The sequence below is a fragment of the Momordica charantia genome (assembly GCF_013281855.1).
Source record: "Momordica charantia cultivar OHB3-1 chromosome 5 unlocalized genomic scaffold, Mcharantia_2.0 BLBB01000005.1, whole genome shotgun sequence".
Taxonomy (NCBI): domain Eukaryota; kingdom Viridiplantae; phylum Streptophyta; class Magnoliopsida; order Cucurbitales; family Cucurbitaceae; genus Momordica; species Momordica charantia.
The window spans coordinates 18009572-18081660 of NW_028275163.1; the positions used below are offsets into that span (position 1 = coordinate 18009572).

General features: G+C 37.2%; 2 protein-coding genes and 2 non-coding genes across 4 annotated transcripts; 3 read left to right on the forward strand and 1 right to left on the reverse strand.

Moving 5' to 3' along the window:
- Positions 1–7195: 7195 nt before the first annotated feature.
- LOC148211482 (small nucleolar RNA R71) lies at positions 7196–7301 on the reverse strand. The gene has a single exon (XR_015791124.1). It is a non-coding gene; the product is annotated as a small nucleolar RNA R71 (small nucleolar RNA).
- Positions 7302–16558: 9257 nt separating this feature from the next.
- LOC148211483 (small nucleolar RNA R71) lies at positions 16559–16665 on the forward strand. Its single transcript, XR_015791178.1, has one exon. It is a non-coding gene; the product is annotated as a small nucleolar RNA R71 (small nucleolar RNA).
- A 2411-nt stretch (positions 16666–19076) lies between these two features.
- LOC111025057 (uncharacterized) lies at positions 19077–19547 on the forward strand. The gene has a single exon (XM_022302908.1). It carries the CDS (start codon positions 19077–19079, stop codon positions 19545–19547), a length of 471 nt encoding a protein of 156 aa, XP_022158600.1.
- Positions 19548–40682: 21135 nt separating this feature from the next.
- LOC111025059 (cyclic dof factor 2) lies at positions 40683–43426 on the forward strand. Its single transcript, XM_022302910.2, has 2 exons — positions 40683–41183; positions 41873–43426. The coding sequence occupies exons 1-2, from the start codon at positions 41055–41057 to the stop codon at positions 43262–43264; spliced, it is 1521 nt and encodes a 506-aa protein (XP_022158602.1). The 5' UTR covers positions 40683–41054; the 3' UTR covers positions 43265–43426.
- Positions 43427–72089: the final 28663 nt, after the last annotated feature.

Below are 72089 nucleotides of genomic sequence, written 5' to 3' on the forward strand. Positions count from 1 at the left end.
CTAATCCTTTCTTCTTTACTCAGTTGTGACCTGCTGATATTCATTGGCACATCTATGTAGGTTCAGCGGAGCCTCCATCTGTTTCGTCCATAAGGCGGGAGTTAGTTATCCGGCCCTTTCTTCAGATTAAGCAGGATTCTTCCGGCGGCTTGGGCAAAAGTAGGTGGCATTTTGCCTTTGTTTGACCTCGTTACTGAGGAACCGGTCTTTCGAGTTACAGAGGTCATTGAGTCCAGTTCGAGTGACGCAACCTCTCAGGACCCCTCTCTTGCCGATCAGGGGTTAGCGTTGGCAGTGAGAGACGATCCTGATCTAGGTGGAGGAAGAAAGGAAGTCGAAGACGCGACGTTGGGTGAGAACGAGGCCTTCCGAGATCTTCCCCTGGGAACCTCTGGTCAGGGGCTTGTTCCCCTCGAAAAGAGGAGGACGTTACGTTGGCTTGCTTCAACATCCCCAATGAAGTTGCTCCTTTGAACCGTTACCGGCATATGGGTGACATCCGGGAATCTACCCTGGAGATGGCTCATCGTTCCTTCGACCACGGATTTGTCCCTCAGCCTTTCCGTTTCAGGCAAGAGCTTCGAGACAGGGCCTTTCATGTGATTCATGTGAGATATCCCTCATTTCCTCTTTTTCCCATTATTCTCATTCCTCGCCCGACACCTTTTTTGGGTTATTTTTATTAGCTAGTCGGTAGCTTTCATGTTCTATCCCTGGCCTTGCGGGATGAGCTAATGGCTAAGAGGGTTCTGGAACAGGAGCACCAAGTAGAGGTACAACGCCTTCAAGCTTTGTTGAGTGCAGCTAATCGGTCCGCCCTTACTCATACCCAGGCTAAGCTTATCCAGTCGGAGAAGCATGCTGCTCGAAAGGATGCGATACAGGCAGAAGAGAGGGCAGCTCGCCTTTATGTAGAGTTGGATCGTATTCAGCTTCAAGCAACCGCCACCGAGGCGCGTATTAGCGAGCTCAAGGGGATGTGCTGTTTGTGGAGCTCAAGTGATCGAGGCGGAGTCTTGCGCTAAGAAAGCCTCGGAAGATTTTGAAATAGCGCGTAAAAAGGCCGAGGAAAACCTTGAGATGGCTCGGACGGAGGCGACTTCTTTCAAAGTCGTATCATCTAGCTGGAGCGGCATCTGAAGGAAGCTGAGGATAGGCTGCTTAAGGCAGAAGAAGGGCACGTGCTGGCGGCGTCCCAGTTGTCCTTGAGAAAAGAGGCCAAGGAGACTACCCTAGACTCCTTAAAACGAGAGTCTGCTAAGGTTGCTAACCTTGAGGCGGCTTTGGCTCAGGCCTGGTCCATTTTGGACGATATAGAGCCTATAGAGTCCCACTTCCGCGGCTCAGATGGCTTTCGCGATTTAGAGCAAGACCTTCCGCGGATTGGGTTGAGTTTGTCATGGATCAACTGCAAAAGTAGTGATTGGCCGAAGAATGGAAACACGTTTTTGACACCTTTGAGCGATTCTGATTACTGTCCGGCAATCGTGAATCTGAATAGCACCTCTAGCGCCTCCTCTCCGAGGGATATAGCTACCATGATGCCTTAGATGCGACCGCCCTCCAGTTTGCTGCTTCTGCTCCCTAGGCTTTCTGCTTTTTGTTTGTATTATTTTTTATGGGGGGTTTCGTGTTTGTTACCTGTATCTACTACTACTTCTTTGTAATTTCAATTTGTTTTTCAATGAGACAAAATACTATTTTTTGCTTGTTATCTGCTTAATTCATCTCGTTTTGCTATGTCTCCGATAGTCATTTTCCCCTCAGTGGCTTTCTTACCCATCCTTATTGGAAGAAAGTTACTGTCTCTATTCGAAGATTGTCATACTTAGGGTCAACGCTTATTTGCCCTGATTCAGGCGGTTTCTTATGACTGTTGTTCTTTTTCGTGGAACATTATTTATCCAGAGGCTTGCTCTCGCTCGAGTGATGCCACGTGGGCCATCAAGACTCGGGTGTAGCCTTGGAACTTAGAGTGTTCCTAAAGAGGCAAGAATACGTCCGACGGGAGCCTTATTCGAATCTTCCACTCGGCAAAATACTTGGAACATCATTTATCCAGAGGCTTGCTCGTGGCCGGAGTGATGCCACGTGGGCTATTCGGACTTGAGGTAGCCATGGAAAGTCAAATGCTCCTGGAAAGGTATGAGTACGTCCGAGTGGGAGCCCTATTCAGATCCTCCACTTGGGAAAATGCCTTACAACATAATTTATCCAGAGCCTTGCATGCAGCCGAGTGACGCCACATTGGCCATCCGGACTCAGGGGCAGCCTTGGAACTTAGAGTCTTCCTAAAGAGGTAGGAATTCGTCCGAGCGGGAGCCCTATTCGGATCCTTTACTCAAGAAAATGCCTTGGAACATCATTTATCCAGAGGCTAGCTCACGGCTGAGTGATGCCACGTGAATAATCCGGACTTGGTGGCAGCTTTGGAAAGTAGAGTGTTCTTGGAAAGGCAGGTATACGTCCGAGCGGGAGCCTTATTCGGATCATCCACTCGAGAAAATACCCTGGAACATCATTTATCCAGAGGCTTGCTCGCAGCCGAGTGAGGCCACATGGGCCATTCGGACTCGGGGTAGCCTTCGAAATTAGAGAGTTCCTGAAGATGCAGGAATACGTCCGAGCTGGAGCCTTATTTGAATCTTCCACTCTGAAAAATGCCTCGGAACATAATTTATCCAGAGGCTTGCTGACAGACTAGTGATGTCACGTGGGCTATCTACACTCGGGATCAACCTTAGAAAGTAGAGTGTTCCTGGAAAGGCAGGAATACGTCCGAGCGGGAGCCCTAGTCGGATCTTCGACTCAAGAAAATGCCTTGTAAAATCATTTATCCAGAGGCTTGCTCGTGGCCGAGTGATACAACGTGGGCTATCAAGACTCGGGAGCAGCCTTGGAAAGTAGAATATTCTTGGAAACGCATTAATACATCCAAGCAGAAGCCCTATTTGGATCTTTCACTCGAGAAAATGCCTTGGAAAATGATTTATCCAAAGGCTTGCTTACGGCCGAGTGATGCAACGTAGGCTATCCGGACTCGAGGGCAGCCTTGGAAAGTTGAGTATTCCTTGAAAGGCAGAAATACGTCTGAGCGGGAGCCCTATTCGGATCCTTCACTCGGGAAAATGCCTTTGAGCATCATTTATCCAGAGGCTTGCTCACGGCCGAGTGATGCCACGTGGGCCATCTAGACTCGGGGGCAACCTTGGAACTTAGAGTGTTCCTGTAAAGCTAGGAATACATCAGAGCGGGAGCCCTATTCGGATCTTCCACTCAGGAAAATGTCATGGAACATCATTTATCCAGAGGCTTGCTCGCGGTGGAGTGATGTCACGTGGGCAATCCGAACTAGGGCAGCCTTGGAACTCAGAGTGTTCCGCCAAGCCTACGGTGGCACAACGCTCCAATTTGATCTCGTACATGCCAGCGTACTTATTACCATATCTAGGGACGTGAGGGATCATCCTTGGGTCATGTTCCCCCAACCGTCATCGCTTATGGATATCTTTTGTCATTATGTCACGCGCTCTTTGAAGCATCTCTTGTGGGTCACCCGATACGTCGCTTCACTCGTCTCTAAGTACGAAGCGATGTGCCTTCCCCAAAGCGACACATGGTTGTTTGATCCAATGGCTAGGGACCGTCTAAAAAATTGAAGGTGCGCCCCCACTCCAATCATCACACTATTTCTCTTTTCATTCTCCCCATGTTTTCACGAACAAAAATGCCCGGATCTTCTAACAGCAATCCCATTGAAGTAGACACCCCCTCTAATGGGGAGAAGGATGGGGCAGAAGACAGGTCAAGTGAAGGTGAGGAGGGCGAACCTTCGAACGTTGCGGCAGACTTTTTGGAACCTGGTGTTCCTTCCTCTTAGGCTACTCCGGACCTTCTGGAACTGAGCAAAAATGAACTCATTGCACGGGTATGTGAACTCAGCGGAACCTTGGTAAGATGCAGGAGGAGCTCATTGACGTCGAGAACAGCCGTCGTTTCGCTGTGGAGACGATTAGAGATGTCCTCCGGGGTCAGCCTCATTATCGGGCTCAAAGCCCAAAGGTCGGCCAAAGCCCAATCCAGGACCGATCAAAGCTCGGCCCAAGGTCAACGTTTGATCGGTCCGGTCTACCCCAGCCCATCGATAAATTGGATTGGATATGGATCTTTGTTTTTCAAGTTGGACTGGCCCATGGACCGGCCCAATATTTATTATTTATTTATTATAAAAAATAAATAACACATAGGTATGGTAGGCTAGGCATGCAACAACTTGGTTTACACCCTATTAAGTAGGAACATGTTACAAACAAACCCTCATCTTACGAAGAAACTCTCTAGCTTCCCAATATCTTATTTAAATCTTTGTTTTAAAAGTACAAAAGATTCGAAAGATTCCAACTCCATGATATTTTAAAATTCAAAAATTTAAATTATTTTAAACATATCTAATATTTACGTTGTAATTTTTTAAAGTTTTTAATACAAAATTTTCTTATAAATATCAACCTTCTTCCTTTTTTCTTACCTCAAATTCTAATTCTCAATCTCAAATTCTCTCAAGTTCCAATTCAAAGTGTTTAAGTTTTCAATTTTTCTTGTATTTAACCTCTATTCATCTCAAATTATTTATGTTTCAAGTTACAATAACAAAAAAATGTACCAAAAATTATATAAAAATACATATTCTAGAATTAAAAAAAAACTTAGTTTGGAAATTATTTAAAATTTAAAATTTAATAATTAAAACTATATTAATATACGGGCCGATCCAAGCCCGATCCAATTTCGGCTCATCAACTTAGGCCCATGGATTGGGCTGTGAGCCTAGGTTTGAGTGGTTGAGCCGGCCCCAAACAATACTTGAAACCCGTAAGGCTTGGGCCTAGACCAAGCTTGGACCATTACTTCTTTGGGCTTGGCCGCCCGGCCCGACCCAATGATGAGGCCGACTCTGGAGGATGGAGGAGATGGAGTAGGCTTACCAATCTCTTTTCCATAGGGTGAGGCGCCTTGAGCGGAGGATGGTGCGAAATGCCGCTACGCACTAATCGGACGCTACTCCATCTCTATCTTTTTCCTTCTTTTGTATCCCCGCATGTTTTGTGGTTGTGGCACTGATAACTCTCCAAAAGAGAGTTATTCTAGTGATTAATTGGGTGAAAATATGCATTAAAATATCTAAGTGAGTCAGTTTTAGGCCATAAATAGCTTGAATAGTTTTAAAATGTGAATTCTTAGCTAAATATCCTTAGTCTTCAGAGCTTTGGCCAAAAACAGCACAAAGTCTCATATTTTTTTGGTTCATTTGCATGGGTTTTTAAAGAAAAGCTAAAGTAGGAAGAAAATGCTGAACCAGAGAAGAGCTGTCAGGGCTTTTTCAAGACAGAGCATGTTAAAGTGGGAGCAAAGCGGTGCAGGAGCATGGAGTTACTGCACAGTTAAAGTCAAAACACGGGATTTACCCATGTCCGTACAAGCTCCAGTCGGGTGCCCTAAAAATGGAACTCGGTATTTAAGAGATGTTTTGCCCTAGCCGACAGACAAACTGATCCCAAGAGAGACAAAGTTTGAGAGCTGAAAAGACAAGAGGAAGGAATATCTCCATTTTGGGCGTGACAACTAGTTCGAAAAAGAAGAGGCTCAACTGCTTCGACGAGCTGTCAGCGTCTTCTTCTCTGCGTCTTTTTGCGGCTGCCGTGAGATGGGTTGTATTCTCTTTTCTTCCATTTTTTTTTCTTCCCCTATTATGAGCTAAACCCCATCTTGAGGGAGGCTCACATGCTGTAACTAAAATGATACTGAACCTTTAACCACTACATCTATTTTTAAGTAAAGTTGAGTTGTATTTCTTCAATCTTGCGTGATATTGTTGGCAACTTTGTCGTGTTTGCTAGCCTCTGTATTGACTCGGGTGGGCTTACGGGTGCTGATTTGCTTTGCTTGTGATTAGCTCTTTTCTATAGCTTTAGGGATACTCATGAATGGGGTCCCCTAACCATGCCTAGAGCTTGCGTTTGTTGCTTTGGTATTTAGCAACGATAGTTGTACTTACTCATTTTTGGGGTGTCTCGGAAGGGAACCGAGTCGAGCTGAGCATTAATAGACGTTAGTGAAGTAAAGGGTAGGTTGATAACCTGTGAAAGTATGTTGAGTTTCCCTCGCATTTTCCATACCTGTTAACCCGTCACTATCATTTTCTAAGTTAGAGCTTTTTCTTGTCGATAGCTTCGATAATTGTTTCTATTGCGTGCATCTGTTGCCTTGTTGTTATTTTATTTCTGTTAGATAATTTCCATATTCCAGACTCTTTATATTTTTCTGTGTTGGTATCTACACATATAGTTAAGATATTATCCAAAAATCCCTATGGATACAACCTCGCTATGTACTACAACTGACGATTTCGTGTATACTTACACGTGTTGTCAGCTCAGTTATGTGCATGCAACAAGTTTTTTGCGCCGTTGCCGGAGATTTTTTTTATCTTATTTTAACATTGATACTTGTAGATACGGTGCTAAACTCAGTTTTCTTGTTCTCACATTTTTATTTTACTGTGTGTTTTTGTGAGGTGCATGAACGAGTACGAAGGATTAGAATATCTTATAGACCACGAAATAGAGCGCACTTTCCACAAAAATATAGGAGAGCAGAGGCGACAACAAGTGGCAGTAAACATGATAGAATAAATCCACCAGTTCAGCCTAACGCGCCTATAAGACCAAATGTGAAGATCGAGGAGATAGTAGATGGGGCTCCTGTCGCTGCTAACTCTGAGGTAGTAGTGCCCCCTCTCAATGCTGTACTGTTAGGAGACGACATCGACAAGGAAATCAGAGCATATGCAGTTCGGCATTCTATAATTTCAACCCAGTTAGCACGAAGCCAGAAATTGAAGCTTCCAAGTTTAAGCTGAAACCAGTGATGTTTCAGATGCTCCAGATAGTGGGTTAATTTCATGGACATGCTACCGAGGACCCGTATCAGCATCTTAAACTCTTTATGGGAGTTTGCAATTCATTCAAGGATGAAGGATTAAGCAAGGAAGTGCTGAGGCTCAAGTTATTCCTGTATTAACTTAGAGATGAAGCCAGAACATTGTTGGAATCCCTTTCTTCAGAATTAATCACAAGCTGGGATGATTTGGTTGAAAATTTTTTGATGGCATACTTCCCTCCCAGTAAAAATGCGAAGTACCAAACTGAGATTAACAATTTTCAACAATTTGCTGGAGAATCGGTCAGTGAATCCTGGGAGTGTTTCAAGCGACTCTTGCAAAGATGTCTTCATCATGGGATCTCAAGATGCATGCAAATTGAAACATGTTCTAAAGGCCAAGACAATGCTACACGTTTAGTTATTGATGCGTCCGCAAACGGGGCTTTGCTAGCAAAATCCTATGCTGAAGCATTTAATATCTTGGAAAGGATATCGTCGAATAATCACTCATGGTCTGATCCTAGAGCTGTTCAAGGAAAAACAAGTAAAAGGCTAGTTAAATCTGAATCATATTCTTCATTAAATTCAAAGATTAAAAATCTGACAGATTTGGTAATGAGAAGCATGACGCAGCAAAATTTAGTGGGAGCAGCATTTGGTAAAGCTAATGTCAGTCAAATCCAAGAGATCTTTTGTTCTTTCAATGAGAGAGATCATCATTATAACAATTGTCCTGGAAATCCTGAGTCGGTGTACTATTTGGGAAACCCACAGAATGGTAGAAATAACCTGTATTCAAATACGTACAATCCTAGCTGGAGGAATCACGCCAACTTTAGTTGGAGTGGTATCAGGGAGAAACCCATGCTGGGGTGTCCAATGCTCCAGCATATCAGCAGAAAGTAAGTGATCCCCTGGTTTTGCTAATCAAGGCCAGGTGGTAGTGCAGAAGCCCGCAGAGGGAACAATTGCGTCATTGGAAAAATTGATGAAGCATACATGGCCAATAATGACGCCACTGTGCAAAGCCAGGCTGCATCATTAAGAAACTTAGAGTTGCAAGTAGGACAGTTAGCGACAGATTTGAAGAGCATACCGATCGGAGCATTGTCGAGCGATACGGAAGTGCCAAAAAGAGACGGTAAGGAACCATGCAAAACCCTCACACTGCGAAGTGGGAAAACATTACCTCCGGCACACCCAAACACTTCAGCAGCGATCAAAGAGCCTACTCATGTTGACCAAGGAGAAACTCAGCCAGAAAAAGACAGTGAGCTAGCAGGAATAGTGGTACCGACTCCACCAGAAGAGATAGTTGAGCAACCAGAGGGAGTTCAAAATACGACCAGTCAATCAGTTAACCCAGTAATGGCTAAGGTGCTAGAAGCAAGATAAACACAAACCAGAATGCTCGAAAAAAGAAAGCAGGCAAAGCATGATAATACTCTAGCAGAATACAGGTCAGCACCACCATATCCTAAACGATTGCAAAGAAAGAGCAGAATTTTCAATTCAAGAAGTTCTTAGATGTCTTGAAGCAACTGCACGTGAATATACCGTTGGTGGAAGCTCTAGAGCAAATGGCAAATTATGTGCGATTCCTGAAGAAGATACTTGACTGGGCGTTTATGCTGAATGCACGCACTAAGCGTGGTAACAATTATATAGATGCAAGCGCACACCTGTCAGAGTAATATAAAATGGATGGAGTATCCAAGTATCGATCCTCAAGGACTTCTAAATAATTTCCAAACTCTGAAGTTTTAAAGAATAGTGAATGTTGAAATGAGTGATTCTTGTAAATGGGAAGTGGTCACAAATAATGGTTTTGGATTTGGGATTTGGACTTAGAATGATAAAACCTAGCCCGATTTACTTCAAGTTAGCCAACAAAGAATCAAGGACATGCTAAGGATAATATGCATTTTACTTTAGAAACTAACGACTACGCTTCTCACTTTACTTATGTCTAAGCAAGTTCAAAGTCCTAAGACATTCCCTAATATGTCTATTATGAGATATATCTTAGTTTTAGGATTGAAATAGTCGCAACCTCGGGTTAAGGTCCTATGTCTAGGCTACTTAAGCGGAACCCTTATGTCTAAGGCGCTCCTCTCATCGGTTTAATCACTCAACAATGCAAATAAGCAACCTTTTCAGTATTGACTTATTAAGACTTACAGTGGCCTTCTCTAAATCCTAACTTTTTGGGAAAACATGTTGAGCAATGAATGGAAAGTAAAAACACTACTTCTTAGCAACCCTTTTTAGACATAAAAGACTAACTATCCATAACCGGGCTAGAGACGGGAATTTAGAAAGACATATTGAAGAAAATACAGCAAGTAAAATGGTTGAATGTGGAATGCATGTGTGAAAAACAAGAGTTAACTAACGGAGAGTTTTTATCGGGATTGAGAGCTTCGCCCTTCTCTTTCAAGCAAGGGAGAGTGTCACGTGCTCTTTCCTCCAAAAACACAACTCTCTTAACTAAAAATAAAGTAAAGACAAATAGAAGATAAGCAAAGTGCTAGATTTTTATATATTTGAATAAGTAGAAAATAACTAAGTACAAATGGAAACAAAACAAAACTCAATAAAAGAATGTAAAGTGCTCGGGATTTAAAAACCAAAAGCAACTAATGAAAGCAACTCAAAAGTACTTAGAAAGAAACAAAGAAACACTAAAAATGATCAAGAGAAGGAAGCAAGGCTTGATGAATTTGGTGGAGAAGTTGCTGGAATTTATAGCTGTGCAGAATTGGTTAGGTAGGTCCTAAAACGATGGTGAATCACCCATTTCCAACTCTTTTGACTGACCAAATCGTGCTCAAACTGATAGTGGAACACTTCTTCTACACGTATGCATCGGTTGGAACCACCAAAACGCATTGGAAGACGCGTTTCATTAAGGGCAAAGTTGGAAGAAAACCTGTTTTTCTGCAGGCATCCCAGGCGCCTGACGCCTCCCATGATACTTTTTCGTCTTTTTGCTTCTTTTGATTAATTTGCACTCCCAAATGGTCCTAAAATGTCATAAATACAATATAAGCCATCCACAAACCATAGTATATGAATTTTGCATGAATTGGAACTCAAACGATCGAGAAAAAGTCCGAAACAAAACTGAAACATTGTAAAAACAGCATCTAAAACCTTCTTTTTACGCATGTAAACAAGCGTAATCACACCCCCAAACTTAACTTTTTGCTTGTCCTCAAGCAAAACTTAGCAACTTTAATCAGCTTTCTAACACATGGACAAGGAAAAGCAAAAGCAACCGAGATGTTCAATCATAAATTGTCTCAGGGAAAAGATGTCAAAGCCTACCATTCTATTGCCTTTGTAAACTTAGTCACTATAAACCAAGTTTGAAATGATAAAAACTTTTTCTTTCAAAATCTTTTTTTTTTTTTCAAAAACAGAAAACATTTTCAAATACCCCTAAGGAATCTGCACACTCCCTTCTTACACTAAGACTTTTACATCTGAAAGACCGGCTACTAGCCCCTGAGGTTTCCACACACTAACATCGGTTTCAACCACAGCTACTCGTAGAAAGACTTTGAACTAACAGCTAGGTCATAAAACGACAACAATGAGAAACACGAAGTCACTTATCACCATCTTTACTGCTATTTTCAAAGTCAACACCCAACCTAAAACTAAATGGGTGTCTACAGTAGAACTCGGGAATCATAAATACATTTTCTTTAACTCTCATTGTTTTTACCGCTCTTTTCTTTCTAACACAAGTCTTTTCCCCACTCTTATTTTCTCTCAACAAGACTCTTTTTACTCTTTTGCAACTTTTTTTTTTTCTTTTTTTTTTTTTTTCCTTTTCTTTCTTTCGTTTTTGTTTTTTTTAGCTAAGTGCTTTTTCAACATTTTCTTTCTTTCCAACTGACTCTTTTTCAAAAGAAAATAGCATGATTTTTTTTAAATATAAATAACACCTTATCTTTCTAAAACAACGACTGACACAACGACTGTCCCCCCCCCAAACTTAAGAGAGACAGTGTCCTCACTGGGAAAAGACTTTTGCATCGGATGAAAAAGGCTTAACAGTAAAAAGGACAAGGACTTCCTATATAGGGGCAAAGAAAAAGCTTAAAGTCTGTAAAGATCAAAAAGACATAAAAGAAAATGAGTTTATCACATAAACAAAGGAAATAGCTCAAAGCTTAGTCAGGCATAGAACAGAAAACTCAACAATCTCTTATAATCATCATCGACATGAAATCACATGCACAGCACAGATGCTTCAAAATAGGCATGTGAAAAGCTAAACTAAGGTTAAGTGAAGGCATACTTTAAGTGATCAGAAGATAAACGATACTAATTTATTCATGCTTCAACTGAGCTCGAAACATAATCAATACAAAAAAAACATGCGTAGTAATGCTAGAATATGCAACTACGTCATTAACCAAAAGAGTAAAACACAAAAAATAGCAAAGAAGGAACCTCCCCTTCATGAAGTCGGAGGTTGTGGACTAGGATCAGTGTCAGTACTGGGAGATGGATGACCAAGGATAGCAGCTAGCACTGGAGGCCATGAAGGTAAAACCGTAAAATCCAATGAAGCCCTTAAGTTGTAGATATGTTGCACGACCTCTCGAACCTGAGAGTTTTCGAAATGCTGGAAAAACAGGGCAGGCGCCAGGCGCCTGCATAATTCTTTTTTTTTTTTTTTTCAACGTTTTCACAAACATTCTCTTAATAAGAAAAACTTTATAATTAAACAAAAAGAAAATACAAGATACAAAGACTTCCTTCCTTTACTTTTGTTCTTTCAAAAACGGATAAGAAGGAAAAAACATTTTTCGCAAAAATTTATTGACCTGAAAGTTGAATAGAGGTTTTTCCTCTATCTACTGGTTCTCCAAAATACGGCTTAAGTCTCTGCCCATTTACTTTAAAAACATTTCCCTTAGAGTCAACTAGATCCACTGCCCCATATGGGTAGACTTTAAAAATTTGAAAGGGACCAGACCATCTAGACTTAAGTTTTCCAGGGAAAAGTTTCAACCTAGAGTTGAATAACAGAACCAGATCACCTTCTTGAAGATTGTTCGGCCGAAGACGCCTATCATGCCACTGTTTAGTTTTTTCCTTAAACAACTTAGCATTCTCATAAGAAAAGTGCCTGTGTTCTTCTAATTCCAACAATTGTAACTTCCTCGCTTCACCTGCAGCCAACAAATCAAAATTTAATTTCTTAGTAGCCCAAAATGCTTTATATTCTAGCTCAAGAGGCAAATGACATGCTTTTCCAAAAACTAGCCTATAGGGGGACATGCCGAGGGGAGTCTTAAATGCTGTCCTATATGCCCAAAGTGAATCATCAAGCTTAAAAGACCAATCCCTACGGTTAAGATTTACAGTTTTTTCTAAAATGTTTTTTATCTCCCTATTAGATATTTCGGCTAACCCATTCGACTGAGGATGATATGCTGTTGCAACCCTATGACGCACATTGTATTTAGTCAGCAACTTTTGCATAGACCTATTCACAAAATGAGCCCCCCCATCGCTTATCAGACAACGCGGGGTTCCATAACGCGTAAAAATGTGCTTTTGCAGAAAACGAATAACAACTTTGGAATCATTGGTAGCAGTTGCAATGGCTTCTATCCTTTTCGAAACATAATCTACTGCTAACAATATATAAAGCTTACCATTAGAAGATGGAAATGGACCCATAAAATCTATACCCCACACATCAAATATTTCAATCTCCAGGATCGGGGTTTGAGGCATTTCGTGGCGTTTAGATATATTACCTGTCCGTTGGCATTTGTCACAAACCTGGGCAAACTTATGTGCATCTTTGAACAGAGTGGGCCAAAAGAACCCACTTTGCAAAACTTTGGTTGCGGTTTTGTGTCCTGCAAAATGTCCTCCATATGGAGACATATGACAAGCGTCTAATATCGCCTCGTGCTCTTCTTCTGCGACACACCTGCGTAAGATATTGTCAGGTCCTAGCTTATATAAAAAAGGCTCATCCCAACGATAACATCGAACTTCATTTAAAAATTTCTTTACCTGTTGCTTGTTGAACTCATAAGGAACTATTCGACTTACCAAATAATTTGCTATATCGGCATACCACGGAACTGAATCAACTCGCAAGAGTTGCTCGTCAATAAACTGTTCACGTATAACAGTTCCATCATCACAGAGCGGGGATTCCAATCTAGACAGGTGATCAGCAACTTGGTTTTCAGTACCCTTCCTGTCCCTAACTTCAATATCAAACTCTTGAAGTAACAAAATCCACCGTATCAAACGTGGTTTAGCATCTTTTTTAGCAAATAAATATTTTAAAGCAGAATGGTCAGTAAAAACAAGGACTTTTGTGCCTATCAAGTAAGACCTAAACTTATCAAAGGCGAACACAACTGCTAACAGTTCCTTTTCAGTAGTAGTGTAATTGAGTTGTGCACCGGTCAGAGTTTTACTAGCATAATACACAGGATGCAAGATCTTGTTTTTACGTTGTCCTAACATAGCTTCTATTGCATAATCACTGGCATCACACATGAGCTCAAAAGGTAAATCCCAATTAGGTTCGATAATTATAGGAGCTGAACTTAGAGCAACTTTCAACATTTCAAATGATTTTAAACAGTCATCATCAAAAACAAATGGTCTATCATGTTCTAACAATTGACACAAGGGTTTAGAAATTTTAGCAAAGTCTTTTATAAAGCGGCGGTAAAATCCCCCATGCCCTAAAAAACTTCTAATCCCTTTGACATTTGTAGGAGGAGGTAGCTTTGAAATGATGTCTATCTTAGCGTGGTCTACCTCTATTCCTTGCTTGGAAATTTTGTGACCCAAAACAATACCCTCTTGTACCATGAAATGACACTTCTCCCAATTTAGGACTAGGTTTGTTTGTTCACATCTCTCCAATACTCTCTCCAAATTAACTAAACAAGCGTCGAAAGAATTTCCAAAAACAGAAAAGTCATCCATAAAAACCTCTAGAATATTTTCTACCATGTCAGAGAAGATGGCCATCATACACCTCTGAAAAGTCGCGGGTGCATTGCATAGTCCAAAGGGCATTCGCCTAAAAGCGAACGTACCATACGGACACGTAAATGTTGTCTTCTCTTGGTCTTCTGGAGCAATAGTAATTTGATTATAACCCGAATATCCATCTAAAAAACAATAGAAATCCTTACCTGCCAGACGGTCGAGCATCTGGTCAATAAACGGGAGAGGAAAATGGTCTTTCTTTGTTACCTTGTTGAGTTTGCGATAATCAATGCAAACTCTCCACCCGCTCACAGTTCGGGTTGAGATGAGCTCATTCTCCTCGTTGACCACCACGGTTATACCCCCTTTCTTTGGTACACACTGTACTGGGCTTACCCAGCTGCTGTCGGATATTGGGTATATAACACCGGCGTCAAGCCATTTAAGAATTTCTTTCCTTACAACCTCTTTCATCTTCGGGTTCAACCGCCTTTGACTCTCAATAGAGTTCTTAGCATCTTCTTCCAATAGAATTTTGTGCGTGCAAAAGGCCGGGCTTATCCCTCGGATATCTGCTATCGTCCATCCAATGGCCTTTTTGTGCTTCTCCAAAATCTGCAATAAAGAATATTCATTAGTAGGTGATAAATTGGAAGCTATAATAACTGGTAAAGTGTCGTTATCCCCTAGATACGCATATTTCAAATGCGACGGCAATGGCTTCTGCTCCAACGTGGGTGGTTCCACTATGGATGGAAGTAACGACTTGCATTCTTCTTTTTGTATTTTTTCAATAGGATTAGCCACATCTTCTGGTCCTTCTGCTATCTTATCAAGCTCTTCTTCAATCTCTGTAACTAATAAGTCATAAAACTCATCAAACATAATAGGATTTAAGCTATTTATAGCAGAGCACTCTTCAAAGTCTCCTGGTAATTTCATGGCGTCTAGAACGTTAAATTTAACTTCTTCCTTATTTACCATCATTGTAATTTCTCCCTTCCTCACATTAAAAACTGTATCCCCAGTGGCTAGAAATGGTCTTCCCAAAATAATGGGAACGTCTAAGTCTGCCTCGCAATCTAGAATGATAAAGTCCGCAGGAAAAATGAATTTGTCCACCTGGACTAAAACATCTTCTATCTTTCCCTCAGGTCTTATGATAGATCTATCTGCTAGTTGGAGGGTAACCGTAGTAGGTCTAGCTTCTCCTATGCCTAAAGATTTGAAAACTGATAATGGCATAAGATTAATGCTAGCGCCTAGATCACATAATGCCCTACCTAAGTTTTTTCCTCCTATGGAACATGGAATGGTAAAACTGCCAGGATCATTACATTTCATGGGCAGCGGGCTGCCTACAGCCTCACTACTACATTTTGTCATGGCTACCAGTTCATGCTCTCCTATTTTTTTCTTCCTAGAAACTATATCTTTCAAAAACTTAGCATAATTTGGCATCTGTTCTAGAGCATCTACTAATGGTATATTTATATGCAGTTGTTTTAAAATATCTAAAAATTTTCTAAACTGGGAATCATTATTTTTCTTAACTAATCTTTGTGGAAACGGGGGAGTAGGGGTAAAAGAAGGCTGTACCTGTGGAGGAACACTCGGGGTGTCCTCATTACCTTTTCTAATATTTTCTTTTTCTGGTGTTGTTGGATTTTCTGGTATCTTTACAATTGGTTCAGTGGACGGAATCTGTACATCTGTTGTTGGCATTGTTGGTCCATCATATGCCAGTCCACTCCTGAGGGTGACAGCTTTGCACTGTTCTTTCCCTTCTCGTTTTGGTAATTCAGTATGGCCTGGAAAAGAACCTTGTGGTCTATTCTTCAATTCATTGGCGAGCTGTCCCAATTGGGTCTCGAAATTCCTCATTGATGCCGCTTGGGATTGTATCACTGCGTCGGTTCGGGCCATGTACTCCTTCATCATATTCTCAAGATTTGAGTTGTTATTTTGAACTGGTGGAGTATGTGTTCTCTGATTGTACTGCTGTTGCGGTAGTGGGATGTATTGCTGTGTAGGTGGAACATAGGGCTGCTTGTTCTGTTGGCTCTGCCCTTGATTAAAACCGCTCGAACCTCCTTGTCCTCCCCATGAGAAATTAGGGTGGTGCCTCCAACCTGGGTTGTAGGTGTTCGAATATGGGTTAAAGTTCCTATTGTTCCCATGTCCTACATAAAAAACGGAAGCAGGGTTATGTGGACAATTATCATAAATATGGTTTTCACTGCAAAATGAACAAATGAGATCGTTGACTTGGCAAACAGGGGCAGGAGTGCAATAATCCGACTGCACAGGTTGTATCGGCGTGGCTAATGGATTTTTTATTCCCAATGCCATCTCTTTCAGCCTCTGGTTCATTGTAACCATCTCTTTTTGCATCGAGGTCGCAATGTCCAGAGCCAAAACTCCAGCTGGATCTTGCTTCTTTGGTGCTGCCCTAGATCTTTGCGAACACCATAGTTCGTTGTGTGAAGCTAAGTCATTTAGGATGTCAACTATCTCGTTGAATGTCTTCTTTGTAAAGGCTCCGTTGGCAGCATTGTTTAGCATCATCTTAGTAGGGTGATCTAAACCTCTAAAGAAATGTTCTATCTGGATGCATGCCGGTAAGCCATGGTTCGGACATTTCCTGATTAGTTCTTTAAATCTCTCCCACGCCTCGTGAACAGGTTCACGATCATACTGTCTAAAGGAGATGATCTCCTCTCTGATATCAGCGTGGCGAGTAGGTGGGAAGAATTTTGTTAAGAACTTCTCCACTAACGACCCCCATGTGGTGATGGATCCCGGTGGAAATGCATTGAGCCATGCTCTAGCTTGGTCCTTCAAAGAAAATGGAAAAAGTGTTAGTCTCAGAGCATCGTCTGTTATACCAGGTAATCGAAATGCATTTGCAATTTGAATGAATGATTTCAGATGATCATGTGGATCCTCATGTTCCTGCCCTCCAAAATGTCCAATTGTCTGCAACATTTGGAACATCATTGGTTTAAGCTCAAAGTTTGCGTGGGCTGGAATAGGGTTGACTATCCCTGAATCAAAGTTCTGAAAAGCCGTGGCGGCATATTCTCGCATTGCCACGTCTCTGTTGTCCGCCATCTGGATATGGTTGAATTCATCATTTCTTGCATGATCCCTCATATTACCGTTAACAGCAGGTGGATCAACCGGATCACGAGGTGGAATATCTGCCATCGATGTGCTCGTACTCTCTACCTCACTTTCAGGACTGATTTCACCTTGTCTCTCTTTTTGCTTTTCTAGTTGTTTTCGAAGTCTTTGCTCCTTTCGAGTTTTTCGAAGGGTCCGCTCAATCTCAGGGTCAAGGGGTAGAAGAAAAGATCTTGTGCTCATGCACTTTAACTTACCCTTGTGAGATAAACGACCAAAAATATAGAACAAAAACGGTGGATGGAAATTACACCCAACAACAATTCACAAAAATAACAACTAAAAGAATTTGAAAATAATTTTAAAACTAAAGTCCCCGGCAACGGCGCCAAAAACTTGACTGGGCGTTTATGCTGAATGCGCGCACTAAGCGTGGTAACAATTATATAGATGCAAGCGCACACCTGTCAGAGTAATATAAAATGGATGGAGTATCCAAGTATCGATCCTCAAGGACTTCTAAATAATTTCCAAACTCTGAAGTTTTAAAGAATAGTGAATGTTGAAATGAGTGATTCTTGTAAATGGGAAGTGGTCACAAATAATGGTTTTGGATTTGGGATTTAGACTTAGAATGATAAAACCTAGCCCGATTTACTTCAAGTTAGCCAACAAAGAATCAAGGACATGCTAAGGATAATATGCATTTTACTTTAGAAACTAACGACTACGCTTCTCACTTTACTTATGTCTAAGCAAGTTCAAAGTCCTAAGACATTCCCTAATATGTCTATTATGAGATATATCTTAGTTTTAGGATGGAAATAGTCGCAACCTCAGGTTAAGGTCCTATGTCTAGGCTACTTAAGCGGAACCCTTATGTCTAAGGCCCTCCTCTCCTCGGTTTAATCACTCAACAATGCAAATAAGCAACCTTTTCAGTATTGACTTGTTAAGACTTACAGTGGCCTTCTCTAAATCCTAACTTTTTGGGAAAACATGTTGAGCAATGAATGGAAAGTAAAAACACTACTTCTTAGCAACCCTTTTTAGACATAAAAGACTAACTATCCATAACCGGGCTAGAGACGGGAATTTAGAAAGACATATTGAAGAAAATACAGCAAGTAAAATGGTTGAATGTGGAATGCATGTGTGAAAAACAAGAGTTAACTAACGGAGAGTTTTTATCGGGATTGAGAGCTTCGCCCATCTCTTTCAAGCAAGGGAGAGTGTCACGTGCTCTTTCCTCCAAAAACACAACTCTCTTAACTAAAAATAAAGTAAAGACAAAGAGAAGATAAGCAAAGTGCTAGATTTTTATATATTTGAATAAGTAGAAAATAACTAAGTACAAATGGAAACAAAACAAAGCTCAATAAAAGAATGTAAAGTGCTCGGGATTTAAAAACCAAAAGCAACTAATGAAAGCAACTCAAAAGTACTTAGAAAGCAACAAAGAAACACTAAAAATGATCAAGAGAAGGAAGCAAGGCTTGATGAATTTGGTGGAGAAGTTGCTGGAATTTATAGCTGTGCAGAATTGGTTAGGTAGGTCCTAAAACGATGGTGAATCACCCATTTCCAACTCTTTTGACTGACCAAATCGTGCTCAAACTGATAGTGGAACACTTCTTCTACACGTATGCATCGGTTGGAACCACCAAAACGCATTGGAAGACGCGTTTCATTAAGGGCAAAGTTGGAAGAAAACCTGTTTTTCTGCAGGCATCCCAGGCGCCTGGCGCCTCCCATGATACTTTTTCGTCTTTTTGCTTCTTTTGATTAATTTGCACTCCCAAATGGTCCTAAAATGTCATAAATACAATATAAGCCATCCACAAACCATAGTATATGAATTTTGCATGAATTGGAACTCAAACGATCGAGAAAAAGTCCGAAACAAAGCTGAAACATTGTAAAAACAGCATCTAAAACCTTCTTTTTACGCATGTAAACAAGCGTAATCAATACTCACAAAGAAGAAAACGCTAAGAGAGTATGAAACTGTAGCAATGACCAAGACCTGCAGCACCATACTCACGAGCAAAATTCCTTCAATGATGAAAGATCCTGAGAGTTTTACCATACCAGTTTCGATTGGAGGACAAAAGATAGGACTTGCCTTGTGTGATCTAGGTGCCAGCATCAACCTCATGCCGTTATTAATTTATAATAAGCTGGGCATTGGAGAAGCAAGACCCACAACAGTAACATTGCAGCTGACGGATCGATCCAGCACGTACCTAGAAGGAAAAATTGAAGACTTTCTGGTACAAGTCGATAAATTTATTTTCCCTGCTGACTTTATTATTTTGGACTATGATGCAGATAAGAAGGTCTCTATTATCCTTGGAAGGTCATTCTTAGCAACTGGGAAAGCATTGGTAGATGTCCACAAGGGAGAGTTGACAATTCGTGTTCAAGATCAAGAAGTGAAGTTCTCAGTGCATGATTCCATGAAGTTTCCTGCTGAATCAAAATAATGCTCGGTATTAAAGATTATGGATGAAACATTAATGAAGGAATTGGAAATAAAAGCTATGCTAGAGCATTTAAAAGCGCTTGATGCAGGTAGTGTTATCGACGAACTTGAAGAAGAACTCGAGGATATCCAGTTAGAATGCATGAATGCCAGTGAAGGATTGGTGAAATGAATGCATGAGTCCTTAGATCTCACGACCCCTGAGCTTAGATTATTGAAGCCTTCTGTTGAAGATACGCCAGTGCTGGAGCTTAAAGCATTGCCGCAGCATCTGAAATATGCTTACTTGGGTTTGTCAGAAACATTGCCTATTATCATAGCAGCGGACTTACCCTTGGAGAAGGAGCAAATTCTGTTGAGTGTGCTTACGGCACATCAGAGAGCAATTGGTTGGACTATTGCTCATATAAAAAAGATAAGCCCCAACTTCTGTATGTATAAGATAGTACTAGAGGAGGATTGTAAGAACTCCATTGAGCCCCAGCGTAGACTAAACCCAGCTATGAAGGAGATGGTGAAGAAAGAAATCATCAAGTGGTTAGACGCAAGCATCATATACCCAATCTCAGATAGCGAGTGGGTAAGTCTAGTGTAGTGTGTGCCTACGAAAGGGGGCATGACTGTAGTGGAGAATGCAAAGAATGAGTTGATACCCATGAGGACAATAACTGGATGGCGTATATGTATGGACTATTGTAAACTGTACAAAGCCACCAAGAAGGACCACTTTTCTCTCTCCTTCATTGATCAAATGCTGAACAGACTTGCAGGTCAGGAGAACTACTGTTTTCTCGACGGGTACAGAGGGTATAATCAGATTATAATAGCCTCACAAGATCAGCAGAAGACGACATTTACGTGTCCCTACGGAACGTTCGCTTTCAAACGAATGCTATTCGGGCTTTGTAATGCCCCAGCAACGTTCCAGAGGTGCATGATGACCATCTTTTCTGACTTGGTAGAATCAGTAGTTGAGGTGTTTATGGACGAATTTTCAGTCTTTGGAAAGTCATTTGCAGAATGCTTGGATAATCTGAAGAAGGTACTATAAAGATGTGAAGAAACAAACCTAGTATTGAACTGGGAAAAATATCACTCCATGGTGTATGAGGGAATTGTGCTGAGGCACAGAATCTCCAGCAAGGGCATAGAAGTAAACAAATTGAAGATAGAGGCAATAGAGAAATTGCCCTCACTTGTGAATGTCAAGGGCATCTGCAGTTTCCTGAGACATGTCGATTTTTATTGTAGATTCATAATGGATTTTTCGAAAATCTCTAAACCTCTGTGTTCTTTGCCTGAGAACGATAAAAAATTTAACTTCACATCTGACTGTTTGTAGGCGTTCAAAACACTGAAACATGTTTTCACCCATGCTCTGATAATGACAGCACCAGATTGGAACCAGCCCTACGAATTACTGTGCGATGCCTGTCACAGAAAATGCTTACCGCAAGTGTATGAGTCAAGTTTTAATAAAGTGGTAAGTCAATACCAATATCGTCCTCTGTATTGCGTTTCTAGATCACTCAAGTACCACAGATACAATCGCTCCATTTTATTTAGAGAATCAAAATCAAATTGGAGAATACAATCAAAGAAAATAAACATACAATAACAAAGATAAAAACAACGGGGAGAAAAGTCCTAGGGAATTGATTTCACCTATTGAATCTATGAACCAACTACTTAATTACTCAATATTGAACAAATTATTAATTCTATAGGCCAAGAACCCTCAAATCTCAACTGCCTCTCCCGAGCGCAAGCTAATTCTCCTTACCAATTATGAAACCAATATCCTTATCTAGTTTCTATAACAAGTAAAGGTTATTGGACAAGTTTTTTAACAACCTCTAAATAACTTCTAAATCTCCCGATCTTAAAACCCGTTTAGTTATGCATCCATGTTCTAACTCTAAACCACCTCTCCCGAGCGTAAGATTTCAAGTCTAAAATCAATCAATATATGGCCAGTAGATTTAAGTCATTAAGCATAGAGAAGCATAAGTAGAACATTCACAAACATTCAATCAAGAAAACTAAACAATCAATGCATAAAGTTCAATGGCTACATCAATCCCTAAGATAAGAGGTTAGCTTCTCATATTCAATGGAAAACAATAAAATCACAATGAGAAATCCATAACAAAACTAGAAAAACCAAGAGAAAGGAGAAGAAACTATGTTCCGCGTGTCAATCGTCCGTTCCCAAAGCCACCTCCACGATCCCGAGCCTTGAAAATCACTTTTCTAAGCTCTCCAATGACTCCTTGCCCTCCAAATTGGCCAAAAAGCCAAACTTCCAAAAAACCTCTTGTAAACTCCTCCCTCTCGGTGGCAGCACAACCGTATTTTTACAAAAAGTTGTTGCAGCAGCGCCATGGTGCTACACACAGGGCCATGGCGCTATACTATTCACAAAACGTGAAATTTAAACTTCGGAGCGCCGCAGCGCTCTAGGCTAGCGCCGTGGCGCTATCTTCTCTGGTTTTTGGCTTCAAATCTTGTTCTTATTCCATCTTGATCACTTTGATTCTAATTTTCTCTCATTTTGATCCAAATAAATCTTGTTTCCTCCCGATACTTTATTCCTGCAAAATATATCTTATGTACTTAAATTTGTCATGAAGAAACGAAAACTAACAAATAATTTCAATTTAAATCTCATGAAATGTAGCTCACAAAGTGTGCTACCAAATACCCGCAAACTTGGCTTTTTTGCTTGTCCTCAAGCAAACATAACTACTTTAAATCCAATGATTCTCATGTATAATACAGAAAAGTTAAAGGGTGTAAATCTCATCTTATCAAATTCTCCCCACCTAAATCATGTTTATCCTAAATATATCTTAACTCAATATACTGAATCCTCTTTCTAATCCTCTTTTATCTTTTTTAATAACCAATAATACAAGTAAAGTCAATCACACATCTATGAGATGAATCAAAATGACAATCAAGAGAATTAACAATGGTAGGATATAATTTTTAAAAACTCAAGAATTTCATTAACTCATTGAAATCAAATGCAAAGACTTAACACCCTCACGGACTTTCACTCAAATCTCTCAAAGTGTTTTTAGGGTGTTTTTACTCTCAAACCAAAACAAAGCATGTTATTATCATAGGCTTGCAAATGAATCAAATCTCCCTACTTAAAGATGAATTGAATGTAAAAATTAAAAGGACTTTAATAATGGTTGTAATGGGGCTTAGGTAAGGGTGAGATAAAAGGAATTTGAGAGGCTCAAAATCAACACAAAGGAGATATTAGATTGCATGCTAACTACAATGTACTGAAGCCAATGAACAATGAATACAATGCACCATTAAACACTAATACTCCTTGAGAAATACAAGAATCTATTGCTGCTTGAAAGATATTTCTCCAAATGATTTCTCTACAACACTCAACAAAGAAGAATATACCCTTATATACACTTTTTTTTTTCATTTTCTTTTCAACCATACTTCTTTTCTCTTTTTTCTTCTTCTTCTTTTTTTCTCTTTTTTTCCATTTTAGCTTACAAATCTGGGTTGAACCGAAACAAGTTAGATCATGCAACTTTTGCTCCTTATCTTGACACTGGTAAAAAGAAATATGGAGGATAATATTCGAAACAGGCCTCAGGGTTAATAAATGTGTTAATTCCAAGAAAAAGAATGGGAAATTAGGCTCAAATATGGCTCTCTAAAGAAAAATATAACAAAGTATGCTCTTTAGAAGTCTCAAATTGTGGGTAAGCATAAATTTCCCTTATCATATTAAAACACAAATTCAAACAAGTGGTCACAAAATGCATTCACCAACAAGTTCTAGAATAAATATGCCAAGTTCGATCACACACAAGAATAAAAATGAGCAAGATGTAATGGATTGCTCTAAAGCTCAAATGCATTTTTCAACCAAGAAATAATGAGATACCATCATGTAATTTATAAAACAGAATCAATCATGCTTATCTCCTTCATGCATAAGAAATCAAACTCAAAATGCGTTCATAACTTACAAAGTATTCAAGGGTATCAATCAAGATTCAAAGTTTCGAAAGGAGAAATCAGCACATATGAATCATGATACATACTGAGTCAAAAGCATGAAAAAGATGACAAAAATCTTCACCCCCAAACTTAACGATTACATTGAAAGGTAGATATAGCACAACAAACATGCAACATAACATCCATCAAGCTAATAAGCGGTCTTTAATCAATCCAAAATACAACAAATCCCTCCAAACTTAAAAATTGCATTGTCCTCAATGTAACAAAATATACGAATGGAGTAGACAACGAGGACAAAGAAAATGAAAAGGGGAAAGAACATTCTGCCCTGAATTTAATATCAATATTCCATAGCTCTAAGACGTCTAGACACACCACCAAAATCTACATTAAGCCTTTATGAAACACAAAAAGTAATGAGAAAAAATAAATCTAAAGAAACTAAGATAACATAAAAACAAAAACAAACTGAAAAAAAAGTTTGGATTGCCTCCCAAAAAGCGCTTTATTTAACTTCTGTAGCTAGACGTGGCTCTCTTTTATTTTATTTTTCTTAAGGTGTATAAAACTCCTCAATTTTGTTGGGTCCCTTCTTCCTTGAATCGATGTATCCTACTAGCTCTAGTAGGCTCATTTGCTTTTCATGGGCACCTGAAAGAGAGAAATTTTTATAATATAAATTAGGAAGGTTAAAGAAAAATAAATCAAAATCATATTTACAAGACTCTTTAGGATAAAGAAAGAAAATATGAGAATTAAGAGAATTTTCAAAGGATAAAATAGGAGTAGGCTTTTCAGCCTCTTCCTTTATCACTTGAAATTCATCTTCCAAATTAGGCTCATGTTCTTTCTTTATCACACAAAACTATACTTCCTGGTGTTGCTCAAATTTTTCCAACTCAATCCCACTGTCAATTCAAATAGCTTCACGGGTTTCTGCCTGCTCAAAGTTCTCCAACTCATCCCCACTATCAATGCATACAACTTTATAAGTTTCTGCCTCAATGGTATGGAAAAAATTTTGCTCATGAAGGGCTTTAATTGAATCAACTATCTGACTAAGTTGTATTTCCAAACGCCCTATAGCAGCTCCATTTTCTTCAATTGTGGCCTCCATCCTATCCACTTTAGCCTCTATCCTATTCATCCTTTCTGATTATTCTGCACAAAGATTTTTAATTCTACATTCCAATGTATATTCTCGCAATAACTCTTCAAAGGACGAATTTTCCTCACTCTGGTTGGGATAATTTTGGCTCCAAGTACCTTCATTGTCACCATATAAAGAATTTCCATATCTCATACAATCAAAATGATGATAATTAGGCACTTGACTTTCCTGAAAACACACATAATTAACATAAGAATTCTCATGGTCATAAGAGGGGTAAATTGAAGAAGAATTAAATAAGACTCCTCATAAGGCCACTCGTAGTTATAAAAACACATTATTCACATAAAGGCATACATCACTCAACCAAGCAACCACGAAAACGATACACAACAATAAAAATTAAAAAAAAAATCAAGATAAAGGGAAAAAATCAAGATACAAAAAATATATACAAAATAGAAGAAAAAAACTCTAAATTACGACCAAGCAAGTTCTCCACGATATCAAGTGAAACTAAATAATTGCCAATCCTCGGCAATGGCGCCAAAAACTTGTAGCAGAAAATGCTTACCGCAAGTGTACGAGTCAAGTTTTAATAAAGTGGTAAGTCAATACCAATATCGTCCTCTATATTGCGTTTCTAGATCACTCAAGTACCACACATAAAATCACTCCATTTTATTTACAGAATTAAAATCAAATTGGAGAATATAATCGAAGGAAATAAACATACAATAACAAAAATAAAAACAATGGGGAGAAAGGTCCTAGGGAGTTGATTTAACCTATTGAATCTATGAACCAGCTACTTAATTACTCAAGATTGAACGAACTATTAATTCTATAGGCCAAGAACTCTCAAATCTCAACTGCCTCTCCTGAATGCAAGCTAATTCTCCTTACCAATTATGAAATCAATATCCATATCTAGTTTTTATAACAAGTAAAGGCTTTATTGAACGAGTTTTTTAACAACCTCTAAAGAACTTCTAAATCTCCCGATCTTAAAACCCCTTTACTTATGCATCCCAGTTGTAACTCTAAACCACCTCTCTCAAGCGTAAGATTTCAAGTCTAAAATCAATCAATCTATGGCCAGTAGATTCAAAGCATTAAGCATAGAGAAGCATAAGTAGAACATTAATAAACATTCAATCAAGAAAACTAAACAATCAATGCATAAAGTTCAATGGCTACATCAATCCCTAAGATAAGAGGTTTAGCTTCTCATATTCAATGGAAAACAATAAAATCACAATGAGAAGTTCGTAACAAAACTATAAAAACCAAGGGAAATGAGAAGAAACTATGTTCCGCGTGTCAATCGTCCGTTCCGGAAGTGACCTCCACAATCCCGAGCCTTGAAAATCACTTTTCTAAGCTCTTCAATGACTCTTTGCCCTCCAAATTGGCCAAAAAGCCAAACTGCCAAAAAAACCTCTCCCAAACTCCTCCCTCTAGGCGGCTGCACAACCCTATTTTTATAAAAGTTATATTGAGCAAACTAATAAACTTAGATAATTTCATTTAGCCGATTTTACCTAAGTAATAAACCCTAGTTGTAAAATACTAATTGGGAGGATTAGCTGTATATATAATATACCAAGTATACGAGATATATGTAGTATATATACATACATTATTTCCCTCACGTTCTCCATATAAGTTCACATCGTGAGTTCCATGCTCGGCCTCGGGTGCCCTGGGTGCAGCCTCCCTACAGAAGGTGTTTGTATGGTTCAATACCAAGGTGAATGGAGAAATTATTTGTAGTAAGTGGGAGAAAGACGTGTGACAACACATCCTACGTCTCCTCCATTGGTTTGCAACGTGATATTTCATACACGACCTGCGTGTCGTCCTAGAGCGACCACCCCTACGGAGGGTCCTGTTGTATGGAATCAAAACCAGGGCGAACTCCAGAAATGGATAAGGTCTCTTAGGTTTTGCACTAATATTTGTCCTTCCCTACGGCAGGCTTATTGGGACGGATCTCTGGGGTTTGAAAATGGCGGGTCACACTTACAGGAAGTTGTTAAGTTAGTTAATAACTTTTTGACCAAACAAATAGTGACTAAATATTATAGGAATAAGAGTTATTCTAGTGTAATATTTTGTTGAGAATGTCTCAATTCAGTGAAGGAGTAGTTGACTGCCCCACGGTAACTGTTATTCTAAATCACTGAAGCATCGTCGCAAAAATAATCTTGATTAATAGGGTGCATTATTACTTTTTGCTAAAATTGATTGAGTTTTAATGGGTAGTGCAAGTGTCTAATATAGACTTGTTTGTATTTCAGCATGTTTACTTCCGTTATTGCCCTGCTTGCCGTCGAAAAACTTAACGGTGAAAATTATACACAATTGAAAATGAACTTTAACACGATACTCGTGGTAGATGATCTTAGGTTCATTTTAACTGAGGAGTGCCCTCAAGCTCCCACGCTTAATGCAGCCCGAGCCAGTTGGGATGCCTATGACACTTGGATCAAGGCCAATGACAAAGCCAAGGTCTATATCTTGGCAAGCATATCTGATGTGCTGGCCAAGAAGCATGAGAGCATGGTCACCGCAAGGGAGATCATTTGACTTATTGCAGGTCATTGGACAGCCCTCCATTCAAACCCGGCACGATGCAACTCAAGTTCATTTACAATTCCCGCATGAAAGAGAAAACATTAGTGTGAGAACATGTTCTCAATCTGATGGTCCACTTTAATGTGGCTAAAATGAACGGCCCTGTCATAGCAATTTTAAATACAGATTTGTTTAAAAATACTAAAATTCAACACAAAAGGCAAAGAACTTCTCCAAAAGAAAATACCTATCTTTGGCACTTAAGATTAGGCCACATAAATCTCAATATGATTGGAAGATTTGTTAAAAGTGGACTTCTAAGCCAGTTAGACGATGACTCGTTACCTCCATGTGAATCTTTTCTTAAAGGCAAGATGACTAAAAGACCTTTTACTGGAAAAAATTACAGAGCCAAAGAACCCTTGGAACTGGTACATTAAATCTTTGTGGTCCGATGAATGTTAAAGCCAGGGGAGCGAATGAGTCTCTCATCTCTTTCATAGATGATTATTCAATGTATGGATAAGCCCTTGAAAAGTTTAAAGAGTACAAGACTGAAGTTGAGAACCAATTAGGTAAGACGATAAAGACACTTCGATCTGATCGGGGTAGAGAGTATATGGACTTAAGATTCTAGGACTATATGATAGAACATGGAATCACATCCTAACTCTCAACATCTGGTACACCTCAATAGAATGGTGTATTAGAGAGGAGAATAGAACCCTGTTAGACATGGTTCGATCTATGATGAGTTATGCTAAATTGCCTGCCTCGTTTTGGGGTTATGTAGTAGAACTGTAATATACATTTTGAACACAGTTCCATCAAAAAGTATTTCTAAAACACCTTTTGAACTACAGAGAGGACGTAAATCTAGTTTACGTCACATCAGAAGTTGAGGATGTCCAGCACATGTGTTAGTGACAAACCCGAAGAAATTAGAATCCCATTCAAAAGTGTGTCATTCGTAGGTTACCCCAAAGAAACGAGAGGTGGACTCTTCTTCGATCCATAAGAAAATAGAGTATTCGTATCGACAAACAGTACATTCCTGGAAGAAGACCACATGAGAGATCATAAACCACGAAGCAAGGTTGTGTTAAATTTGATTTCCGATGAAGCTACAAATACATCAACAAAAGTTGTTGAGAAAGCTAGCACTTCAAGAAGAGTTGTTGATGGCGCTAGTACATCACGTCAGTCACATCCATCTCAAGAGTTAAGAGTGCCTTGATGTAGTGGGAAGATTGTGACACAATCTCATCGTTACGTGGGTTTAACAGAAACCCAGGTCGTCATACCTGATGATGACGTTGAGGATTCATTGACCCACAAAAAGGCAATGGAAGATGTTGATAAAGACAAATGGGTCAAAGCTATGGACTTTGAAATTGAGTCTATGTATTTAAATTAAGTCTGGGACCTTGTAGATTAACCTGATGGGGTCAAATCTATAGGTTGTAAGTGGATCTACAAGATAAAACGAGACGCTGAAGGAAAGGTACAGACCTTTAAAGCTAGACTCGTGGCAAAGGGTTACACCCAAATGGAAGGGGTGGCTATGAGGAAACCTTCTCCCCGGTAGCCAGGCTAAAGTCTATAAGAATACTCTTGTCCATTGCCATGTTTTATGAGTATGAAATTCGGCAAATGGATGTCAATACTGCTTTTCTGAATGGCAATCTTGAAGAGAGTATTTATATGTCTCAACCAGAATGATTCGTTAAGCAAGGTCAAGAGCAAAAGGTTTGCAAGCTTAAACGATCCATTTATGGATTAGAACAAGCATCTCGATCTTGGAATATAAGATTTGATACTACAATCAAGTCTTATGATTTTGACGAGAATGTTGATGAGCCTTGTGTATACAAGAAGATCATCAACAACACTGTAGCTTGATTGGTGTTGTATGTGGATGATATCCTACTCATTAGGAATGATGTAGGTTTCTTAACTGACATTAAAAAGTGGCTAGCAACTGTATTCCAAATGAAAGATTTGGAAGACGCTCAGTTTGTTATAGGGATTCAAATTATAAGGAATCGAAAGAACAAAACACTAGTCCTGTCTCAGGTAACTTATATCGACAAAATACTTATCAGATATTCAATTCAGAATTCCAAGAAAGGTTTACTACTGTTCAGACATGGAATCCCTCTGTCTAAGGAACAATGTCCTAAGACACCTCAAGAAGTTGAAGATATGAGACGCGTTCCCTATGCTTCAGTAGTGGGCAACCTGATGTATTCCATGTTGTGTACTAGATCTGACATTTGCTATGTAGTAGGGATTGTCAGTAGGTATCAATCCAATCCAAGATATTATCATTAGACTACCGTTAAGGGAATCCTCAATTATCTTAAGAGAATGAGGAACTATATGCTTGTGTATGGCGCTAAGGAGTTGATCCTTACAGGATACACTAACTCTGATTTACAAAGTGATAAGGATTCGAGGAAATCCACTTCAGGAAGTGGTGACTTCCCTCTCACTCCTCCTTCTCTACAAAAGGGAGGTTCTCCCAATTTCTTTTCAGTTCCCCGGTCCTCGATTGTTGAGTTTCCAAAACTCCAACGAGAAAATCTCTCTCTCGATCTCTTGATTTTCCTTTCAATTATAAGACGGTTCCTACGAACCGAGTTCTTAACATCCAGAGGATAGCGAGGAAGACTTTTTTGGTGGTATTGGTGTCTAATTTGAAGAGGTGTCTTCAAAGGTATGCTTCACTAACTTCCTTTTATTCGTACTTATGTCTTTTCTTCGTTATAATTCTAAAACAAGATCGAAGCACACGCGTTCGCGTGCTTCCACTGTGGGACTCGATCCCTTCAAGCTCATCATTGATCGAACCATGTCTAACAGGGTTCTGTCTCTCTTTTATGATACACCGTTCTGTTGAGGTGTACCAGGGGTAGAGAGTTGGGACGTGATTCCATGTTCTATCATATAGTCCTGGAATCTGAAGTCCATATACTCTCCATCGCGATCAGATCGAAGTGTTTTAATGGTTTTACCTAATTGATTTTCAACTTCGGTCTTGTACTCTTTGAACTTTTCAAGGGCTTCAGACTTGTGTTGCATTAGGTATAAATAACCATACCTTGAATAATCATCTATAAAAGAGATGAAGAATTCATACCCTCCTCGAGCGTAAACATTCATCGGACCACAAAGGTCCGAATGTATAAGTTCTAAGGGCTCTTCGACTCTGTAACCTTTTCCAATAAAAGGTCTTTTAGTCATCTTGCCTTCAAGACAATATTCACATGGTGGTAAAGAGTTGTCCTCTAACTCGTTTAGAAGGTCGCTCTTAACCAATCTCTCAATCCTATTGAGACTAATGTGACCCAATTTTAAGTTCCAAAGACGGGTATTTTCTTTAGGAAAAACTTTTTGCTTTTTTGTTTAAGTTTTAGCATTTTTAACAACTCGGTATTTAAAATTGCTTTAGTAATGGTTGGTCTTAGCACATACAAGTTGTTTCCAAGTTTAGTAGAACAGATATTCACATCATTTCTAAAAATGAACGCTTCATTTGAATTAAAAGAAATAGAATACAGATGTTTTAACAAACGAGAAATTGAAATTAAGTTCCTTTTTATTTTTGGAACTACGTACACATTATCTAATAATATATACATATTATTGTTTGTAAACAACTTGAGCTCCTCTACCGCCACAGTTGAGATGACCTACCTCTCCAATTACGACTTTGAGAGTCATCTCTCCGGCTTCAAGCTGCCTCTAGGAACTAATTCCCTGAAACGAAGAACAAACATGATTAGTGGCTCTTGAATCTAATATCCAGGCAGAGTCATCGTTCTCCACTAAACATATTTCCAAAACAAGTAAATCGTATTTACCTTCGTTGACTTTCTTCTTCTCGGCCAGGTATTTTGGGCAATTGGGCTTCCAATGCCTGTCCATGTTGTAGTGGAAACATTTCTCCTTGTCTGCAATCTTGGCCTTGCCTTTCTTGGTCGCGGTAGCAGCGGAATCAGGTTTCGGCACCTTACCAACAGCTTTCTTCTTCTTGAAAGTCTTACTTCTAGAAGAAGACGGCGCAGACTTAGTTCCAGAGGTCCAACCTCGATGAAACCTTTTGGAGGTGGTAACATTTGCCTCCCCCTCCTGTCCCTTATTTTTCATAAGTGACTGGTAGGTCTGTAGCTCGTTTAAAAGCGTGGTAAGAGTGTACTCCAACTTATTCGTAACCGCATTGCTGCGGAATTGCAGGAAACTCTTCGGAAGATATTCCATAATGAAGCTGGCTTGACTCTGCTCTGACGGCCATGTTCGTCTTCGCCACATTGAAGTGGACCATTAAATTGAGAAAGTGTTCTCGCACTGATGTGTCCTCCTTCATGCGGGAGTTGTAGATGAACTTAAGGGCTTCATGTCGAGCCTGCGAGGAAGTTGTCCAAACATGCTCTGTAGTGAGTCCATGATCTCCTTGGCAGTGACCATGTTCTCATACTTCTTCGCAAGCACATCAGATATGTTCGCCAAGATGTAGACCTTGGCCTTGTCATTGGCCTTGATCCACCAGTCATAGATGTTGTGCACTGCCATGGTGGCGTTAGGCGTAAAAGCTTGAGGACATTCCTCTTGCAAGATGAACTTGAGATCGTCTATTACAAGTATAGTGTTTAGGTTCGATTTCTACTATTTGTACTTCTCATCGTTAAGTTTTTCAGCGGCTAAGAGAGCAATAATAGAAGTCGACATACTGAAAATAAAAACAAACATATATCAGTTTCATGCACTATCTTTTAAACTCAATTAAATTTTAGCAAAAGTAATCAAGCACCCTAACAAATTTTTTTTGTAACTACGCTTCAGTAATTTAAAACAACAACTACCGTATTGTAGACAGCTACTCCTTCATTGAAGCGAGACGTTCTCAACTAATCTTACACCGGAATAACTTTTATTCCTATAGTCATTAGTTACCGTTTATTTGGTCAGGAAATTGCTAACTAACGTAACAATTCCCAATAAGTGTGACCTACCATTTTCAGACCTCGAAGGTCTGCTCCAATAATCCCACCGTAGGAAAGAAAAATATTAGAGTAAAACCTAAGAAACCCTTATCTCGCCGTGGGGATGATCGCACCAGAACTAAATGCAGGTCATGTATGAAATTATGGTGCAAACTAATAGCGGAGACTATAGGATGTGTTGTCACACGTCCTTCTTCCACTTACTATGAATACTATATCCATTCACCTCGATATTGAACCATGCAAATACCTTCCGTAGGGAGGTCGTGCCTAGGGCGACACGACGCCGAGCATGGAACTCACAGTGTGAACATTAAAGAGAAATGTGAGAGAAAAAAGTATGTTATATTTATCTTGTATATCAAAAATATACATAGTATATTACACATTCTCTTTTACTCCCACTTAGTATTCTAAAACTAGGGTATATTACTTAGGTAAATCTCGGCTAAGTGAAATTAACTAATTGAAATTTTTATCGGCCCCATATAACTATTTATATTGGTAGTTGTATATTAATGTTTTAGTTTATCAAACATTTAATAAACTAATGACATTATTGCATGCATATAAAATATTGACTAATTCAACCCCCAAGTCGGTTCCCAAGTAAAGGTGTTCCCTTACGATCAGCTTAAATACCTCAACCTAGACATAACATTCCTTAGACAAGGTTCCCTTATAGGCAATATTTTATACTTAGTCTTTTCTTATTCATTTTAAACCTAGTTAAATCAGAATAAAAGACTACCCCTAATCATATTAGAAGATGTAATCTAAGGTCTAATTAATTTTAAAGCATGCAAATCTTTATTATATACTTTAATTTCTATCTACCAAAATTTTAAAAAATTAAACCTATAAATATGCATTGACGACATACATTAATATAACAATTATATTAACTAAAGTAATGTTGCTCAATGAAACTTTATTTTCATCTAATTAATATAACACTTATATTAATCCATTATGAAAATTAAAACAAGCATTCATACATTATAACAATTGTAACTATATGATGCATGAACATACATATCTATAATATATCAAATATACATATGATGCATGTATCCTAAGATGGGATTTTAAAACTATATGGCATACATTATGCAATATACATTCAAAATGCACAAAATAATTAAACAACAAAGTTGGACCGAATTTTGATATTCTAAGAAAGCAAAAAAAGAAAAACAAAAGACGTCTGAAACAGCCGTCCAACTGCTAATCGATCCTCAAAAACACCCGGGACAGCGCCACGGTGCCATAGGGTAGCGCCACAGCACTGTCGCAGCAAAAAGCAGCAGCACAGCGCCGCGATGCTTGCAAAAAAAATTTTCCCGTACTTAGAGACTCGTTACATGTAACAAAATGCCCAAAACAACGGGCCCTTACATGTTCGAATTAAGAAGAAAAACGCTATCTGTATGCGAAAATCCAAAAACATCCAACCCACAAAACCCACATTAAGAAAATGCAGAATTACCCACCAAAATGTGTGATTTTAATCCGGAAAAATTTCAGAACATAAATGTCGTTCTGATACCAATTGATAGGACGTTAATCCCGCAGCAGAAACGACAAATGTGTTCTTGAATTTTAAGGAGAAAAAACACAGCACGTTAAAGAGGAAAAACAGAGAAAAAGAACTCACTTTTGAAGACCTTCGAAATTTCTGTTCAACACCACCACGGATCTTCCCGGCTATTCTCTAGGTACGGACGAATGTTTTGTTAGCTTTATAGCTTCAATCAAACCAAATATTTTGATGATCACAAACCAAGTATAAACTAACAATTTGAGTGTTTCAAAGTATCCATAGCGTAGAGCTCGAAAAGACAAAACCAACGTCTGTCAAATCACTCAATCGGAGTTTAAACGAAGAAGTTATGGTCAAAACAAGTCGGGAGAAAAATCCTATGTGGCAGGTGATGTGGACAAGTGGACAAATCCTACGTGGTGGGTGACGTGGACAAGTGAACCACTCAGAAGTTGACATGTGGCATCAAGAGGACATACTTATGCTGACGTGGCATCCAACAATCGAACAAATGAGAAGATGACATGTGGCACTTTCAATCTCTAACAAATCCATTTCCACCAATTTCTCTCAATCTTTTGATCAATCACTCTTAATCTTCTCAATCACTCCAAATCTCAATAATTTCTCAATCTCCACCAATTTCTTTTAATCACCATAATTATGTTTTTATTTCATTTCCTTACCTCACCTCTTAATTTACATCATTCATTCTTTGTTGTCCTAAATCCAATGGCCAAAATTCATCATCAAAACTCTATTTAAAGCCACCAAATTACACCATTCTATACACCAACTATCAAAGCAAAATCTTTTGTTTTCAATTTCTCCTCTCAACTTTTGCAAAATCTTCATTCTCTCCTACACATAACTTGTTTATCTTTTTGTGAGAGATTCATTAAAGTGTGGCTTTTTAGCCATTACTTTGGTGCAAAATACTTTAGGTTGTGAGAAAAGTAAATTGGTTGGATCCTGAACTAGTAAAAATGATCTTGGGTTTCTCTTTAGCTTAGAACAAAAAGAGGGTCGATCGGTTTGGTTCTCACCTGTAAGAGGGCCACTGCAGTAAAATACCCAAGAAGAAGTCTTGGGGAGTGGAGTAAGAACGGTTTACTGAAATACTTTGTTCAATATTTCTTCTTTTTGTTAATCTTCTTTTATTGATTGCATAATTGTTTATTACATTGAATTTATTTTTAATTTTGAAAAAGTGGTAAACAACTCTATTCATCCCCCCTCTAGTGTTGTCATTCGATCCTACATGCTTGTGGGGGCACTTCTTTAAAAACCAATGGGAATTTAGAGAGTTTTATGTAGAGAAAAAAATTCTCAATTTTTTGTTTTTGCAGGTTGAAGTAGAGAACCCAATGCAGAACCATTCTGCATTTTTAACAAACAAACAAAAAATGAACGTGGGGTTACCTCATGTCACATTTGTGTAGGGGTGTTGGTTTTTTTTTTTTTTTATAAAGATGGGCTGGAAAGCTGCCTACCTGTGAAAGCCAAATAGATCTCAGGAGCTTCAGACAATTGATTAGATACCAGCATTCACTTGCTTATTGTAGAGGCTGCTTTTCTTGTTTCTTTTGTTTGTGTCCAGCTTTAGCTAAAAAGAGGTGTGTGTTTTTTTTTAAGGCTGGGGGCCAAATTTAGATCTTAGGTCTTCTTTTAACTTCAGAACACCACTGCTCGATGCCTTGGCGTTGAAGAAGCAGCAAAGAGACTTGAAGAAGTTCATGATAAGGTCTGTGGGACAACAACACCGGGAAAACCTCTACAAAAGATTGCAAAGACAAGGTTGAGTGGTGAAGGAGGCATACTATACGTATACTAGATTAGTAACCGCTGAAATACAAAAAAAAAATGACAAAAAATTTCAGTGAACTATTTAAGCTAACAAAATGAATTGAATTGATAAATTAATTTAATTAATCAATTAATTAAGTATTAATCTAATTAATTAATTTAATTATTAATTATTAATCTAATTATTAATTAATTAATTAAATCTAAATATTAATTAATTAATTAATTAACGATTAATATTTAACTTTTAATTAATATCATATATTTAATTAAAACTTAACGTTTGAATCATATTCAAATTCATCTCTCTTGTATAACCTATAGTCAGGGACCTAATTATTATATGTTTATATACAATGTTTGAATATACATTATATACATTCCTTTAAATAATTTGAAGAGTAATTTGAACACTTCAAATTATTTCATAATTCTTGATCCTCATTTTACCTGTTATGAGCTAGCAAGGGGACCTAATGGACCTACAAATCAGAAGCTTCAACGATACGATATTAATCGGTCCAGTTCATTAACCGAGTTAATCAACATTCGTTAACTGCAGGTCACTCCACTAAAGGCTTGCAGCTGTACTCTTCTAACTCCCATAATATTTTTGTGTCCACGAATATACGACCATTAATGGCAAGTCAATCTTTCACGAGTGCTCGTAACTCAAGCTGGGTCAAATTACCGTCTTACCCCTGTATTACATCTTACTTCTTAAATACAACTACTCCTTTAATGAACAACCCGGTTATGTCTGACCAATAACCGAAAGTCCCTCTTGGGCCACTGAGAGAGTGGAGCCCCTTGTTCAAGTCCCCGAGTCAGCATTTAAGAGAACACTCACCTACTCCCCTAAAGTCGGGGATGAGTGAATTCCATCTTGTGAAGTTATGTTCTCAGCTCCCCCACTTGGTCCCGTCCCTAAAATAGTAGGAATGTTGAGTCAGCGATCGAGCCACTCTCACCTATATAGATCAAAGGATGAGCCTTTACGGGCAGAAGTCTATAACTCACTCAGGATTGAGAATAAGTTGTCTGATAATCCTATGAAATAGCAACCTGTTAGTCAAGGACATTATATCTAAAGATTAGATATTTCGCGGTCCGATCTTATACAAACTCATTCTATAGGATACCCTCACTCGCATGTTTGCACACGAACGATTTGGATCGGGTCGGCTGTAACATTTACAAACTGGGTCGTATCCATAGTGTTGCCATGATAAGGTATCCAGCCTTATCCATATACTATAGACCCTTTAGGTTATTCTCGAGACATTATCCACTTGTATATCGAGGGTATATTAAATATATACCCAGTATATATTGTCCCGATTACATGATAATAACGTTCGATGTTTAGTTTATAGGATTTGGATAATGCAATGCTATGAATTCAACAACAAATTGATTGATTATGAAACCATAACTTTATTGAATATAAAATTTGTTTTTACATAATTACAAACTACGAGTTTAGGATAACACATCCAACAGTTAATACAAAGTTTCTTCATCTTCTTCTTTTGTCTTTATTTGGCTTCATCTTCTTCTCATGTATATCTTCATTTAACACCATGAATAAAGTTTTTTTCCATCTTTACCCTCTTGACGTCCATTAGTGGAGCTCACTACTGTTTGGATGTGAGCATTGAACACTAACTGTAACTTTCTAGCCCTTGAACGAGTGATTGGTCCTAGCAAGGCTAAATCATCTTGGTTCATATCACCTTCACTCTTCATCATTTTGAAAAGACACCTTTTGTCCTTGAGGATCAATACTCAGAATACTCTTCCATGGGTGTGCACTTGCACTATAATCTTTTTATTTTAAGTAGAACTGCGAACAGTTTGCGTGAGGAGTTTTAGAGGTACCATTACATTCAACATTGGTGTAATCGGGTTGTTCAATTGATGAGATTTCATTGCATTTCCGGCTTTTGTTTGAAGCTCGTTGGCCTCTAAGGCTTGTATTCGAATGAATCAAATCGAATCGACATTTAAAGCATTTAGGACTTCTTCATATCCGGGTGCAATTCACACATGGGCAAAAAAAAAGATTCTTTTCCTTATAATCATATCTACTTTAATAAAGAAAGTGCTCTTAGTTAAATTCGGTAGAATCCAAAATCCAGCGTTGTAGGTTCAATAGGTTCAAATATGAGATACCATGATTCAGTTCTTGTTAGTTATATTCGCATGTACTTGAATCACATAAGTTGATTTATACAAGTATTGGATAGAAGTATACTAGTCCGCAAAAATATTTTTTTTTCTTTTAAATTTAGAGACTAAGTGGTAAATAATTATTTTTCTATTTCTTCAAAAATAAAGAACTAGACTAGCCATCAGACATATATATGACTTTTTGGTTTTTATTTTGAAAGTTAAAATAAACATTATATTCACACCATGCCCTAATCATTTAAATACTGGAAAGTATATTTTGAATTAATTCATGTTACACGCAAGGCAAAATTTAATATAATTATATATGTTTTTTTATAAAATAAAAAATAGAAAAATAGAAATTAGAAACACCGGAAAAGGCATTAAAGGCGGCGTAGAAAGCGATCCACGCAGAATGGGACCCACACGCTTACTTTCCTTTTCTCTCTCTTTTTATTCTTTTTTCTTTTATCCTTTTTTCTTTCTTTTTTTCCCTAATAAACTTTTTTTTATTTTATTTTGTTTTTAAGATTTGTCTTGTGCTTACGTCATCTAACCTTGTCCTTGGTCAATCGTGTAACTTGCAACATTTTTCTTACCCCTTTGCCCCTTTTCTTTCCCATTATATTTCAATTATGCCACCTTCATTTTACTTCCCTTTCTAAAAATTATACCAATTATAATCCACGTTTTTAAAGTATAATAATTAAAACAAAGTTACCAATAAAATTAATGTTTTAAAAATATATGAATAAAATGGATGAATGTAAAATGATAGAGACCACATTTGTATTTAAACTTGCCTTTTAAATATTGACAGTAGACTATTTAGCCTTATGATTTAGAGGCTTTTTTATTCATAAACTTAAATTATAACATACAATAGTTGAAATACATCATATAAGAGTATAGAGATTTGAACTTCTAACATTAAAAAAAGGGGTTATATGTCCGACTATTTAGCTTCGTTGGATTATTTAGTCGCTTTTTCAATCACTATAACAATATTTAATATTAATATATTTTATTGGAATATTAGAATATTAGAATACTACTTCAATATTGTCAATGAAACTTTTTAATATGTAATATTACCAATAATTGAGTGTAATAATAATATGTTAATATAATAAAGCTGTATTGATAAATTAGTATAAATATGTCACCTGATATTGTACCTTATCTAAAAGAAGATGGTATAACTATTAAAGAAACTTAATTATATTATGTATATTATAATAGTTACATATATATACAAAATTATTTTTAAAATACTAATATAATTCTTAGATGGTTTAAGTAGAAAAATGAAATTAGCAATTTCAATGTCCTCAATGATGGTAGAATAAGAATCTTGATGATTGTGGACAAAAATAAAAACTAGAATACAATTTTATTGCATCATGTGAAAAAAAAATAAACATCTTTATTCTCATTCTTCATTTTCCATATATATATATATATATTATTTATTTATTTATTTTCTATTTCGTGTTTTCTAAAAAATTTACTATGAATTCAATTGTTTTATTTTATTTTTTTTCTAAAAAAGAGTATCTAAAATGAATCTCAAAGTACATGTATGTTTTTGACCTACGAGTTAAATTCTTGGCATCTAGAAATACATTTTTAAATGATATAATATGTAAGAAATAAAAAGAAGTGTAAACTTACTTTAAAAAAACAATATAAAAAAGGTGTAAACTACCCTTTATTTAGTTAAAAAAAATATATATTTATTTAAAAGGTAATACGTCATACACAAGTAAATGAGAAACAGCTATTCTTGACACATCCATTGAACTTATATGTATATATACTGTATCAAAATTATATTAATCACACGAGTAATGTAGATCTGTTTTTTTTTTTTTAACCATGTTGCATATGAAATGGAGGGTAGGAAATTTTAAACTTAGAAAGAGGATTTTAAATTTTCATTGAAATATTGACATTTTTATATGTTTATAGATTTGACATCATAATCGACATTTCTAATATATCGTTAAACAATCGATAAAATCTAGGACAATGTTAATAAAATATCATTAATATGGATATAATATTAATAATAAAGATTTTTAACTTATTTAAAAGTTTGAGGGGCTTATTTGTTATTTTAAATATATTTTATAAATTTCTTGATTTTTATGATTTTTCTAGAAATATCTATCGACGTCAATCTTTTATTGTCATTTTATCGATATTTTAGTATATTTTAGACCTTGACATTTTGATCGATATCGACATTTAAAACTTGCTTATATAAACTACTTTAGAAAGACATAATGGATACTCAGGCCATAGTAATAGATAGGCGGATTTTACTTTTGATAAATTAAATAAAAAATTGCAATGTTTATAAAAAAATCACATTAACTTTAAAGTCGAATAATTTTTTTATTATAAGAAAAATTATTAAAAGTATAAATATACAAAGAAAGAACAAAATTGTTAGTAATATTTATAACAAAATCACATTAACTTTAAAGTTGTATAATTGTTTTCTTTTTTAAAAAAGTTTATTAGTAGTATAAATAAAAAAGAGTAAAATTGTAAAACAATTAATTAAAAGTGATAAATTTTATTAACAAACCAGTATTTATTGAAAATATTTAGAACCCAAACAATAAAAATGAGGATGAGATTGAAAGGAGAAAGTTATCCTCAAGTTCGAAGTAGGTTCACCAATTATCATCCTTTACGAGACTAAACAGAAATTTATAATGAATGAGATTTTTTTTTAATAATTTTCGTAGTTGGAGGAATTAGTGGTGTGGACAATCTGAATTACTTAAATTAGTAGACAAAAATAGTGTCCCATTCACTTGTCAATCTTCCTTTTTAAAAATGGCGAAAAAGAAAGTGAAAAAGGAAAAAAGGGAAGGGAAAAAGAAAAAGAAAAAGAAAAAGAAAAAGAAAAAGAAAGACATTTTCAAAAGTGAAAAAGCAAAGAGAGAGAGAGAGTTTCATCTAAAGAAAAGGAAATTGAAGTAAATAAAAATGGGAGCTTTGAATTTTGATGCCTCACGTTCTTTGTGCTTTTAGGCTTTTAGCTCTGAGGGGTTTTCTTTTCGCTTTGTTTTGAGAGAGAGAAAAAGAAGAAAAGAGCGAGAAAGAGAGGAGAAAGGATGTTGGTTCGTGTCTCTTTATTTCGAGGGTCTTGAAATGGGTTCTTTCTCGTTCTTCTCCTCGCCTATATTTGAATGGGTCTTCTCTTGGATTCTTCAAACCAAAACCAAAACAATCAGAATTCGGGGACGCGATTAACACCCATTGATGACGACTTCCACTACTCAAGATGTCGTCTCCGGCGCACATTTCAAGGATCTCGCCATTAAACTCTTCGGCCGGACCATCCCCTTGCCGGAATCCCAGATTTCCTCCGCCGTCGCTCTCCGCAATCTGGTATCCATTCCTTAAACCTTCTGCTTTGTGTCGTATTCGTGTTTGTTCTTCGTCCATTGTGAGGCAGAGCAGAACCCAGGTGTCTTTTTCCCTTTTGTGTTCCCATTTTTTAACTGTTCTTTCATTGGGTTTTTTGATGGAACCATTTGGGGCGGGGCGGGGCGGGGCCCTGCTGGGTCTGGTTTAGATTTAATTCTTGTATGTGTGTAATGTTTTCGCTGCCTTGCCCTTGGTTGACTTTACTGTTCTTCCCAAATAGTTCTTGTTTTCGTTCTTTCTTTCTTTTTTTTTTTTTCTTTTTGGAGAAGCCCAATGGAGGAGAGTTTGGAGCCAAATTGGAATGGGAAATTGAAGTGGGTTTTTTGTGTTCAGTTTGGTAGTAGATCCATCGAGGGTGTTGAGTAGAAATGGTTCAATGAATGGAAGAATTTTGCTCATTTGTCTGTTGTCTCCTGTTTTGTTTCTTTGTCATTGATGTTGCATATTTTACAATCTTTGTTACCTGAATGAATGTGACTGTTTTCCTGATTTGGAAAGTGCTGTGAAGTCTTGTTTGTAATGTCCATTTCAAAGCCTGCCCACCTTTGAGTATAGAATTTTTGAGGCGTTTCTTGGCTTGTTCTCGACGTTCGATTAATACGTCGTTTCGACTGTTGCTAGAGTGTCAATTTGTTGGATATGGTTTTCAGGATGCTTGCAACACTTTGAAAAAAGCTGAGGAGTCTGTGTTGGTGGGTGCAGAAGACTCTTGCCCGTCGGAGAGGTCTTCGGTTTTGGGAGGCGATAATGAAGAAAACCAAGCTTCGAATGGGAACAATGAAGAATTGGATCCCCATTCGAAAGAGGAGCAGGCGGATGGTAACAGCACGGAGCAAGAGAGAGTTTTCAAGAAGCCAGACAAAATCATTCCTTGTCCAAGATGTAACAGTTTGGAAACGAAATTCTGTTACTTCAACAACTACAATGTCAATCAACCTAGGCACTTTTGCAAGAACTGCCAAAGATATTGGACTGCTGGTGGGACGATGAGAAACGTTCCTATCGGTGCTGGACGACGAAGGAACAAGCAGTTAGCGTCTCAGTATCGACAGATAATAGTATCATCTGAGGGAGTTGCAACCACCCGGTTGGAAACATCGGATACGACCAATCACCATCAGCTGCTTTCGGGCATCGAGTCTCCTCCTAGTTTGAGGCCTTCAACTGGAAATGGTACTGTCCTAAAGTTTGGACCTGAAGCACCACTCTGTGAATCTATGGAGACTGTGCTCAGTCTTGGAGACCAGAAGAGATCCATTGAGATTGGCTCTGCATATTGCAGAGATAGTCCAGAAGAACCATCCTCCTGCGGATCTTCCATGACAACAACTAGTATACGTGGAAACGAATTGCCCAAAAGCGTTGTCGAGAGGGAGGCAGTGAGATTGTCTGGTTCGAGTAGCGAGATCGCTGCATCAAATACCGTTCATTGTTACTCCGTTCCACAATTGGTTTTTCCATTGAATCAGGGCAGCAACGGCGTAGTTTCATCAGCAATGGCACAGAGTTCGGATAGCACGAGTGTACCGAATACTAGCCCTCACCCCAATCCAGTTCAGTGGCTCCCTGCAACAATGCTGGCTGTTCCAGGCTTTTGCACCCCGAGTCTTCCGTTGCAATTCGTGCCAGCTTCGTGCTGGGGTTGTACGCCCGTGTGGACTGCAACCGGTGCCACAAATTTAACTGTTGTTCCTTCTGATGTTTGTGCATCTCAAACATCCCCAGCCACCATTGGCAGCTGCCCCACGAGCTCGTCGCCTACGCTCGGAAAGCATTCAAGAGATGCAAACAGCCTAACAGAAGAAGAACAGAAGTCAGAGAAATGCGTTGTGGTTCCAAAGACATTACGAGTCGATAACCCGAGCGAGGCTTCGAGGAGTCCTATATGGGCAACATTCGGAATTCGTCCATACCCGAAGGAAACCATTTCGAAAGGTACTGTTTTTGAAACTTCAGAAACTAATGCAGATGGCAAAGGCCATTTTAGAGAAGCTCCTCATATCTTGGAAGCTAAAACTGGAAGCTTTTATTCGCTTTTATAGGGTTTTGCATCAGAGCACATAAATTGTATTTTTTTTTTTTTTTTTGAACTGTCTTAAAGCTGTTTATATATCTGTGAAAGCTTTGCCAGAAATTTGGTACATAGGCTTTATGTTTTTTGTTCCCCAGTTTAGTTTTATTATCAATCTTACATTTCTCCCTGAGGTATTTTGTGTTGAAGTTTATGTTTCCAACCAGTCCTTAACGATTTTGGTTCTTTGAAATTTTCCAAAATGTATATTGTCTTTCAACCTTTGAAAGAATAATCATTTTGGCGATTTGCTTTTATTTTATTGTCCATTTTTGCCAGCTGAATATCCATCTCAATCAATTTAAATAGCTTCAATATATGTCGCATGTAACATTAGCTCAACCTATTAAGACATCTATCTTCGACCAAATGGTATTGGAATCTCCACACTCACAGTTGTACTAAAATATATATAGGTTAAAATACTAGTTTGGTCTGTGTGTTTTTAGCTTCGGTTATTTTAGTCCCTGGACCTGGACTTCTTTGATCTATGAAATTTCAACTTTTGTTCGTAACTTTCAAAATGTTTATTTTGGTCATTGTACTTTTGAGATCGACCATTTTGGTCAATTCATTTTATTTTTAGTCTGATTTTTTTTATCATAATTTCAATACGTCATCACAAACAATAAATTTCTTAAAATATAAATATTACTTTATACTAAAGAGTATCTATTATGTGTAAAATTTGTATTAAAATTTTGAAAAGATGGACTAAAAGTATCACAAAGTACAAAATTAAAATGAACATTTTCAAAGTACATGAACTAAAATGAACCAAAGTTAAAAAAGTATAAATATTAAAATAGACATTTTTATATATATATATATATATATATATATATAAAGCGATACTACACATTCTCAAAACCATATCATCTATTGAACCTAATCAGGACTAAAGCACATACGTACAGATGAGCAAAAGATAGATGTACCAATGGAATAGGTAAACAAGCAATACTTATAACTAAATATTATTAATTAACTTATTGAGGTATATGTTATAAATCTTGTAAAATTGTTATCTTGTAATATTATATAATTTATCATATATTATATTTTACATATTTTAATTTTGACAGAAAACAATGAAATGAAGGTATAACATCGAAATAATATATTTATCAATGTTTTTATTTCTTTTAATGCAATTCTTTGCATAAACTATCAAATTCAAAATCTGCAAATATTTTCATGAGGGTCTTTTTATGGGTACGTGGAGGGAGAGAAATCAGCGGATCTTTCATGGAAAAACACACTTATTTGACTGGTTTTTTGTTTAAGATATAGTACACTGGGCTATATCTTGTTGTAAATGCTCCCCTTACATAACTATAGTTTATCTTTATTTTTGCTTAGTTGGAATAGTTTGATGTAATCTCCCATCATCGACCCATTTTTGTAATTTCATTCATCAATGAAATAATTTCGTACACCAAAAATAAAAAACATAAATAAATGAATGTGGATTACATAAATAAATGAATCTGAATTTTCACCAAAATCCACCTGGTATACCAAACATGCATTAAATGTATATAAATATTCATTTTGGTTCTTCCTATATTTAATAAAAACTCTAAATCATCTCATTTTCGAATTCAATACCAAACTTAAATATGTCTTCACTCACCCATATGAGAAACAAACTTTTATGTAAATTTCGAGAACGAAAAATAGGTAAAATACCGTGTGAGAAAGGTACACAACATTGAAGTAAAAAGGAATTTGTTCCAAAAGAGAGAGAGGAAAAGAAAACCATATTATGAAGTTGAAATTGAAAGCAAGAAGGGGATGTCCCCTTTAAAATGGCATCATTAATATTCACCCTCCATGAGAGTTACCAACCAAACCAAAATATTGGGTGATAAATCACTTCACATTTAATTCCCATCTAGCTTTCTAACAAGGGTGATGGGAAGGTAGCACAAGAATCAAGGTATTTTTAAAAAATACTATAGCAAATTTTAATTTCAAACTTCAAAACGTTGAAATTCACTCCATTGAATCTTAAATTTGAAAAAGTGGTAAAAGAGCTACCAATATCTTTACTTGCCAAGTTCGTCTTATAGATGAGTTCTAGAAAATTTGTAGCCTTATTTCGAGTATTCCATTGGTTGAATTTCGTGTGATTTATTAGTTAGTTCATAAACATTTTTTTAAATTTAATTTTGATTAAGTACTAACTTCACTCCGGATCCGGTTGAATTTAATGAAATATAAATAATATATATTAAAGTTTAATGAAATATAAAAAATATATATTAAAGTGAAAATTGACTTGTTAAAATAAGTATAAGGGTAAAAGTAAACTTTTTGCTCACAAAGATAAGAATCATATTGATTGTTATAAAGCTAGGGTAGGGAGGAAAGCAAGTTTACCTTTTGTTTTTTCAAATTTTTATAGAAAAATTCACAAACAAAAAGTAACAAAATAAATAAATAAATATTTATTCATTTATTCATTTTCTTTTCTCATTGAAGCAATATAAAAAGGTAAACAAAAAGCTAAATGAAAGCTTTGTTTACCTTTTTCCCAAAATTTCCATGATGAGAATGCTTCCTTTTGATGAGAAGTGACTCAAATCTCCTCTAAATTAGTGGGCCAAAAAGTAATTCCAATTTCTTTAACAATCTTACAAAAAAGTTAACCAAGAAAAGTTGGTCAAAAGTTTTGCTTTTATTTTATTTTGCTTTGTAAAAGGGATAAAGGATTCTTAGTCAGCAATCTTCATTGGCTTGAACATGTAATTTGTCTAATGTTGATTACCTTAACATAGCAATTTCTTTGTTTTACGTTTGGACCAAAAAAAAAAAAAAAATAATAATAATAATTGAATCAATCAATCACTTCATATCCTAAACTTTAAAATAATGGCCTTGAATTAATGTTTTTTCTTTCCTTTTCTTTTTTCAAAACCTGACATTTTAGTAAATATTTGTACTAGGGCTAGATGTGATGTGTATACATCTCACTTTTTTTTTTCTCTCTTTTTCTCTTTCTTGCTTTTGGTATTTTTAGAACAAAAAAGATGTATAAGATAACCATTTCTTTTTTCTTTTCCAATGAAAAAAGAATCATAAATGCACTTTTATTTCTCATATTTCTAATCCTCTAAAACGTTAAATTGCTTTCTAAAAAAACATTAAATTAAAAAACATTAAAATTTTACTCCAAAATTAAAATTTTTACATGAAATATTCGTTTTATGCCAGTTTGATTCGATTTATACTTATGATGGATTTTATAAGTTAAAAAAATAACAATAAGTACTTTTAGAAAATGAAAAAAAAAGCCTATGCCCCTTTTGATAATTTTGTTTGCTCTTTTTTTTTTAATAAAATTTACATCATTCTATTCTATCTTTTTTTTCGTTTAAAATTTTTATTTTTTAAAAACAAAACTAGACATGTTTTGCAACTATTTTAGTTCTCTATTTTTTGAAAGTATAATATGAAATGTAATTGATAAGGTTTTCTTTTAAAAAGGAAAATAATTTATTTAAAAACTAAATTTTAATAGACTACATAATAATTATAAAATTATGGTTTTATTTTTTAAATATAAAAATAAAATAAAGTTTTTTTTAAAAAATATATATTTTAAAGTATATTTATAAGACTTATCTTCGTATTTATATTTTTCAAATATTGGAAAGAGATAAAAGAAAAATTTTAGAGAAGTACGAGTTAGAGACAATGATGAGTAATAGAAATGAATAAAAATTTTATATAAAGAAAAATCATTGAGAGATAGAATATATAAGGAGAGAATAAAAAAGTTACTGAGACATGTTTGTTTTGGGGTGTCAAATCACCTAAGTCATGCCAACAAATCCTTCATGCAAGTGATTTTAGAAAAATCCAAAATCACTTTTGAAATGAATTCAAAATCACTAGTCAATTAAGATGGATTATTGGCCAAATGATTGACTTGAAATTACTTTAAAAATTATTTTTTTTAATTCGACGAGGAAAATATATATAACATATTTGGGGTGATTTTAAAATAAGTGTACTTTTAGCCTATATTAATTATAATTACTTTTTAAAAGTGGTTAATTATAAATTATTTTAAAAGTGATTTTGATTTAACTAAATTTGTTTTTTAATGATTAATGTTTGTTTTCGAAAGTAATTTTAGAATCAAACGATTCAAAGGATATTTAGAGAAAAATGAGCTATAAAAAAAAAGTAACTTAGGAGAGAAAAAAATATCAAAGAGGAGGGCCATCCGTGAAGTTTGAGATATGAATGACATTAAACAAAAATATGTTTTAAAAAAATTGATTTTTATTGTAAAATTAAGGAACAAAACTAGTAACGACACGAACAATGATAGAATACTAGGTTGGACAAAATAAAAAATAAAAATATAAAACTAAAATAGGAAATACACATTTTGCTTAAAATTTTAACATGATTTTTTCCATCTCCAAATGAATCATAAATTGGCAGCCATGCGGACAACCATTTGGACAGTAGAAGTACGACACATACATGGAACATTGAGGATTACCTTTTTTTTTCTTTTGAAGGAAATAGAAATTAAAACAACTACATTAGAAGATGTAGGCACTGAGAAGCTAAAACCATCGAGATCTTCGGCCATTCTTCAATCCATACAAAATCTTCCTAATGCAAAAGAGCCCTTCTCGCCAAAAGATGCGCAACAGAATTTCCTTCTCTTTTCGTAAATCTGTATGTCCCATGCAAGCGCTTTGAGAGAAACGAGTTCGCATATGTAATAACCTATTCTCAAACATCTTCTTTCATTCCGATCAAATAGGTTGAAAATACGCAACGAATCCGTTTCCAATTAGATGGGATAAATCCCCGCCTCCAACACCGCACGAAGACCCTCCATCGCAGCAAGAGCTTCGACTTCATCCACAGATGCTAAATTTCCCAAGTATTTAGTAGCTAACGTTGGAATTAATTTAATAATTAATTGATATGTGGGTAACAAATTAAAGAGCAATTATATTTGAGTTATTTAATGGACATACGAGTGATCTTTATTATGAGTCCATGACGGGATTATGGGAAACCCTTGAATTAACCTGTAAATATATGGTTATGGTCTCCAATACACTATGTTTGTTGGGCCTCCTGTTCCCCATCAAATAGAGAGTATTGTCCATATTTGGTACGTATTGCATAGTTGAGGAAGACCACAAACCATAACTTCTTGCAGTTCATTGTCAATATATCTGGTAATTCTAATCTCTTTATAGATTTTGGTTTTCTTCCATGCTTAGATCCTTGGTCTTGATTGTTGTGGAATTTTATGGCTTTTATTTTAGAATAATCATGAATTAGGATTTATTTAAATTTTCTAACAAGTGGTATCAGAGCTTGCTTTGCATGGATGATTACTGGATCTTTAGAATTGTTGTTCTTTTAAATAACATATTTGTTTAAACATGTTAGTAGAATAATTTGGATTGATGAATTATTGAACAATTTTGCGTGATTTAATATTCTTAATCACGGTAAATTGTTTAAATATTACGATTGATTTGATGAAGTTCGATACTATTTTAGTTTGCAAATAAATGATTATAAATTCGAGTATTAAAAAATACATAAATAAAAAAGATGTCGTCGGCGGCAAGAGTGCCACCACCACCTACAGTGAAGTGGTGCTAGGGCACCGCCCTAGCATAATTTAAGTTGACCATTTAATGATAAATAGTATAATTGTATGTCTATATATATATATTGACATAACATAATATGGATAATTGTTTGATTTTTCTTTTAGTTGTGCTTACTAAAGATCAAATATTATCGTGATAAGTTAACCATTTATCAATACTTGACACAATTTTTTTTTTATTTTTGTGATTTGAAAATATTATTATTAATTGTTGAAAACAACTTAAGGTTAAGATATTTTATTTTCATATGGAAACCATTAATAATAATTAAGTAATAATTTTGTGAGATTTGAGTATTGTTATTTATGCGAATTGTGATCAGCCCAAAGGAAGATCGCAATTTGGCCAAATAACAAATACACTAACGTTATTGAATTGATTATTGATATTAGATCATTGTGTGCTACAATTAGTGCTCCACAACCTAGGTCGAATTTTGATGAGTTAAAATATCAATAATATTTCTTTTAGGAAAATTCAGTTTGTATTTTTCTTTCTAGATTTAATAAGTTGTTTAGAGGATTTTTCCCATTATTAAATTATGCATATAAAGATATTATTATTAATTTTGAAAATAATTTTGGTAGTTTTATTTTCATAAAGATAAAATTAATAATAATTAAAGTTACATATGTTGCATAATTGTCTGATCCTTTTGGTTGATGTTAATTTGATGGATCATACTACCAAAGTAGCCTCTGATTTCTGATATTGAATCTTTCAAAATTATCAAATGTTTGTGGATCTGTGTAGGCGCTATTAATGTTGTGCTAGGTATCTTGTTGTCCTCATTGAGTTTAAATATAAAGTATTTTTATTAAATACTTAAGGTTAATTTCGAGCATGTTTTATTATTGAATTAGTTATTGTTAAATATTATTTAATTGCCTTATTGTGAATTTAAGAATAATTTTTATTCAAGTTTGCATGAATTTTTGATAAAGAAAGAAAACATTTCAACTTTTGAAAATCAATATCCCTATAAGGTTTAATTGAGATCTTGAAAAGTATGAGTAACCTTAATTACATAAATATTATGACAGTGTTTTGCAACATTCAAAGGGACTATGTTTAATGAGGAAATAATTAGAAAAGTTCCTTAAGGATTGTTTTGAAAATTACAAAAGGAATAGACTTTAAATTTTTGTTGACTATTTCTTAATAAAGAATAAAGGAACATTAGTGAGTACACTAAATGATCCAATGCACAAAATTTAAAATATTCAAGGATTTACTCGTGCATTTGATACCATTTGAGACATTATACAGTATGTATGTAGTGAGTTATGATACTTATAAGAGTAGATATTGAACTCTTAATAACCTAATTTTTGACGGAAAAAGGGTTAAGTAAGAAAAGATAAAATTGTACTCATTAATTGTTTATTTTCTTAAAGAAAGAAATTAACGTTGGCACTAAGGTTTAAATCACAAAAGAATCAAGCTTAGGAATTCTCTTGATATTTTTTTGAAAATTTGAACATATAGAAAAAAAAATATGTTCCAAATACAATGCCACATGAGGTATAAAGAAAATTTGGATTCTCACTTAGGGTATTTAACAAGCTAGACTTGCATATGAAAACTTATCTTATAGACTGTGGTATTTCTATTCATTGCTTGGTATTTCTATTCATTGCTTGTTGATTCTCAAGATTAAATAGACATTCAAGTCTGTATTAGGAATGATCAAGGGGATATAACTGGAATTGTCAAATTAGGTGCTATTGAGAGCTTTAGTATTTTAGAACATTAATTTATAGCCTATTCAATATGGCTTCTTTAAATGTTTAACAACATTGCATAAAGTTATAAGAAATTTACTCTCGTTAAGGGCACGCCGATATTTGATATAGGAGAGGTCTTTATTCCTTGATATCTTTAAAGTCATCAAATATCAATTCGTAGTGAATGAAATCGTTATGAAATATGATGGATTGAGAAGATAGGTCTATGACATTTGCTAACTCCTTTAAGGATTTATAGAGCTAATAATTAATATATATTTTCAGGCAAACCTGAGATTTATGTTGCTTATAAAATGATTCAAAGCTCAAAAAGGTGTGGTAGGAAATATGACATCCATTTTTCCTTACCCTCAATCTATTTGGAGAAAGCACTCAAGATTGTTCTAAAAAAGTTTAGTGGTGTACCAAATAAAGAAACAACTAAAATCACTTGCAATTCAAGGTTTTACGAGACTTGGACTTAAGGTTTTTAGTTGTCATTCTAGATACACTAGCCTTTCAATATATATAATTTCTGAAGTTAGTTCCCACTTAAAGTTGATGTGGATGAGATCTGAAATTTTTTTAAGGATGTTGAGTTTGGGGGAAGATTAAGTAAAGAATGTTGTATTTAAAAGAAATTTAGTTATTTTCTTTTTATAACAATATTAGTAAAGAATAAAAATTCTCCTCATTTTAGTAAAACAAACTTAACATCATTAAAAATGTCATTAAAGTAAGTAGAAAAGATATGGGAAATATGATTATAAAGATTTAAGTTTGATAAAAAAGAGTATATTCTCTACCATCAAACAAAGTCTCATCTTTTAAAAGGAATGTGTTGAAACAACAAACAACGTAGATATTTTACATTTTGTTATATTGCTTTTAAAAGGCAATGTTAACAAATATAATGCTCATCTAGTTGTTATGGTTCCAATTCTTAAGGCTGACATTAATTTTTAGAGATCTTTTCTATGGCTTCTCGAAAAGTTCTTTCAAGTAAATGACCTAGAGCATCATAGTAGTAATTTAAACATCATGCTGGAGTAAGCATACGAGCATTGTCAAGAAGTCTCTACCTGGACAGTGACAAAGATATAACTAAGTCATGGTCCAGAGTGCATGAGAGTTTAGACATCAAAGAGACTGGCCGTAAGTAGTTGAAGCCATCCGTTGAGGAGCCTCTTGAGTTAGAACTCAAAACGTTGTCGCATCATTTGAAGTATGCCTATCTTGGTACTTCTAATACCTTACCCATTATCATTGCTGTAAATTTGTCTGAAGATAAAGAGAATGATTTGTTGGCTGTATTGAGAGAGCACCAAAGAGCCATAGGATGGATAATTACCGATATCAAAGGAATAAGTCGAAGTTATTGCATGCATAAGATTGTTTTGGAAGAAGATTGTAAAAACTCAGTGGAGCCACAGGGAAGGTTAAACCTGTTGGGTGTGTTGCCCTAAACTCGTAGTTTGTATTTTGTAAAAACAAATATCTATTTAATAAAGTTTTATTCAATAAATTTGTTGTTGAATCATGGCTTTGCATTGTCCAAAATCCAATAAACTAAACATCAAAGGTTATTTTTGTTGTAATCGGGACAGTATATATACTGGGTATATAGTTGATATACGGGGTATATATATTTGATATACCCCTGATATATGAATGGATAATGTCCCGTGAATAACCTCAAGGGTCTATAATATATGGATAAGGCTGGGTACCTTATCCTGACAACACTATGGATACGGCCCACTCTGTAAAGGTTACAGACGACTCGATCCAGGTCGTTCGTGTAGAGACATGAGAGTGGGGGTATCCTATACAATGAGTTTGTATAAGACCGGACCACGAAATAGGTAATCTTTAGATGTAACACCGTTAACTAATAGGTTGCTATTTCTTAGGATGACTAGACAACTCATTCTCAATTCTGAGTGAGTTATGGACTCCTGCCCGTGAGGGCTTGTCCTTTGATCTGTATGGGTGAGAGTGGCCCGAGTCGCCGACTCAACATTCTTACCATTTTTGGGACGAGACCGAGTGGGGAGCTGGGAACATAACTTCACAATATGGAATTCACTCCTCCCCGACTTTAGGGGAGTAGGTGAGTGTTCCCTTAAATGCTGACTCCGAGACTTGAACAAGGGGCCCTACCCTCTCATTGGCCGAGAGGGACTTCCAGTTATTGGTTGGACCATAACTGGGTTGTTCATTAGAGGAGCAGTGGTGTTTAAGGAGTAAAATGTAACTCAGGGGTAAAACGATAATTTGACCCAACTTGAGTTACGAACACTCGTGAATGATTGACTCGTCATTAATGGTCGTATATCCATGGACACGAAAACATTCTGCAGTGAGAAAACTGCAACTGCGAGTCTTTAGTGGAATGACCCGTAGTTAACGAATCTAGATTAACTCGGTCAATGAGTTTGATCGATTAATCTTGCATCGTTGGAGCTTCGGATCTGTAGGTCCATTAGGTCCCCTTGCTAGCTCATAACGGGTAAAACGAGGATCAAATTTTTTGGAAGAATTTGAATTGTTCAAATTACTTAAGGGATTATATGTATATTGATACATTATAATATATATAGTTAATTGTAAATTAAAACTATATATTATGAGAGATATTATTTGAATGAGATTCAAATAAAATTAATATGAATGAGATTCATATTAAAACTATAGGTTAAAAATAATGTGCATAAGATGTACTTGAAAACTATAGGTTATACGAGAGAAATGTTTTAGAATATGATTCTAATTTTATAATAAATAATTAAGTGTTAATTATTTATGTATATATATATATTTATTAATTATTAATTGGATTAATAATTAATTATATTAATTAATTTGATTAATTAATTATATATATATATTAATTATATTATAATAATTATTATATATTATATATTATATATATATATTAATATTAATATTAATATTAATATTATTATTATTAATATTAAACTCCCCTGTAAAATTGCAGGGGAGTGGGAGGTTTTGTGACGTGGGGAGTTACCCCACGTCACCCTTCTTCTTCTTCAAGAGTTGGGGAATGGGAAACAGAAGGTTACAGAACAGAAAAACCTCCAACGATTTCTCTATAACTCTCTCAACCTCTCCCTCTCTTCCATCAAGGTGCTACCACAAGCACGATCCCGAGACCCAAGAGGATAACGGGGAAGATCCGGTGGTGGTGTTCGAGGAGAATTCACTGAAGAAACGATCTTCAAAGGTTTGAATTTCCTCTGTATTTTCCCGCTGTAAAATTCGATTTTGTATCCCGAAAATCAGCAACGAAAGTCCGCTTCCGCTCCGGGATTCACATCCCTTCAAAACCCAACAATGAAGTAAGTTGTGAAAAAAAGGAGATACTCAAATGGTTGAATCCTGAGATCATTTACCCAATTTCTGACAGTGAATGGATCAGCTCTGTACAATGTGTCCCAAAGAAAGTAGGGATGACAGTGATAGAAAATGCTAAGAATGAGCTCATGCTTGCCATAACAGTTACAAGATGGTGGATGTGTATGGACTACAAAAAACTCAACAAGGCCACCAAGAAAGACCATTTTCCATTACCTTTTATTGACCAGATGTTGGATCGATTGACTGACCAGAAGTATTATTGTTTTCTAGGTGGATACAACAGCTATAACCAAATCACTATCGCACATCAATATCAACATAAGACCACTTTAACCTACCCGTATGGAACTTTCGCCTTTAGACGGATCCCCTTCAGTTTGTGCAACGCCCCAGCGACATTCCAACGCTGTATGCTGGCTATTGTCTCTGATTTAGTTGAGTCAGTGGTAGAAGTTTTTATGGTTGATTTATCGGTATTTGGGACAACTTTTGCTGAATGTTTATCAAACCTTCAACGCGTGTTGAAGAGATTTGAGGAAACCAACCTGGTCCACAATTGGGAAAAGTGTCATTTCATGGTCGAAGAGGGTATCGTGTGGAGGCATCTGGTCTTAAGGAAAGATTTGGAGGTAGACAAAGCGAAAGGAAGTCATTGATCAACTGTAGGATTTTATAGGCAGTTCATAAATAACTTATATAAACTTGCAAAACCCTTATGTTTTCTATTAGAAAATGATGGGGTGTTTGATTTCTCTGTTGATTGTTTGCAGGCTTTTTCCACGCTAAAGCATGCGCTTTCCCATGCACCGTGCTATGATCATAATTGACCTCAAGTCTTTGGAATCAAGTCAAGCCAAGAGGAGAGCACCATCACACACTCAACTCCATAAAGTGTGCGCTAACCTCGCATGGGCATACCCCATGCACGTATGAAAGCGCCCTCGACGCGTGTGCCTACACCACCAACGGCAGGCTAACCTCACAAGGCGTCGCCTCATGTGCACCCGCCAGTGTCCAGCTCATGCACGCCTGCGCCCACGCCTCACCTGTTGCCAGCATCCAGGCGTGCCCCAGCATTGGCAGTACCTGCACACTTCTACCATGCTAACCTCACAAGTGGCCAACACCCTCGCCAGCATGCGCGTTAGCCGGATGCTTGCCTATCTCCCGGCGCCCACACTCTGCGCCCCTTCTGCCGCCAGTGCCTGTTCGCCGACGCATCACTGTCGTGTCAGCCTCTCAGCGCTCCCCCTCCCACGTGCACCTCTCATGCGAGTGCTACCAACCACCCACACCGCACGCCCCTGCCGAGCGCTCACGCCCACGTTTTCAAGACTAATTGTTCTTAACTATCCTTTACGAGCTAGCAAGGGGACCTAGACCTACAGATCGAAAGCTCCAACGATACGAGATTAGTTGATTAAACTCATTATCCATATAAATCAACATTTGTTAACTGTCGGTCACTCCACTAAAGACCCACAATTGCACTCTTCTCACTGTAGAATGTTTTGCATCCATGGATTTTGACCATTAACGGTAAGTCAATCATTCATGAGTATTCGTAACCACAGTTGGGTCAAATTACTGTTTTACCCCTGTGTTACATCTTGTACCTTGTGTACCGCTGATCCTCTAATGAACAACCCAGTTATGCTCCAACCAATAACCGAAAGTCCCTTTCGGGCCAGTGAGACAGTGGGGCCCCTTGTTCAAGTCCCGGAGTCAGTACTCAAGAGAACACTCATCTACTTACCCTAAAGTCGGGAATGAGTGAATTCCATCTTGTGTAGTTATATTCTCAGCTCCCCACTCGGTCTCATCCTCAAAATAGTAGGCATATTGAGTCGACGACTCGAGCCACTCTCACCCATACAAATCAAAGGACGAGCCCTAACAGGCAGGAGTCCATAACTCACTTAGGATTGAGATCGAGTTATCTATAGGATTGTGATAGAGTTATCTGGTCATCCTATTGAAATATTAATCTATTATCTAACAGTGTTATAGCTAAAGATTAATTATTTCGTGGTCCATTCTTATACAAACTCATTGTATGTGATGGGTAAAGTCTTGTTTGGAACAACTTCCAAATTAGTTAAGAAATTTTTAAGCTTAAGAACTTTTTAAGCCACACCGCCTCTTTTTCTGCTTCACAAGCGGCAACAGATTCGGCCTCCATTGTGGAGTCTACGATGCATCCTTGTTTGATGCTTCGCCATACTACAACTCATCCATTAAGAGTGAACACTAATCTCGAAGTGGATTTCCTCGAATCCTTATCACTTTGGATATCAGAGTCAGTGTATCATGTAGAGATCAAATCCTTAGCCCCATACACAAGCATATAGTTCCTCGTTCTCCTGAGATACTTGAGGATACTCTTAACAGCAGTTTAGTGATGATATCCTGGATTGGATTGATACCTACTAACAATCCCTACTGCATAGCAAATGTCAGGCCTAGTACACAACATGGCATACATCAGGCTGCCAACTATTGAATCATAAGAAATGCGTCTCATATCCTCAACTTCTTGAGGTGTTTTAGGACATTGTTCCTTAGACAGAGAGATTCCATGTCTGAAAGGTAGTATACCTTTCTTGGAATTCTGCATCAAATATTTGACAAGCATTTTGTCGATATAAGTTGGCTGAGACAGGGCTAGCATTTTGTTCTTTCAATTCCTTATGATTTGAATCTCCATAATAAATTGAGCGTCTCCCAAATCTTTCATTTGGAATTTAGTTGCTAGCCACTTCTTAATGTCAGTTAGGAAACCTACATCATTCCCAATGAGTAGGATATCATTCATATACAACACCAAGAAAGGTACAGTATTGTTAATGATCTTCTTGTATACACAAGGCTCATCAACATTCTGGTAAAAACCATAAGACTTGATTGCGGTATCAAATCTTATATTCCAAGATCGAGATGCTTGTTTAATCCATAAATGGATCATTTAAGCTTGCAAACCTTTTGCTCTTGACCTTGCTTAATGAACCCTTCTAGTTGAGACATATAAATACTCTCTTCAAGATTGCCATTCAGAAAAGCAGTCTTGACATCCATTTTGAAGGGATGTGAATCCCGGAGTGGAAACGAACCATCGTTCTTGATTTTTGAGAAACAAAACCAAAACTTACAAAATTGAAAACACAAGGGAAAAACTTGTTTTTCCTTACCTTTGAAGAATACTTATCCAATTTGATTTCCTACGAACACCACCAGATAGTCTTCCTTGCTATCCTCTTGGGTCTCGGGATTGTGCTTGTGGGAACACTTCTTTGGAATGAAGGGAGAATTCAGAGAGATTCAGTGTTGATTGAGAGAGAAAAAAATGCCAGGGACCTCCTCTGTTCTTGTGTTTCAACATAACAGATGTGTGACGTGGGGAGTTAACACTAACCCCCCACTCCCCTGCAATTAAGCAGGGGAGTGATTTATTTAATTTAATATTAATTAAATAAATATTAATCAAATTAATATAAATAATAAATATATATAATTAATTAATCTTATTAATTAATATTAATTAATTAATTAATTATTAATCTAATTAACAATTAATTAATCAATCAACTATATTTATATAATTAACACTTAATTATTTATCATAAAAATAGAATCACATTCTATAGCATTTTCTCTCGTATAACCTATAGTTCTAATGCACATGTTATGCACATTATTTTTAACCTATAGTTTTAATATGAATCTTATTCATATTAATTTTATTTGAATCTTATTCAAATAATTTCTCTCAATAATATATGGATTTAATTTAGAATTAACTATACATTATAATGTATTAATATACATATAATCCCTTAATAAATTTGAACAGTTCAAATTCTTCAAAAAACTTGATCCTTGTTTTACCCGTTATGAGCTAGCAAAGAGACCTAATGGACCTATAGGTCAGAAGCTCCAACGATACGAGATTAATCGATCAAACTCATTGACCGAGTTAATCAACATTTGTTAACTACGGGTCATTCCACTAAAGACCCGCAGTTGCACTCTTCTCACTGCAGAATGTTTTCGTGTCCACGGATATACAACCATAAATGACAAGTCAATCCTTCACGAGTGCTCGTAACTGAAGTTGGGTCAAATTACCTTTTTACCCCTGAGTTACATCTAACTCTTTAAATACCACTGCTCCTCTAATGAACAACCCGGTTATGGTCTGACCAATAACCGGAAGTCCCTCTCGGGCCAATGAGAGGGTGGGGCGCCTTGTTCAAGTCCCGGAGTCAGCATTTAAGAGAACACTCATCTACTCCCCTAAGTTGGGAAGAAGTGAATTCCATCTTGTGAAGTTATGTTCCCAACTCCCCACTCGGTCTCGTCCCCAAAATGGTAGGAATATTGAATCGGCAACTTGGGCCACTCTCACCCATACAGATTAAAGGACGAGCCCTCACGGGCAGGAGTCCATAACTCACTCAGGATTGAGAATGAGTTGCCTGTCATCCTAAGAAACAGCAATCTATTAGTTAACGGTGTTACATCTAAAGATTGACTATTTCGTGGTCCAGTCTTATACAAACTCATTGTATAGGATACCTCCACTTGCATGTTTCCACACGAACGACCTAGATCAAGTCGTCTGTAACCTTTACAGAGTGGGCCATATCCATAGTGTTGCCAGGATAAGGTACCCAGCTTTATCCATATACTATAGACCCTTTAAGTTATTCATGGGACATTATCCACTTGTATATCTAGGGTATATCAAACATATACCTCGTATATCAGGGGTATATCAAATATATACCCAGTATATATACTGTCCCGATTACATGAAACAACCTTGGATGTTTAATTTATTGGATTTTGGACAATGCAATGCTATGAATTCAACAACAAATTTATTGAATAAAACTTTATTGAATATACATTTGTTTTTACACAAAATACAAACTACGAGTTTAGGGCAACACACCCAACACATTTGCCAAATTTCATAGTCATAAAATGTGGCAATGGACAAGAGTATTCTTATAGACTTTAGCATGGCAACCAGGGAGAAGATTTCCTCATAGTCCATCCCTTCCATTTGGGTGTAATCCTTTGCCACGAGTTTAGCCTTAAAGGTCTGTACCTTTCCTTCGACGTCTCGTTTTCTCTTGTAGATCCACTTACAACCTATAGATTTGACCCCATTAGGTTGATCTACAAGGTGCCAGACAAAATTGAAGTACAAGACTCCATTTCAAGGTCCACAGCTTTGATCCATTTGTCCTTATCAACATTTTCCATTGCCTTGTTGTATGTCAATGGATCCTCAACGCCATCATCAGGTATGACGACCTGGATTTCTGTTAAACCCACGTAACGATCAGGTTGTGACACAACCCTCCCACTAAGTCGAGGCACTCTCAACTCTTGAGATGGATGTAACTGACGTGATGTACTAGCACCATCAACAACTCTTGTTAAAGTGCTAGCTTTATCAACAACTCTTGTTGATGTATTTCTAGCTTAATCGAAAATCTCATTTAACACAACCTTGCTTTATGGTTTATGATCGCTAATGTGGTCTTTTTCCAAGAATGTAGCTTTTATCGATACAAACATTTTGTTTTCTTGTGGATCGAAGAATAGTCCACCTCTCGTTTCCTTGGGGTAACCTACGAATAGGCACACTTTTGAATGAGATTCCAGTTTCTTCGGGTTTATCACTAACACACGTGCTGGACATCCCTAAATTCTGAAGTGATGTAAACTAGATTTACATCCCCTCGATAGTTCAAAAGGTGTTTCAGAAACACTTTTTGATGGAACTGTGTTCAAAATGTATACTGCAGTCTCTACTGCATAACCCCCTAAAACGAGGCAGGTAATTGAGCATAGCTCATCATAAATCGAACCATGTCTAACAGGGTTCTATTTCTCCTTTCTGATACACCATTCTGTTGAGATGTACCAGGTGCTGTGAGTTAGGATGTAATTCCATGTTCTATCATATAGTCCTGGAATATTAAGTCCATATACTCTCCACCTCAATTAGGTCGAAGTGTCTTTATCGTCTTACCTAATTGGTTCTCAACTTTAGTCTTGTACTCCCTAAACTTTTCAAGGGCTTTAGACTTATGTTGCATTAGGTAGAGATATCCATACCTTTAATAATCATCTATAAAAGAGATGAAATACTCATACCCACCTCTGGCTTTAACATTCATCGGACCACAAATGTCTGAATGTACCAGCTCCTAGGGTTCTTTGGTTCTGTAACCTTTTCTAGTAAAAGGTCTTTTAGTCATCTTGCCTTCAAGACAAGATTCACATGGAGGTAAGAAGTCATCTTCTAACTCGCTTAGAAGTCCACTCTTAACCAATCTCTCAATCCTATTGAGATTTATGTGACCTAATCTTAAGTGCCAAAGATAGGTATTTTCTTTTGGAGAAGTTCTTTGCCTTTTGTGTTGAGTTGTAGCATTTTTAAACAACTCTGTATTTAAAATTGCTGTAGTTATGGTTGGTCTTAACACATATAAGTTCTTTTCAAGTTTTGCAGAACAAATGTTAACACCATTTCGTGAAATGACTTCATTTAATGAAAAGGAAATAACATAGCATTGTTCCAGTAGGCAAGAAATTGAAATTAAGTTCATCTTTATTTTAGAAACTACATACACATTATCTAATAATATATATGTATTCTTGTCTAAAAACAAATTTAGGTCTTCCACTGTGACTGCTGAGAAGACATCTCCCGTTCTGACTTTGAGAGTCATCTCCCCAGCATCAAACTGCCTCCAGGAACTAATTCTATGAAAAGAATAACAAACATGGTTAGTGGCCCCTAAATCCAGTATCTAGGCAGAATCATCATTCTCATCTAAATATTGTTTTAATAACAAGTAAATCGTATTTACCTTCTTTGACTTTCTTCTTTTCAGCCAAGTATTTCGGGCAGATTCTTTTCCAGTGCCCATCCACGTTGCAGTGGAAACATTTTCCTTTGTCTGCAACTTTGGCCTTACCCTTCTTGGTAGTAGTAGTAGTAGTAGTAGGGTCAGCTTTCACCCCTTGCCATTGCTCATTTTCTTCTTGAAAGTCTTACTTCCAGAAGAAGAAAGTGCAGATTTTGTTCCTGAGGTCGAACCTTGATGGAACTGTTTTGAGATGACAACGTTTGCCTCCCTTTCCTATCCCTTATTTTTCATAAGAAACTGAAAATTTTGTAGCTCATTTAAGAGCGTGGTAAGGTTGTACTCTATTTTATTCATCACAGTGTTGCTGCGAAACTATATGAAACTCTTCGAAAGAGATTCAAAGATAAAGCTAACCTGACTCCCCTCGTCTATGACAGCGCCTTCAGCCACATTAAAGTGGACCATCAGATTGAGAACATGTTCTCGCACTAATGTTCCCTCTTTCATGCAGGAATTGTAAATGAACTTGAGGGCATTGTGTCGGGCTTGAATGGATGGCTGTCTTCCTGCAACGAGTTCATGATCTCCCTTACGGTGATTATGCTCTCATGCTTCTTGGCCAGCACATCAGATATGTTTGCCAAGATGTAGACCTTGGCCTTGTCATTGGCCTTGATCCATCTATCATAGGCATCCTGACTGGCTTGGACTGCATTAGGCGTGGGAGCCTGAGGACACTCCTCAACTAGGACACTCCATTGTGTGTAATTTTCATCGTTAAGTTTTTCGACGACAAGTAGAGCAATAGATTTCGACATCCTAAAACATAAACAAATCTATATAAGACACTTGCACTACCCGTTAAAACCAAATCAATTTTAGCAAAATAATAATAATAATAATAATGCACCCTATCAATCAAGATTATTTTTGCGACGATCCTTAAGTGATTTAGAGCAACAGCTACTGTGAGGCAGTCAGCTACTCCTTCACTGAATTGAGACATTCTCAACTAAATATTATACTAGAATAACTCTTATTCCTATAACAGTTAGTCATCGTTCATTTGGTCAAGGAGTTACTAACAAACTTAATAACTTCTCGTAAGTGTGACCTGCCATTTTCAGATCCCACAGGTCCGCTCCAATAAACCTGTTGTAGGGAAGGATAAATATTGGTGCAAAACCTAAGAAACCTTATACATTTCTGGAGTTCGTCCTGATTTTGATTCCATACAACAGACCCTCCGTAGGGGTGGTCGCTCCAGGACGACACGCCGACCGTGTATGAAAGCTCACGTTGCAAAACAATGGAGGAGATCATAGGATGTGTTGTCACACGTCCTTCTCCCACTTACTATAAATACTTTCTCCATTAACCTTGGTATTAATCCATGCAAACACCTTCCGTAGGGAGGTCGCGCCCAGGGCGATACGAGGCCGAGCATGGAACTCACAGTGTGAACTTATACGGAGAACGTGAGGGAATGAATGTATATATATATATATATATCACATATATCTCATATACTTGGTATATTTATATATACATATAATCCTCCCACTTAGTATTTTACAACTTAGGGTTATTAGTTAGGTAAAATCCGACTAAATGAAATTATCTAAGTTTATTAGTTTGCCCAATATAACTTTTATATTGGATTTGTTTAACACTTAATGTTTTAGTTCATTAAACACTTTAACGAACTAACCACATTATTGCATGCTATAAAATATTGACTAATTCAACCCTCAGGTCGGTTCCCAGGTAGAGATGTTTCCCTACTGTCAGCTTAAGTACCTCAACCTAGACAGAACCTTCCTTAGACAGGGTTCCCTCATAGACAATATTTTATATTAACCTTTTATTTCATTGTCTTAAACCTATTTAAAACAAAAATAAAAATTATATAACCTAGGATATAATCAATTTCAAACCCCTTTAAAATTAATTATTGAAGACCAAGCGTTTGCATGCAATTCTTGATTATAGACTTTAATTTCTATTCACCAAACTTATAACACTTATAAATTTAGAGAAATTAAAACTATAATCATCCATCAATGACATACATAAATATAACATTTATATTTACTAAACTAATGTCATGCTCAATACAACTTTATTTTCATCTAATTAATACAACACTTATATTAATTAATCATGAAATTAGTCATGCTATCATACATTACAACTATTATATGCATATGATGCATGAACATGGTTAACCTATGGTGAGATTTTTAAACTATATGACATACTTTATGCAACATATACAACTAATTAAGTATACATTCAAAATGCAAATAATTAAATAGCAAAATAGATCGATTCTTGGCTTCCTATAGAAAATGAAACAAAAACAAAAAACAAAAAACAAACAAACAAAAAAATTTTTTTTTTATAAAACTCGGCGCCTAGCCACTCAGACCCAGCACCGCGGTGCCGCGGGACAGCGCCTAGGCGCTGCCCCCACTGCTACAGATCTGAGCTCTGGCAGCGCCTAGACACTGCCCCCAGCGCCGAGGTGCTGTCCACCTAGATTCTTCTGTTTTTTCTTCACTTATCTGGTGCTCTTTCACAGCAACTTCTTGCCACGAACGACACGAACTTACAAACTATATTTATAGGATTAAACGCCCAAAACAAGGGGCATTTACATTGATCGAATCAACGGAAAAACTGTAAATCTAATGCCAAAAACCGAAAACATCTATTTGCAAACCACATACATCAAATGTATAGAAACACCCACCATTATTTTCCTTGTTATTCCAAACAAGATCGAAAGCAAAGCCTTGGCTCTGATACCAATTCAAGGGATTGGATCCAGCAGCGGAAGTGCGCGAACGCGAGTGCTTCGATCTTGTCTTAGAATTACAACAAAGAAAAGACATATAAGCATGAATAAAGGGAAGTTAGTGATACATACCTTTGAAGACACCTCTTCAATGTAAACATCAACGCTACCACAAAGTCTTCCTTGCTATCCTCTAGATCTTAAGAACTCGGTTTGTGGGAACCGTCTTATAATTGAAAGGGAAATCGAGAGATCGAGACACAGATATCTTGTTTAGAGTTTCGGAAACTCAACAACAGTGGAGCCAAGAGAAAGGAAGTGGAGAACCTCCCTTTTTATTAGGGAGGAAGAGTGGTGGGGAAGTCACAACTTCCTCATTCACCACTCTCCCACTTCCGACCATTAATGGTGGAAAGTGGGAAGTTTGCCTCCCACTTCTTCCTTTTTTTTTCTTTTATTTTAATTAAAATAATAATTATTTAAATCTAATTTAATTAATTACAAGAAAGAATTATCAATTTAATTTAATTAAATCTAATTTACTTTAACCAAATTAATATATCACATTAATTTAATTAAATTATATTTAATTAAATTAATCTTAAATTAATCAACTATATTAGAATCAAATTCTAATATTCCTCTCTCTCATAATTTTGGATCAAATTCAAAATTAACTTTTTATTATAATGTATCAACATACATTATATTAATTGCATCTTATACAATTAACATTATATTTTGCGTCCATGGATTTTGACCATTAACAGTAAGTCAATCATTCACGAGTGTTCGTAACCACAGCTGGGTCAAATTATCGTTTTACCTCTGTGTTACATCTTATGCCTTAAGTACCACTGATCGTCTAATGAACAACTCAGTTATGGTCCAACCAATAACTAGAAGTCCCTCTCGGTCCAATGAGAGGGTGGTGCCCCTTGTTCAAGTCCCAGAGTCAGCACTTAAGAGAACACTCATCTACTTACCTTAAAGTCGAGAAGGAGTGAATTCCATCTTGTGTAGTTATGTTTCCAGCTTCCCACTGGGTCTTGTCCCCAAAATAGTAGGCAAATTGAGTCGGCGACTCGAGCCACCCTCATCCATACAAATCAAAGGACGAGCCCTAACAGGCAGGAGTCCATAACTCACTCAGGATTGAGATTGAGTTACCTGGTCATCCTATTGAAATATTAATCTATTAGCTAACGGTGTTACAGCTAAAGATTAATTATTTCGTGGTCCGATCTTATACAAACTCATTGTATAGGATACCCCCATTTTCATGTCTCCACATGAACGACCTAGATCAAGTCATTTGTAACTATTAAAAAGTGAGTCGTATCCATAGTGTTACCTAGATAAGGTACCTAACTTTATCCATATACTATAGACCCTTTAGGTTAGTACTGGAACATTATCCACCTGTATATCGAATATATACTGTAAATATATACACTGTATATCAAATATATATGCTGTATATTAAATATATATACTGTATATCTGTGATAACTGTTCCAGTTACAAGATATAACCTCTGATGTTAGGTTATTGGATTTTATTTAATGCAATTATATCAATAACAACTTTATTGAATGAATATTTGTTTTATGTTTACAAACCACGAGTTTGGGTCATAAAACCCAACATACAATGCGTGTGCAGGATCAAGAAGTGAAATTCTCGGTGCATGACTCTATGAAATTTCCTGTTGAATCAGAAGAGTGCTTAGTATTAAAGATATTGGATCAAGCACTAATGGAGGAGTTGAAAATAGAAGCCATGGTGAAGCATCCAGAAGCAGTTGACGCTGAAAGTCTTGCCGATGCATCTGAAGAGAAACCAGAAGATGCACAGTCTAACTGTATGAATGCCAATGTAGGCTTTGTGAAAAGAATGTATGAGTCCTTAGACCTCACAAACCCAGAACTTAGGTTACAGAAGCCATCTATTGAAGAGCCACCAGTGCTAGAGCTTAAAGCATTGCCGCAACATTTGAAATATGCTTACTTGGGTTCATCAGAGACATTGCCAATTATCATAGTAGCGGACTTGTCCTTGGAAAAGGAATAGATGCTGTTGAATGTACTCAAGGCACATCAGATAGCAATTGAATGGACTATTGCTGATATCAAAGGGATAAGCTCCAGCTTTTGTATGCATAAGATAGTGCTAGAGGAGGACTGCAAGAACTCTATGGAGCCCCAACGTAGACTTAATCCGGCTATGAAGGAGGTTGTAAAGAAAGAAATTATTAAGTGGTTGGATGCAGGAATCGTATATCCAATTTCAGATAGCGAGTGGGTAAGTCCAATGCAATGTGTGCTTAAGAAAGGAGGCATGACTGTAGTGGAGAACGCAAAGAATGAGTTGGTACCCATGAGGACAGTATCTGGATGGCGTATATGTATGGATTACCGCAAGCTGAACAAAACCACAAAGAAGGACCACTTTCCTCTTCCTTTCATTGATCAAATGCTAGACAGGCTGGCAGGTCAAGAGTCATACTATTTTTTAGATGGCTACAGTGATTATAATCATATTACAATTGCTCCTAAAGTCCAGCAGAAGACGACTTTTACTTGTTCCTACGAAACGTCGCTTCCAGGCGAATGCCATTCGGGCTTTGTAATGCTCCAGCAACGTTCCAGATGTGCATGATGGCTATCTTTTCTGACTTGGTGAGGTAATTATGGACGGCTTTTCGGTGTTTGGAAAGTCATTTGTAGAATGTTTAGGCAACCTGAAGAAGGTGTTGCAATGATGCGAAGAAACAAACTTAGTCTTGAATTGGGAGAAGTGTCACTTTATGGTGCAAGAAGGAATTGTGCTGGAGTACAGAGTCTCCAGAAAGGGCATAGAAGTAGACAAGGCGAAGATAAAGACAATAGAAAAATTGTCCCCACCTGTGAATGTCAAGGGCATTTGCAGTTTCCTGGGGCATGCTGGTTTTTATCATAGATTTATTAAAGATTTCTCAAAAATCTCTAAACCTCTTTGTTCTTTGCTTGAGATTGATAAAGAATTTAACTTCACATCTGAATTATTGCAGGCTTTCAATATGCTGAAGTACGCCTTCATATATGCTCCAATAATAACAGCTCCATACTAGAATCAGCCTTTCGAACTAATGTGCGATGCCAGCGACTATGCTGTGGGAGCAGTTATTGCTCAACACAGAGGGAAGCTGTTGCATCTGATTTATTACACCATCAAAACTTTGATTGAAGCGCAAATTAATTACACTACAACAAAGAAGGAGCTTTTAGAAGTGGTGTTCGCATTTGAGAAATTTAGAGCGTATCTGGTAGGGTCAAAGGTGATTGTTTACAAGGACCATGCTGCTTTGAAATATCTACTGGCAAAGAAGGATGCTAAACCAAGGCTCATCCGCAGGATTGTACTACTGCAAGAATTCAATATAGAGATCAAGGACAAGAAAGAAACAGAAAATTTGGTTGTTGACAACTTGTCCAGTTTGCCTACTCTGGAATGCTTCGGGAATGAGACAGAAATTAGAGGGACCTTCCTAGATGAGCAAGTGTTGGCTATTGGAGTTCAGAATGAAGATGAAGAACCATGGTTTGCAGATCTAGCCAACTATATTACTAGTGGAATTCTACCAGAGGACAAAAATAAGCAACAACTGAAAAGGTTTTTGTATGAGAGTAAGTTTTATTTGTGGGATGACCCATATCTCTATAGGATTGGCCAAGATAAAGTGATCAGAAGATGCATCACCAATGCTAAAGCACGACAGGTGCTAGATAAATGCCATTCGGCACCATACGGGGGGGCCACTTTGGAGGGTAGCACACAACAGCAAAAGTTTTCCCAAGCGGATACTTTTGGCCCACCATTTTAAAAGATGCATATGAGCTAGTCCAGCATTGCAATGAATGTCAAAGAGTTGGAAATATTTCCAAGAGGTCAGAGATGCCTCTCACATACATCTTAGAGGTGGAGCTTTTAGATGTGTGGTGCATGGACTTCATGAGACCATTCCCTCCATCCAATGGAAACCTCTTCATTTTATTGGCAGTCGATTATGTATCAAATGGGTCGAGGTAGTGGCATGCGCCAACAGTGATGCCAAAGTGGTAGCAAAGTTTCTCCACAAGCAAATATTCACGAGATTTGGTACACCCATAGTTGTGATCAGTGACGAAGGCTCCCACTTCATCAACAAAGCTATCACATCTCTCCTTTCTGAGTATAACATTAGACACAAAGTATGCACAACTTATCACCCCCAGTCAAATGGACAAGCTAAGATATCTAATAAAGAGATCAAGAGCATATTGGAAAAAATGGTTAGCACAAATAGAAGAGATTGGGCGATGAAGTTGGACGATCCGTTGTGGGCTTATCGCACAACATTCAAGATACCTCTAGGCACATCTCCATACAAATTACTTTTTGGGAAACCTTGTCATCTCCCATTGGAACTGGAGCATAAGGCCTTTTGGGCTGTGAAGAAGTTAAATCTGGATTACGCTGCATCAGGGAATGTTCGCCGCTTACAATTGCTAGAGCTCGAGGAATTTCGCAGAGACGCATATGAGAATGCTAAATTATACAAAGAAAAGATGAAGCACTGGCACGATGCGATAATCAACCCTAGAAAGTTTGAAAAAGGGCAACAAGTGTTGCTTTTCAATTCAAGACTCAAACTTTTCCCAGGGAAGCTCCAATCGAGATGGTCAGGCCCATTTTTGGTCTTGCATGTATTTCCCCATGGAGCAGTTAAAGTACAAGAGAGAGATTCAGGAAGAGAATTTACCGTGAACGAGCAGAGGCTGAAGCATTTCTTTGGAGGAAGCGTGGTAAGTGATGCTAGAACTCACCACTTCGCCACAGACTGAGAAACCAATAACGAAATAAAGGAGCAGGATTTAATGATTAATTTTTTATTGCTCCCCAGTTTTGTATTCAGAATTTAGATGTTTAATTGTTTTATCTGCCTTTTTGAATTTTAATCTACTTTCATTTTGGTTTTTAGGGGGGAAGTAATTAAAAATCAGGTTGAGTGGATATCCTTCGAAAAAAGGCATGCAGTGATGACGATGTAACGTCGCTAACACGAAAGGACAACGTCAGGGCGTGGCAGACATGCAGAAAGGTATTTTTAGCAAATTTCAGCTCCCAAAGAGAGAGGTAAGTAAAACTTTCAAATTTTTGGGAATAAATCATAATTGCTATAGATTTGGGGGGGATTTTATTTTTCGTTTTGGGGGCAAATTTTATTTCCATCAATTGGAAGAAATTCGTGGGAGGTTATTTCCTTTAATGGGCCACAACAAGCATTTGTTTTTTTTCCTTTAAGACCCACGTATCCTTCATTCTTCTCTCCCCACTCTATACCGTAACCGTACGTCCCCTTCTCTTTTTAAGTTCCCCGCAAACCTCATCTTTTCCCAAAACCCTAACTCAAAATGCCGAGAATCAAACACAGAGCAAATTGGAAGAGAGCGCTGAAGCTCGAGCTTTAGGCAAGCTCTGGATCGAGCGGCGACTCTAAGGAGGTCGCTGAAGCTATCCCGCCAGAGGGGTCGTAGGAGCAGAGCCCCGCCCAGCAAAGTCCCCCCAGGTCGGAGCACACTCCGGCCGAAGCTGAGAGGCCGCCACCACCTTCTCCTGTCGCCAGCCCTTAGGTACTCGTCGCTACCCTGCTGCCTTCTCGTCTCAAGCCCAGCCTGAAAATTCCTTGCCCGTTGGCGAAGTCCTAGAAAAATTCACCGCTCCGCCTCCTTCCACCCCGCCGTCATTGACAATCTACCCCGTCTGGCCACCCTTCCACAAACTCAACAACCTAAGACCACCCTTCATTCAACTACCAATATCCCTCCACCCATCCTCGTCGAAGAAATCCATCCGCCTGTCGCCTCCAAATTCGTACCCACTGATAGAACGACTTCGTGAAGGCGAAAGATCAAGAGGTCAGCCCAATCTGTCCCAAACCCTAGCCCGACCAAATAAAGGAAAACACCAAAAGTGCCTCCACCGCCCCCTACCAAAGCTAAAGCCACAAAATCTGCTTCTGTGTCTGAAGGGAAACATCGCACCGGATGGTCGCTGTTCTCCAGCTTCCTGCAACACCGCACTCCAAGTGTATCACGATGGTTCCTGCAGGCTAGGCGACATTTTAGAAGTTTGTTGATCCGGAACCGAGGGCAAGCTATCGAGCGATCAAGGCAAGGGACTTGTACCAAGGGAAAGGGTTTTTGGAGGCGAAGATGCCCGAGTTTGTGAAGGATGGAGTCGCACGGTTGAAGTGGGAGCATATCTGTGCTCCCCCTATGCTTGTTTTACCGGAGCTCGTGAGGGAATTCTACGCCTACTTTGACCCTGATAGAGTGGGACACACCATGGTGCGGGAGGTGGAAATTGACTAGACGCCGAAGGGGATCAATAAGATGCTTAAGCTGCCTAAGAATTCAGAGGCTGAGTTCAACGCGATGATCCAACAGCCCTCAATGCGGGAACTTGAGGGTGCTATGTGGCAAGTGACGGACAAAGGTGCCCACTCGCTGAAATTTGACCAAATTACGAGGGCAGCCAACGTTTGGCTATAATTCGTTAAGTGCCGGGTCATGCCTACCACACATGATTCGTCTGTTACGAAGGACGGAGTTCTTTTGTTGGCCTGTATTTTGCAAAGTCGCTCTATAGACGTCGGACAACTCATCCACTGGGAGAATGCTTAGTACGCAACGAAGAAAACCGACTGTCTGTTTTTCCCAAGCCTTATCACCAAAATCTGCCTTCAGAGATGTGCCCATCTTGGATGATGAATAGCCCTTCAAGGACAAGTTGGTAATAGATAGGAATACGGTGGAAAGGCTTATGAACCAGGACCCCACTCGTCGTGGAGCTGTGTAGAATAAGGTCATCAATGAAATGATGGCCCAGTTTGCAAAAATGCAAAAGCAGCTCTCACGAATGGAGGAAGCGCAATCCACATTTGCTGAGAAGGCTAAGAAAAGAGATGCGACTATCCTGACAGCGCTGGAGCATTTTAAAGCAGCAGCCCTCTCCTCATTCGCTGTGCCGGCCCGCTTGAAACAATTGATAGAGCAATCCGACAGCTCTGAAGAGGAAGATCAGCCAATAGACGACTCTTCAGAGGAAGAAGAGAGTTCCGCTTGACCAACAAAAGGAAGTCCCTGTCCTTTTGACCTGACCAAAACATTGTCCCCCATGTTATTTCTGAATTTTTTTACTTAGGTTTTAATTTTTGCATTTAAATTTTTGTATTTTATTTTACTGTTTAGTAGTTTAATTTGAATTCTAGTTGTTTTTATTTTATTTTGTAAGATTGTGACCCCCCCTCCCCCAGAAATTAAATGAAAGTTAGAAGTTCTGAAAATTTCCGTGTTCTCATCTTTTTTCTTCTGCATTGAGTTTGGTGCAAAGGTCATATGCTAGAGCCTGCTAAGTGTGCAGTGTTACTGTTGATGCTGGAGCATTTAGTGTAGCTTGCTTTCTTTTTCGTTGGGTGTGTTGCCCTAAACTCGTAGTTTGTATTTATGTAGAAATAAATATATATTCAATAAAGTTTTATTCTATAAATTTGTTGTTGAATTCATAGCATTGCATTGTCCCTAATCCAATAAACTAGATATCCAAGCTTATTTTCATGTAACCGGGGCAGTATATATACTGGGTATATATTTGATATACCCCTGATATACGAGGTATATATTTGATATACCTCTGATATACGAGTGGATAATGTCCCGTGAATAACCTAAAGGGTCTATAGTATATGGATAAAGCTGGGTACCTTATCTTGGCAACACTATCGATACAGCCCAGTTGGTAAATGTTACAGACGACTCTTTCATCTTGTGAAGTTATGTTTCCAGCTCCCCACTCGGTCTCGTCCCCAAAATGGTAGGAATATTGAGTCGGCAACTCGGGCCACTCTCACCCATATAGTTCAAAGGACGAGCCTTCACGGGCAAGAGTCCATAACTCACTCAGGTTTGAAAATGAGTTGTTTGGTCATCTTATGAAATAGCAATCTGTTAGTCAACGGTGTTACATCTAAAGATTGTCTATTTCGTAGTCCGGTCTTATACAAACTCATTGTATAGGATACCCCCACTAGCATATCTCCACACGAACAACCTGGATCGAGTCATCTGTAACATTTACAAAGTGGGCCGTATCCATAGTGTTGCTATTGATAAGGTACCCAGTCTTATCCATATACTATAGACCCTTTAGGTTATTTACGAGACATTATCCACTCGTATATCAGGGGTACATCAAATATATATACCTCGTATATCATGTCCCGGTTACATGAAAATAACCTTAGATG

What these genes read in the sequence shown, in the direction of transcription:
- LOC111025057 (XM_022302908.1), top strand. Translation starts at nt 19,077, where the DNA reads ATGACCAAGACCTGCAGCACCATACTCACGAGCAAAATTCCTTCAATG.
- LOC111025059 (XM_022302910.2), top strand. Translation starts at nt 41,055, where the DNA reads ATGACGACTTCCACTACTCAAGATGTCGTCTCCGGCGCACATTTCAAG. An exon ending in CCGTCGCTCTCCGCAATCTG is followed by an intron (nt 41,184 to 41,872) that starts GTATCCATTCCT and finishes TATGGTTTTCAG; the next exon opens with GATGCTTGCAACACTTTGAA.